This window comes from Dasypus novemcinctus, chromosome X, assembly GCF_030445035.2.
Source record: "Dasypus novemcinctus isolate mDasNov1 chromosome X, mDasNov1.1.hap2, whole genome shotgun sequence".
NCBI lineage: Eukaryota > Metazoa > Chordata > Mammalia > Cingulata > Dasypodidae > Dasypus > Dasypus novemcinctus.
This window is the reverse complement of record NC_080704.1, coordinates 4243187-4315275: the sequence shown is the minus strand read 5'-3', so window position 1 is coordinate 4315275 and position 72089 is coordinate 4243187.

The following is a 72089-nucleotide window of genomic DNA, read 5'->3' as shown; positions in this document are numbered from 1 at the left end:
TCATCCTTTAATTTCCCTGCCTTCCAATGCTTAGAGATATAATCAAATAAATATGATAGCGGGGGGGCATCTTTATTGGCATTTGGGGGGAAAAAGACTAATATCAAAATCCATAAAATAGTAGGAATATCTTTACATAATGGTGCAGGTGGGAACTGATAGAAATGTGTATTACACTGAAATTTGAAACAATTAGCACCAGCACACCTGAAACAAAAACAAAGATTAAAATGAAAAAACACACAGTTTTAAACTTGTGAGCTTGTTGTAGCAAGGGATGCAAGTCTGAATGAACCATCGAGTAATCAGCTGGTGCTGAGACTGGACTTCAGAAATGTCATGGAGAGATGCTTGGGTTCACCACACAGACTCACTAGCTCAGATCTCTATTCATTATGTTCTCCTTGAGCATGGCATTGGCCACTAAAGCAGGGTGTTGCCAAGGAACACCCCTAAACTAGCAATCATACCAGGAAACAGGAGAGTGATCTCTCCTCTCATTTCAATCTTCATAATATGGAAGAGAGTTTTCTAGACGCAGCAATGACCTTTCCTCCGGGCATCTGCTTCCAAAAGTATTTGTGCCCAGCTGTGCCTATCTCTACTGAATGCTCCAGCCCTGAGTTCCAAAGGCACATAACGGCCATCTGATCTCACAAAAAAGCCACCAAACTTGAAGTTGCAGAGGACAGAGGCAAGACCAGGACATGAAGCAAGGGAGATCATCCATGGCTCCACTTGGAACACTGAACTTCTCCTTCATCCCGTGCAGTGACTTTCCTTGGAGGCTGTGCCATCTTGCAAAGGAGGTGGGGAATGTTTATTCTAACATGGGGCTATCATACCAACAAAAGAAAATCTCCCCAGTCTTCCGTTTCAAAGAGACTGTGCTTCTAAATGTCCTCTACTCAAACCATCGTTCTCAGCCATGGAGTTTGTTATTATCGCTGTGATTCTTTTCCTGTTGGATTTTACTAGAAGGAACTTGGAATTGGAGCAAGACATGGTGCAAAGAAAGCATTCCTCTTGAGTGAGGAACTAAAAGGCAACTCAAGAGAGAACTAGAGAGAACTCTACATGGATAACAAGAGAAGGAATTCCCAGATATCACATCGAAAACCTCCGGTTGCATACAGGGGATGGAGAGGAGAAACAACTGCAGATTGTAGGCAATTTGTCGTTTATTTTTCATGTGTGCTCCAATCCTAATGCCTTGGCTATACCATATGTCCAGGCTCCTTCTCCTTTCCTCCATTAATTAGGACAGTTTCTGGCCCCTCTTAAGGGCACATCCACAAGTGGTCAAAATTCCATCTCTTGGTCCTCAGAGGCACTAGTGGAGGACAAAATTTGAGCCAAAGAGAAATGAGACAGATGGATTGTATAATTCCGTAAGTGCATTATGCATAACCCCTTGTACTGAATATATATATTTTAAAAAATCTTTAGCACATAAGTACTTTCAATCTGGCACACTTTCCTCAATATCCAACAGCCACCATGACTTCCTGTATTAGTAGCCCTGGCTCTAAAAGAATTTGCTTTTCTGACCACTATTAAGGACTGAGCGTTCCCACACTCGATAGTTTTATAAACTTAAATTTCCTGAGTATAGAATGAGCAAGACAGGAAAGAGATGTTCAGCTAAATAGTGGCATTTTGATTTCCATCTTTAATATAGTGAATGCATGTCTGGTTTAGCTCTAATTCTGAAATCGTCTCATGCTGAGGCTTCTTTTTTTTTTTTTTTTCCCAAATCTAACCACTGAGTGATTTAAAATCCAATTTTTCTTCTTTAGGGCTTTATCTATTTATCATTCATTTCTAAATGGAAAATAAGTTAGGGAAGCATAAACTATCGGTGATAAACTTAGCATATCAAAAAAGCCAAAGTGCAGAAATCCTCAACTATATTACAGGGGAGAGAATGTGTTATTAGCCTGAGATAAATTTTCATTAGGAAGGACGCAAGTATATCCAGCAGTAGAATTCTGATGTGAAGTGCTTTACCTTGAATATCCTTCAAACGTGCTCCTGGATAAACTAAAAATTTAATAAGAAGTTATTAAGCTTTTTTTTTTTTTAAAACAGTGACAGAATTGCACAGGCTCTGATCACAACCATCCGTTAAAAAGACATGTCAAGGAAACTGCCTGCCTTAAGAAAATGTGGGACTTGAGGCAGTGCCGTTTTAATCCATAAAGAAGGTGGACCATAGCTACATTCTTTTCAGTTTCTAAAATTCAGTAAAAGACAATACAGGGAGGGATTCAGTTTGAAAAATTCACAGAGTTCTTAAGAGTAAGACCCCCTGGTGCGTCACGAGTTGTGTGCCGTTTGCTGCATTAACGACAGTCATTGTTCGATAACCAAATTTATGGATTCTCAACCCTGTACATGTTAATTTTGCCAAGCCGTGGTGAGTGAACTATAGCTCAGAAATACTAAGTAAAAGGAGTTACACGGCTTGAAATTGACTGAACTGGTTCTCAAGGTTTGGCCCCTTGACTTTAACATCTGTACTTCATCCTTGGAATTCCGTTCAAAACAGTAGGACTATGCAATGTACACCTAAAGAAATATTACTCCTTTGGTGTTCGTTTGTGCTCCTAATTTCCTTTAGGATGTGGTTAACATTTGTCAAGGTTTGTGTCTAATTTCATGATTCAGCCCCCGGACACAGCTCCTAATATGCTTTAGAAATAGTAGATAGCACACCAATAGCAAAAAAAAACTAACACTTGTTATATAAAATATCTAGAGATAAGTTATTTTAACTGTTCCTTTGGGCATCTGGTTGCCAAATACGAAATTTAGAAAACACAAGTGAGGATTAATGATGAATATATTTACCTGCAAAATACTACTTAAAAGCTTTCATGATTTCTCCTATTTTTTTAATCAAATAAAACATATTTTTCCTCCTTTGAAAAGGAATAGACAACTTTAGTACGTATTGAAATGATGAAAAGAAAACAATCGTCTCATGGGATATTACCTTGAAGAGCATAAATTCCATCTGGAATTGACTTGAATTTCTCTAGCTATGTCCCTTTTCTCTCTCTCCATCCTCAAATTGCTACATTCTGAGAACCAGTGTGGGACAGTCTGTGGGCATACCTTAAAAGTGAACTGAATTTTGCTATAGACAATATATACATGACATTGTTGATGGCCAGACTTAACCCTCCTTTACCTGAATGTAAATGCTGGGGCTCTTCGGACTTGAATGAGGAATTTTCTTCCTTCTCTTTCTTCTCTGGCTTTAGATACTTGTACTGATATGGGTTGAATTGTCTCTCCCAAAATGGTACGTTCAAGCTTGAACCTCTGGTCTCATGGATGTGATCCAATGTGGACCAGGATCTTTGACGATGCAGTTAGCTAAGATGAGGTCATCCTGGTTTGGGGTCTGCTGGGTTCAAAATGACTGGTGTCCTTATAAGAAGAGGGGATTTTGGATACAGAAACCAATAGACGCACAGAGGACGGAGGACCATTTGAAGAGAGAGGTGGACATGGGAGTGATGTATCCGCAAACCAGGGAATGCCTTGAGCCACCAAAACCTGCAAGAATCAGGAAAGGTCTTGCCCTAGAGCCATCAAAGAGAACATGGACTTGTCCACCCCATGATTTCAACCTTCTGACCTCCAGATCTACGGGACAATACATTTCCCACCATCTGTGGGAAATCACCCAGTGTGCAATACTTTGCTACGGGAGCCCTTATTTTCATGCTCTAAATCCTATCTACAAATTTGTTGATTTCTAAGTTATTATGTGCAAGGAAAACTATTTTCTAAATCCTCTTTTTAAACGATGCGTTGACTCCTTGGTATTCCCGTTTCATTATCTCACAAGATCTCATATTAACGAATCCAAAATCAAATTCTTAATATTTTCCACCAGGATTGGTTCCTCTCTCTGGGTTTCCCGTTTCAAGCAATAAGACCTTTTTACACCTCTTTGCTCCAGTGGGAAACCTACCTAAGGTATAAGATTTCTGCCTCTTGCCAGCATCTCACTTCTAGTCTAACTTCTTTGGCTAATCTCCCCCATTTCACTTTGCTGCTACAAATACTCTGAAATACTGGATTCTGGACTATTCATCTTCCCACACTGCACTTCCCTATGGCTGAAAAATTCACCACACGCTTTCAAAATTCTACAGCAAAATATGTTGGTGCCGTGCCTAAACTCTCCCATTCCATGGTCTACTGAATCCTCCATGTGATTCATCTCCTTCTTTAAACTAAATGGCACACCCACCCCCATTTACTGCCATCTAGACTTCTTGTCTTCCTTCCAAATCCTCGAAATCTTCCATCTCTCTTCCTTCTTATATGTCTCTGATTGGCTCCACGCCTCTTAAAATAAAGGAAAAATGACCACTGCAGAAATGATATACTACCTTTCTCTCATATAAACACAGCAAACTCACACAGACACACACCAGTGATAAAAGTTGTGAAACTACCTGGACTCCTCATATTGAGAAGAAAGGTGAAGGAATTATGCAACCAAATGCAAAAAAAAAAAATGTGAATAAATATATTTTAGTACATTTTTACTATATTTTAATACTTCCATATTTCCATAACATGCTGAGCTGCATTTTGTAGGTTTTCTTATTTTTTGAATTTGAAATAACACTTGACTATAAAAAACTAGATAAGTGAAAAATATATTTCACTACATATTATAAATATATTAAAAATAGTTATACTATACTGTCAAAGTAGTATATTTTTATATAAATGTTGCATTTATATAGTATATGAAATATACTATATACATTATATATTTATCTTGTATGCTTATTATATGTAAAATATGATTTTAATAATTGTAGCAGTTTGATATTGTTTATGAATTCCAAAAATAGATATTGAATTATGTTTGTAAATTCGTTTGTTCCTCTGAGTACATTAGATTATATTGGATACAGAGGTTTCACTTTCACTTGATTAAGGATTAAGGCTTTGATTAGGCCACGTCAGTAGGACTAAGGGGGTAGGGACTCACAAAGTAACCACACCACAGAGAAGGGAAGTTAAGAGTTTTTAGCTGGAGCCCCAGGAAGGTAACACACAGGAGAAGAACACAGTTGACTAGAGATGTCTCCGTTGACATAGTAGAGGCCCTGGGAAGAAAGACGAGCCATTAGCCTGATAATTATAGCTGGCCTTGTGGAGAGAGCAGAGCAGCTGAGCCTGGGGAGAAATGAGCCCTGGGAGGGAGATGGGACTTATCCCAGCCTACAGCTGAAATTGGAAGAAGCTGGGACCATGGAGCCTTGAGAGGAAAAGGGAGGCTGAACCGTTACAGACGTTGCCCACCATCTTGCATCAACTCATGGCAACAAGTTTTGGTGTGGGAAGTAACTTATGCTTTATGGCCTGGTAACTGTAAGCTTCTACCTCAAATAAATACCCTTTATAAAAACCAACAGAGTTCTGGTACTCTGCTTCAGCACCCCTTTGGCTGACTAGGACAATAATATATCAGAATTATCTATATAAGTAGATACTTACCAGAACATTAAATTATATCAATGCATTATTCACTTAGTGTATGTGCTTTCTCATAATGGTTACAGTTGTCTAAATCATTAATTTATTTCAATTTATTGATCAAATAATCATCACATAACTATTATGAGCCAGGTGCAATTCTAGGTACTGGGGAACAAAATAAAGCAAAGTCTCTGTGTTCACCACTTATATTAAGTGGAGATGAAGAACAGACATAGCATTTTGAGAATAAGATTCTGAAAGATGGTCTGCATTCCCCTCTAAAATGTCCAATACAAATGTCTTTAGCAAACATAAAGCCAGTGCTTTGCCTAAGTGAGGGATATTCCCCAAAGAGTGCAAAAATAATTCATCTGAATAAACATGTTAGGTTCCAACATTATTGCACATATCATGTAATTGTAAAAATCTGGAAATAATAGGGGGTTGATTGAATAAAATTTAGAACATCCACATAATCAAAGTCTATTTGGGTATGTAATTGGTGAAAAATATTACATAATATGAAATTGTGCAATTAACAAAGCATTTTATCTCACAATGTAGACTAGTAACCTAACTCTGTAAAATACATTTCAGAATATTAGGAGGTACAATAACAAAGTAATGATATTTCACCCAGAAGATATCACAGGGAATTTTATTTTATTTTTTCCTATTCTTTTCTGCATTTAAGTTTTTCTACAAAGGGCATATATATTCATAATTTAATAACAAAATATTTTTAAGTATTTTAAAAATCTAAAGCATTGCCTTCTTAGATAAAAAGCTCTTGTTTCACCAGTCTGATTCAAATATGCCTCATCTTTTACCTATAAAGTCTGTAAAATCATGAGGATAGCACTTATCCTCATGCCCAGAAAAAGATATGCTCACTTCTCAATTCTCACCTCTCCTCTATAAACACCTTATAGACCAGGTCTTGTTTGATCCTAGAATACAATACTCATTTTGACATGAAATACAGATGTGTCTATCACATACCTCCCCAACTAGACTGTCTATTTCAGTCAGTGCCAAATGAATGCAGTGTACAGGGTTTGGTGGAGTGAGTGCTCAAATATTTGATGAATAAGAACACAAGTAAGTGAGACCATGAGGTTCAGTGGGACAAGAAGCACATAGAGAAGGTCCTGGCAGGACCATCCCACGGGACCTGATTGGCTTGGGGTGGGAAACACTCTCTAAGCTAATGCCTTTGTATTAGACTCTCCTCTTGAGTGTGGTCAGAACCTTGACTTGCTTCTAACCAAGAGTCTATGGCAAAGGTGATGAGATGTCCCTCGCTTGATTAGGTTGTTATATGGCACATGCTAGGAGAGACGCTCCCATGTTTATATTGCATTATATAAGAGTCCATCTCAGCAGACCAGAGGGAAGGATTCTCCAGCTGGACTTGAAGAAGTTGACCACCGAGTTAGGAGAGAGTCATGGGGAAAGGGGCTGTGGGCAGCCTCTGGCCAACTGCCAGAAAAAGAAGGCAGGGACCTCAGCCCTACAACCACCAGGACCTCAATGTCCTTAAAAACCACATGACCCCAGAAGGATGCCCCATTGACCTTCCGATGAGACCTCAGCCCTGGGCAGCTCCTGTTTGTACTCTCATGAGATCCTGAAAGACCTTCCCCAGATCCCTGAACTGCAGAAAAAAATGGGAGATGATATAAGTGTCAACTCTTCTGTAATGTGTTATGCAGCAATAGAATACTAATCCAACGGACGATTGGAGTTAAGATGTCTTGCTCAGGGACGGACCACTGAACCAGCCAGGCCAGCACATGCTAGACCCAAGATGTTTGTTGGAAGGAAAAGAACAGTGGTCTCTTTCCCTGGGTTTAGTGAGCTGGCAGAAGGTAACTCTGGAAAGCCTGTTGGTCATTTTGGGGAAGAACTTGCCTATGAAGGAAGGTAGAAAAGAGAAGAGAATTAGAAAAGAAGAGGTGGAGGGACAAGATTTGGCCCAATGGATAAGGCAGGGGGGAGGGTGGGGAAGGGGATAAAAATAAATCTTAAAAAAAAAAGAGGATTTGAGCTCGAATTAGTCATTCATAACCTCAGTGGAAAGGGAGGAATAGTGACATTGCCATGTTCAAATGCCCCAAACCTGTGAAGGTTACCATATGTGGCAAAAGGAACTTTGTGGATGCTATGATATTGGGCTATCTTGGAGCAAAAGGAATGGTAGGATTCCAAAATTGTCACAGGTAGGTGATGGTGATTAGCCAGCAAAAGCAAGGTGGACATGCTTCGAAATGAGTGGCAATATCAGAGGGGGCTGCCCAGAGCTTGACTGCAGCAGTTTGAGATTATTTATGAATTCCAAAAAGAGATATTGGGGAAGCAGATTTGGTTCAACTGATAGGGCATCCACCTACCACATGGGAGGTCCAGGGTTCAAACCCAGGGCCTCCTGACACATGTGGTGAGCTGGCCCACGTGCAGCGCTGATGCACGCAAGGAGTGCCATGCCATGCAAGGGTGTCCGCCACGTAGAGGAGCCCCACATGCAAGGAGTGCACCCTGTAAGGAGAGCCGCTTCATGTGTAAAAAGCACAGCCTGCCCAGGAGTGGCACCACATACACAGAGAGCTGAGGCAGCAGGATGATGCAACAAAAAGAGACACAGATTCCTGGTACCACTGACAAAAATACAAAGTGGACACAGAAGAACACACAGAGAATGGACCCAGAGTTCAGACAATTGGGGGTGGGGAAAGGGAGAGAAATAAATAAAAAATTAAAAAATCTAAAAAGAAAAGAAAAGGTGGAGATGGGAGAAGAGCAAAATGGAAAGAGGAGTTGGGTACTGTCTCCAGCAACAATTCCTCTGATCATCTTTGCTCTTCTTCTAAGGATTCCTTTGTTTTTACAGACAAGGTTGGATCCTTGGATTTGAATAGCCTTCTTTGTCATGCTGTCCTCATTGCTTCTCTTGTCACACAATATTTTCCTTATGAAAAAAAGCATCCCATGTTCCATTGGATTTTATCATATAGCGCTATCCCTGGCATCTTTACTTTAATATTTGTAAAGTAAAATGCAGTGCCTTCACTTTGTTCCTCACACATTGTGCCCCATGTTCATTGCTTATTTTTTATCTCTAGTGGCATCTTATGATAACAACACCTGCCTAATGTATGTAACTTTCCTTCCTAATTTCAATCTAAACTAACATTTCTAATGAAAAATCAAATCCCACTCTTTGTATTCTCCTCTCCCTCCTCCTCCTGTTCTTTTCCATCACCTTCTTCTGTTACTTCCTTCTCTCTTTCTTCTTTTCATGTCTCCCTTCTTCTATGCCTACCTTAATTTTGCTCATCCCTTCTTTTTCTTCCTCCTCCTTCAGGTTCTCACCACCTTCTCCTCTACTTCTTCCTCCTGCTTTCTTTCCTTTTTTCCTCATCATCTCCTCCTCTTCTTTCTCTCCCTTCTTTTCCCTACCTCCTTCTGCTTCTCCACCCACTTCTCATCTCTTCTTCACTCACTTCACTACTTCCTCCTCTTATTCTTTCTGACTTCTTCTTTTCCTCAACCATTGCTTCTTCTTGCTCATCTTGATCCTCCTCTAACTTTCTTTGCTTTTTCCTTCTTCATCTCCTCCTTCACTATCGCTCTCATTTACTGAAGACATTCTCTTGGTGTTTGATACTGAATTCCCTGCTTTTATCTGTGCTTTCTCTCATTTCTCAATGACCATGATAGATGCGCCTTGTTATTCTCATTTTGTAAATGAGGACACTGTGGTGAGATAACTCAAGGATGTCCACAGAGTTCACAAGATGATTAATCAGATATCATCTGTGATTGGGGTCCCACAATCATTCAGCTACATCATTGTTCATTCTTACTGACAGATACATAAACTGTAATATAGCTTATTTTGAAATGTAACTTTAAGTTCCTGCCTCTCTACTTCTCTTCTCAGAAAAAGGGCTCAAAATTTGTTTATATTCACTGCCTTAGCATCCTTTCCTTCAATCTCTCTTGAGTCCATTCCAATCACACTGTAATTTTCCCAGTAATCTCCCTGTGTCCAGATCCAGTGACCATCAGTCATCAATTAGTCCTGCTCACATTCTCCTACTCAGCAGTGATTGACATAGTTGACCAACCCTTCCTTGAAAAAGCATATTTTCAATTACTTTTCACCCCCTTTTTATCTCCAACCTCATTACCAGCTTGTCCATCTCTACTGTTTTATGCCCATTCTCACTAAATTTCCTCCCTATTTATACCACTTCCCCCAATTAAAACAGATGTGCTTTCATCTTTCAATGAGTATATATGAAAGACACTCTAAAACTTGCTTATGTCTTATGAGGCTTTTTCTTTTCCACTGAATTTTAGATACTTGGATCATGCCTTCTGAATTTTGGTATTCTCCACAGAATCTCTCATATTCAAGACTCTTAATAAATATTTGTTGAATGAATAAAAAAGAGAATGAATTTTACCAGTTCTTATCACATAAGTCTCACTTCTCTATTCCGCTTAATAAAATTCACAATAGAATGGGTTGTCATTTTCATGGTTAGTTTTTATCTTCAAGATAATAACAGTTCCTGCATAATTCAGATTCTGCTGAACAGTCATCTTTTTTATAGTTTCTCATGTTATTTAAGTTTCTCTAATGAGTTTGAAAATTCCATTTGAGGTTGCAAATGAAAAATTTAATCATTGCTCTTCAGTTTAGAGTATCTCAACAGATGTCCCCAATTCACTCTTTATAAATGCAGTCTTGATATTCTGATGCAGTGAGTTAACATCTCTGCCTTACTCTCCCCTGTCTATTTAGGGAACTCACGATCCCTAAGCAAGATGTAATTGTAATTGTCTCTGCCACCTTCTCAAAAACCTGTACTTAGTGCAAATTGCCTTTAGAATGAAACTCAGAATGTTTTAATTTGCTACTTCTTGAGCCCTTTCACACAGGGGCAAAGAAAAAATTCATTTCAGGTATTTTTAACTGCACCTAGACATGATTCGTATTCTTTGTTAAACACAATTTTCTGATAATACAATTTTCACTCATCCACTCTGAGGCAAGAAGCCTAAACATAAGCCCTTCTATATTCCAGGAATGGCACCAACATATTTCTCTATTGAAATCCAACCAGCTCTTCAGGGCCAGTTCAAACACGCCCCTCTCCAGTCGAGGAATGCGTCCATGGAAAGCAATTGTTTTCTTCTACTGATGGGTCTTTCAACACACTTGCGAATACCTTTTCCTACTGCCTACAAAACCACAGAGGGTCTTACACAGCAATGAAGTACTGCTCAGGAATGTCGGGGTTTTCCCTTGTTATTTTAGCTTGCTTCTTCTTTTATGTTTTTGAGATTCACGGGGGCTGGGAATTGACTCCAAGACCTTGTATATGGGAAGCTGGTGCTCAACCAACTGGGCTTCTCAGAATTGATGTGTTTTTTTTTTGTTTTGCTTATTGTTTGTTTGTTTTTTCTTTAGGAGGCACAGGAAACCGAACCCAGGACTTCCCGTGTGGGAGGCAGGAGCTCAACCACGCGAGCCACATCTGCTCCTTAGCTGGTTTTTGAGGCTCACCTAACCAGTCCTTTGGATTTAACCTCATTAAGAGCCAGCCTCTTTATCTTACCCAGTTGGGTTACCGAGAGTATGAAAACATATGAGGTGCCAAACTCAAAAGCCTAGTATGGAATTGGGAAGAACTCCATCTTTCCTAACTCCTGAAGGATACTTTGCCCTCAACAAATGCTATTTTTCCCTCCCTTCGCTTTCCCCATAGTTCTTTACAAATGTTGAGTTTTTCCTCAAAATTAACCATTGCGATTGACAGAGCTCTTATTGAATTAATAAATGAAGTAATTATTAATTCATGTCAGAATGAGATAAATATAGGCTAGATTGGACCTCTAGGACTTCTTATTTTAAAAGAAGAAAGTGCACTAGTGTGTAAGATGAGCACAAGATATGTGTTTGATTTTTCCCATATGCTATTGTCAATATAGAAACCATTTTGGAACTACCAAATGGCAAATTCATAGGTAAAATGGTGTGTTTATGATAGAGACAAGGGAGGAGACTTTATGAAGCATTACTAACGAATTGAGAGAAAGGCGAAAATCTGATGTCTTCTTTTCCTCTTATACTTGCCATATCTTCACTTCTCGTAATTATTACCACCCCCTGATAACGTGGGCTTTTTTAACCCAAGAAAAATGTCTGGGACAAGTGGACATCTGAAAAGAAACTCCAAATGTAAACAAAACAGTTTTTTTAAAAAACAGATTAACTGCAATATTCACTTACACTAACGTCATAAATCATAACCAAAAATGTGTTTTGAGACCATGAGTAGGAAACCTTTGGACTGTAAGTAGGAAAGTTTCCCTTGATTGGAGTCAAGAGATGCTTTCACACATATTTTTGTATAAAGTTGTAAAATACTACTTTGGACATTTAAAATCTTAGTTTATCAGGAATTGAATCTTATAGGTAGCATTGAGACAGTCTAGTGAATTAGGGAATCGTAGATGGATCTGGAACCCGACGGGAAACCTACGTGCCCATAAATACTCACTTCCAGGAGCTCAAAGACTCTTGCAAGAATGCCCATTCAGAACAAGATTTTCTCCAGAATCAAGGAGAAACTCTGGAAGTTCTCCAGGGGCCTTATCACTGGACTCTCCCAAGGCATTGAGAGGTGGGGTCATCAATCAACCCAGCAAACAGCTGAGACTCCTCCCGTGACATTAGCAAAGGGGTAGAAACATTAATGATTTAAAAAGCAAGTGCCAGATCCAAATACACCCTTTTCCTTTTTTCCCTTGTCCTATCCTAGCCCTCTTTCGGCCATGTTTTTCCCTGTTCTTGCCTTTTTCTCCCCATCCCTGGATCAGCACACAAGTAAACCTGGGGATTTGAAATCTTTAATGGGAAATCGTAGTCTGTAAATCAGCCCTCTTTTTCTCTTTTCAGCCCTTTCCTCTCTACCTGGGACCCATAATCTGCTCTTTTCTCCCCTTTCTCTTCTCTCCCTTCCTTAATAAATCAGTGGTCTCACTAAACAGGCCTGCTCTTAAAATTCATTTTTTCGTAGCTTAGCCAAGAACCTAGAGAAAATCTGGCAACAGCATGATGCAGGAATTAAAATTTTTTTCATATGGATAATCAGATTTTCTGGCTATATCAGTTCCTTTTGTCTCTTGCAGTGCTGTGTTCCCTCTATCATAAATCAAGAATCCGTAATCTGTGGTCTGCTTGTATGCACTCTCTTCCTTTGGTTACCTAAACCAGAGTGGCAGGCAGTGAAGGGGGAAAATGTTCTATTCAGATCATGGCACCTTGATTTTAAAGTAATCATTTTCAATCTGATAAATCACCATTAATTTAGTCCACACGCCAAAAAAGTAAGAGACTGGCAGTATAAATACTGATTTAATATTAACTTACTGATACAATTTTAATTGATACAATTTTTCTTTTATAAACATGCATATCTTATCCCTACTATTGAATTTACTCTGAAATAAAAGCAACTAATTTAGAGCAACTGCTTTCTGAGAAACAAATGTTCACCTAAGCATTTAGTTCAGTGAAACATTGGTAATTCCTAGAAAAAATGTTTATAAAAGAATAAGTGTGGAAAATGTGAAGAAAATGAGGAGGTTAGAAAGATTTATAAAGCTTTAATAAGCAGAGAAAGTATTAAAAATGCAGGGCAACAATATTTTGCTTTCTAAAGCTGATAATTTTCTAAATTTTGGAGGGAATGCAAACGCAGCCAACTTGTCTTCAGCTCTTATTGCAGCTAATTCCTCATTTCTCTTCTCTGAGGTTGCTTTCAGTTTTTGTAACCTGAGAAAATGAATAGGCTTATTGTCTTTCAATTATGTGCCAGGCATGTAAATTGGCTTCTCAACAATGCAGCAGGGTGTTGGCAGAGTCCCCACTATACTTGCAGGTCAAGAAAGGAAACTTCCTGTTGCCTCTCACCCTCTATAATCCTGACTTACAAATAATGCAAGATGCCCTGCGATAGTAAAAGGCTGCGGGAGGGGGAGGGGGGGCAGAGGGGGAAGTGAAGTAAGCATAAAAGAATCTGTAGAAATGCAAGAGAATGAAGCTTTGTTTCTCTGGTCTGTATCCGTGACTTGCTACTCTATATCGTCATTCAGGCTATTAATTTATTACATATAAAATACAATGGAATAGAGCAAATGCAGTTATTGATATGATTCGTTGCAACATATACACACAAAGAAAATAAAAAAATTTCCAAGACCAAAACACCCAAGAATTTGAAAGATTTGTTTCTCTGAATGTTTGCTTCTAACAGGCTTAAAGATTTCTTTGGGTTACTCTGTCAACCAAAAAAAAAAAAAAAAAAAGTCCATTATGAATTAGTTTTCTTTCCACACTCTAATACATTTGGGGATTTTTTATTTAATTGGTCTAAATTCATTGAAAAATGAGTGTAAAGCGTTGCTATGGTGTTTTGCATCTTTGCATCCACTAGAAATAAAGACTAAGAAAATGAAAACAATATGTCATTTCCCTTTCCTTTTAAACCCCATTTCACTTGCAGAAAGGACGCTTTACTAATCAACTAGACCTTTGAAAGACTGAATCTGCTTCATTAAAGGAATGTATTAAATGTTAATTTAGTGGACCTAGTTTGTTCCCATTATCTAATTTGATATAGTCTACTGAAAACATTTTCTTAACTCTGCACATGGCATAAATGAGAAAGCCACTGTTCTAGATTCCTGAATGACATTGCAAAAGAATGGATTCTGGGCTGAAAGAAGGATGTGCATTCCAACCACGAACTAGGAGATTCAGGGTGCAGGTATCAAGGTACCCCATGTACCTCCATCTTGAGAACAGTCTACCTCTTGGACGTCACCTGGTTCTCTTCAAGACTGTGTCTCCACCTCTCCCTCCCCAAAGCTTTTCGTTACCTGATGACCGCTCTCCACCTTTCCTGTCTGAGCTTAGAAATCACCTGTGCCAGTTTTTCTCTCTGCCTCTCCCATCACAAGTCTCATTCAGTGGCACACAAATGTAGAAGCTCCCACTTCCAGTACATGCCAGTCAATCTTCTGAATACCTGTATAGGAGCACATTGGATGCCCCAAGTAAGCCCATTTCATCGACAAGACAAGTGACCAGGAAAGGTCAGACGACAAAGTGAGTGCCCTCACCAGCATGGAAGCCAAGGTGGGTGGGAGCCAGGGGTGCGCCTAATTCCAAGTTCAGAATGTCTTACCTGGATTGCCAACATGGGCACAGATTCCACCAGTGGAGGCCGTGCTGTTCGAATTTGTGTCACTGAATCCCCAACACGTATCAACGTACTTTGGGGGTAGACAGTCAAAGGATATTTTTTGAAAGAAGGGAATGAAGGAGAAGTGAAGGGAGCAAGGAAGGAAGAGACCCTCCACATCACGGGGAATACCCTCTCTTATCACTCTACTTGCCCTCCTACCACCCATCATTAAACAACACTCCAGAAGCCTGGAAAAACTGAAATCACGGCCACTGAGAATAAATCATTTTATGCCAAATGAACTTGTAAGCAAGACACAGCAATATAGTTTGAGGCATCCGTTTGAGTGTTCTTTATCAACAAATATTTCTCCATTTCTAAATTTCTTCTGCAAGCTTTTATGCGGTTAACTGAATAACTCTACAGCTTCCCACATCCATTCAATCTTAAACACTGAAAACGTGGATGCTGTTTGCCAAATGCTTCTACCGGAGACCTTCTTGGTGTACTGTTATCTACTAAATCAGCGTGGGATGATTATTTAATGATGGACAGTGTAATCCATTGCACTGTGGAAGAAGCAAATATGTGTTAGATATGAGTCCAAGACTCAAGTAAGTTATGGGATGGGTGTGCACCATCCCCATAGAACTTCTATTTCATTTATTCTGAGAATATTCTTCCACCATCCAAACACACATGAAACTTTGTATTAAACCAAGTAAGAGAACATGAACCAACTTTTGAAGATAAGGAGAGTGCCATCTCCATGCGGGAGTTTTTGATGGTTTGCTAGTTGTAATGTAATCGGGAAAACATTGGAGGGAGTTAGGAGGGATGGCTTGCAGTCATCCTTCGGGAGAAATCAGTGTGGCATCCTGAGAAGTCATTAGCGACTTGGGTGGCCTATTCCTACTAAGAGTGCCAGATTTGAAAAAAAGCAGGCTGTAGGGTCTAGTGAAAGATCCCAAGGCACCAAGGGATCTACCCAGATGCTGGGATGCTCCAAATGATGAGAGAAGGGAGCAAGAGCAGGTGCACGCCAAACAATGGTGTGAGAGCCATAGTCAAAGAGCCAAGCAATCAGTGTGGCAGTTTGATATCATTTGTGAATTCCAAAAAGAGACACTGATTACATTTGTAAACTTGTCTGTTCTTCTGGGCATGATACTCTTTGATTGCATTAAATTCATAGCTTTTATGGTTATTTGATTAAATCAAGACTAGGTCTTTGATTCAACCATGTCACTAGGGTGGCTCAGGGTTGAGTTCCCGACCCCATATAAATGGACACTCACTCAAGGAGAAACACAGTAGAAGACACAGCAGAGGAAAGAGCTTAGTTTTGATGCAGGAGCCCTGGGGAGAGCTGAGCCATTCACCTGATAGTTTGCAGCTGAAGAGACCAGAGCCCTGAGCAGCTGAGCAGACCCGGAAAGAAATGCGCCCTCCATCCTACAGCTGAGATTGCAAGAAACTGGACCCATGGAGCCTTAAGAGGAAAGAGGAAATCTGAACACTCTTAGATATTGCCCACCATCTTGTTTCAACATATGGCGACAGACGTTGGTGAGGAAGTAACCTTGAGTTGGACTTTTTTAGGGCCTTGTAACTGTAAGCATCTATCCCAAATAAATACCCTTTATAAAATTCAACAGACTTCTAACTAATACAGTGCCGTAGAAGCCAATCAGAGCCTCTTTCCAGCACTTTCCTCAGCACAGTGAGCACATCAAGCTCAGACACTGCACCCCCTTTTCAGCTACTGGTCATGCCATAAGCTGTCAGCTCAGATCCAGGGACTCTCTGCATCCTGGATGCAATAGCACGCAAAAGCACCCTTCAGGTATTCTTGCTGAGATGGTGCCACCTCTGTCCCCTGAGGGGTGGGGGCATGCCATGGTGGAGGCATGAACACATCCCTTCTAATGGTTGAATCAGACGCACTTTGCTGTTTCCGAGTTATTGTGTCTCCCCCTCATTCTCATTCTTCAAATTCACTCCTACCACTGCATCAGATTTCTGGGCAGCCACCATCATCTCATCAATAAGTTCAAAATTAGAGAGGTTAACTCTGAAAACCCCCTTGCTACCTTGCTGGCATTCCCCACAACAAAAAAATCACAAAATCACTTGCCGCATACTTAAAATGAGAGAACAGCAATAATATAATAAATGCAGGCTAATTATGAGTTCAGTAGGTTGGATCCTCCAATTAAGCAACATGGTGGTTGGTAAAATTGGGACCACTGACGTGTAAAAGTTAGCCATCAACATCTTCCTTGAGGAATGACCACATGCCAGCACTGTTCTCCACACACATCTATCTCTGTCTAGCTATAAATCTATCATCTATCCATCTACCTATAATTCATTCATATATCCATCCCTCCATCCATCCACTCATCCATCCATTCGTCATCTATATCTACCAATCTATCTCTATCTCAATTTGTTTATTTTTCCTAGCATCCATATTAAACAAATTGAGGAAACTGAGGCAAGGAAATCAAGGAACTGACCCATTATAACTTATTTGAAAAATGTAGGTGCTGGGAATCAGATCTTGACTTATATACACAATTGATTTTAAAATGAGTAGGTATTATTTTAAAAACCTAATGTGAGAAATAAGAAAACATGATATGGTGTACGTGAAAGAGATTTTCTTAGCAATTAAACTGCAGAGAAAGAATGTCTTTTGGAAAAAATGTTTCCTACAGGAAGCAACAGCAAATACTAGATCTGCTTGCTATGTTTAGTAACAGAGGATAGCCATTGAAATGACAGATGGGCAATAAGATGATAAGACAACAGCCCTAGAATGGCAAGACACACGAAGCAAGCCTGATGTTTCTGATACTGATATCAAGTGTGTGTCACAGTTGATCCTAAAGTAAAGAATAGTGTCGATGGAATAGTAGCACTGACAACACGTAACTTTTTCTGAGAAGTCTCCTGAATCAAAGTCAGATCTCTGTTGTCTGATTATAGGACTCATAGAGAACCAGACAAATCAATGAAAGGGGACCAATATCTGCATAGTTTTTGTTATTTTTTTTATATCAAAGCAAAAATTAACCCTTCTTTCAGCATTCATTGGGGGCTTTTTTCCTGCAAATGGGGGGAAATAAGGTAGAATTTAGAATCTCTTACGGAGGAGTATATGCAGCAAGGCAACATGAAAAGTTTGATAGAGAAGCCCGATGCAATACTTTGGCTATGAGCTATGCTTGATATCCTAATGCAGAGTGTGCATTATTAACCCTTTTAGTGCTGGAAGCCATACTCTCTAGTAGGTACTACGATAGCTCCAATTTTACTGAGGCTCAGAGAGGCTCACTCACTTGTCCAGGATCTCATGGAACTGCGATTTAAGCTAACGAGTTGGCCTCCAATTCTGTGCCCTTAACGAGGACGCACAGAGGTGCCTCCCCTCAACAAGGGTTTTGATGATGTTGTAGACCATTGACCATGAGGTGCAGTGATGCTCAGAGATGTATTCACCAAATGCAGTGATGATGGAGGAGATTGTTGCTATGGGGGGAGGAGTGGGGTGAGGGGGGTGGGGGTATATGGGACCTCATATTTTTGGAATGTAATATTAAAAAAAATAAAGACAAAAAAAAAAGTATGCTTAGAAAATTAGGCATTCCAAAATGCTAATACCCAGACACTGTATAAAAATATATATACTTTGAAATAAAAAATAGAGTGATAAAGGTATTAGATAAGTGGAACATTTAGCAATCAAGCTGCAGAGACAGTGTGTGTCATTGGAAAAATACACCATACAAAAGTAGTATTACGACCTACTTGCTGTGTTCACCGAAACTGAAGATAATGTAGACTCTAAGAAATGAGAAATGGACGATAAGATAAGACAAAAGCCCCAGAAAGGTGGAGACACACATAGCAAGGCAAGACTATGATGCTGATGCTACTGATGTCAAGAGTTGATCTAAGAGACTTGAATCTCATAGAAATACAGTGCAGCTATGTGTAGTTACAAAGTAAATGCCCCTCCAAAGAGAAAACACTCAATATAAAATAATTATTTAAATGTCAAAAGCAAAGTCTACATGTTTTACCAGTAAAGCAAAAAAAAGCAGAAGATAGAGCCTTGGGATGAAAAAAAGTGTGCTAATGTTCACACTTTATAAAAGTAAATGTTCATCACTTCAGAAAGAATTCAAATATATATATTTACATACAAATACATCGTGTGTGTATATATGTATGCATATATATATATGCACCTATGAAACTGCTTTTACATCTAAAAGCTACATATCCTAGTATCAATAAAATAATACTTAATGCTTAAATCAAGGTTTTAAATGTGCACCTACATTAATAGCACATGGCAATGAAATGAATTGGTCAGTTTCATATAAAAACAGAAATATAGAGATTAGATCAAAATCAATTTGAATGACATGCAGCCTTCAAGCAAACATGGTTAATATAAGTGATTTCATAAGGTAAAACAATGACAAAAGTTCGTTAGGTCAAGTCAGATTGAGGGAAAGCAGAAGTGATTGCATCAATATGATAAAAAACAGAATTTATAGAGAATAAATTAAGTAAAATGCATCTTAATTTTTAAAAAGTATACCATGAATCTTGAAAATAAGACTGCTTTGGGCATTTGAGATTTTTTTTAAACAGGGAAATTGTTCATAAACCCAAGAAATGTGAGATTCTCTCTCAGGATTTTGCATTTTAGACAAAATAGCATAAAGTAAATATTATCATCATTTCCAGTCTCCTCTTCCATAACATGCATATATATATCCATTGCAAATTTTTTAATTCCTTTTAACTTTCCCCAATTGAGTCATGGGAATTTCTTATATATCCTGAATTCTAACATTTTGTCATTTAAAATTTTTGCAAGCAACATATATGTCTGTGGCTTGTTTCCCATTTCTTTATGGTGTCTTAATTTTAAGGCAGTTGAATTTATTCCATTTTCCTTCATTTCCAATTATTTTCCAATTTAAATTATGTTGTCACTGAACAACTGATTTCTGAGTAATGACACCTTCAATTTTCAAATTTTTGTGATTTATTTTCTCAGTTATTGAGATTTAATGATTGTCTTTTATAGGTTGATCATGCCCCCTCCCCCCCCCCCCGCAAAAAAAAAAGGTTTGTTTAAGCTCTAGCCCCCAGAATCTCAGAATGTGACTTTATTTGGAAATAGGGTTGTTGTAGATGGAATTATTTACATTAAAATGAGTAATTACTGGAGTAGAGTGGCCTTAAATCCAATTCAATGGTGTCCTTAGGAGAAGGAGATAGACATAAGAAGTTCATGTGACAATGAAGAAGAAACTGAACCCCGAGGATGGCCATCCACCACCAGAAGAGGCAAGGACGGATTATCTTCAGAGAGAGCACTGCCCTGACAACACATTGGTATTAGATTTCTACCCTCCTGTTCTAGTTGCTAAACCTGCCAAAAGCAATATGCCAGAAAGGGGTTGGCTTTTACAATGGGGATTCATTCGCTTGCAAGCTTGCAGTTCTGATGCTGAGAAAAACGTCCAAATCAAGAAGATACTTTCTCCCTGAAGATCAGCTGCTGGAAATCTTTGGCTCCTCTGTCACATGGCAAGGCATATGGCGGCATCTGCTGGGCTCTCCCTTCTCTTCCAAGTTTTGTAGCTTCAGCTTCTTGCTTCTGTGGCTTTCTCACTACCTCTCTCCATCTTTATTTATAAAGGACACCATTAGGAGAATTAAGCCCAGAGAGGAAGGCTGAAACCTCTCAGAGATCAGGAGCCATCCTGCTTCACTACATGGCAAAACACTCGGATCAACAGAGCCGACTTGGGTGCAAAACCATCTCTGCTGTTGCCTTGATTTGGCCTTGGAACTGTAAGCTTTTACACCAAATAAATCCCCATTATAAAAGCCCCCTCCCCCCCAAAAAAGACCCACCCTGCCACACCATAACCGAAATAATCTAATCAAAAGCCCTACTTATAAAGGGTTTATGCCACAGGAATGGATTCATTTTAAGAACATGATTTTCTGGGGTACATACAGATTCAAACCATCATATTTCCCAAACGGTGAGACAATAAATTTCTGTTGGTTTAAGTCACCTAGGTTGTGGTGCTTAGTTACAGCAGCTCTAGCAAACTAAGATATCCCCTAAGTGATCAATTTTTTGGTAAATATTCAACAGGACTCTGAAGCTCATGTTGAGTCTCCATTTTGGGGGGTACAGTTTTGTACATGCATTCTTTAAAAATAATGTGTTCATTGTGTGTTAGTGGTACTGCACAAACCCTTTACATTTTACCTTGATGTTGTCTGCTTGGTCTATGAATTGCTGCACATGGAAAGTTAAGTAACTGTGGTATAGAATAGTTGATTTCTCCCCGTAATTTGGCAAATGTTGCTTAAATATCGATCCTCTGCCAATAAGTATCCACATGTTCAGATGGGTTATTTCTTCCTGGAGAAATGAAGCTTTTATCAATAGGTAGTAACCCTCTCTAAAGTGAGTAAACCTCTGGGCCTTCAAGTTCATCTTGTCCAATATTAACATGATTACATCAGTCTTCTCTCCTTAGCTACTTGTGTGATATTTCTTTTTTTTTTCTAGTTATTTTTAACATCTGTGTTATTCTTTTACATGTACTCAATTCTTGTATTTTAACTGCATAATTTACTCGATTATCATTTGTTGTCATTTCTGATATATTTATTCTGTTTTTGGTGTATTTTTTTCAAGATTTCCTCTCTCTTGCATCCTCCTTCCTTCCCCTTTTTTGAACTGGTATTCCTGTTTTCCCCCATTACACATCTAAGAGTTATGTACTCTATATAAATTACTTTAATGACTTCTCTAGATACTTTAATGAACATGCTTAACTTGGCATGTCTTAAATTACTCTTCTTTTCATCATTTATTTTCTCCAAATCTAATTAAATTCCAACTGCTACGCTGCTGCTACCAGAATCTAACTTTTACCTAATACAATAAAGTACATTATTTTATGCAGTCAATATTTTAGATGGGCACACACTTTTGCTTTTTTCCACCAACATTATTTCTTATGTTTCATGCCTTTCTCTTTGAATCTGTTCTCTTCTTCCTGCATCCTGTGAAGAGGCACTTATCAAGGCAGTTTTGGAAGTAAGATCTCTTTATCTTTTGTCATCTAAAAAGACCTTTATTTAACCCTTGGCCTTGAAAGAACCTTCACTTGATAGAGATTCCTACATTGACAATCATTTTTGTTCGGTGCTTTAAAGATGTAATTCCCATGGCTACTGGATCCCATGGAGAGGGCCAACTTAAGTTAGTTGTTTTGGGTTAGTTATCTGCCTTTTCTCTTTAGATATCCTTTATTATTTATTTGATGTGGGTGTTCTTAGATTTACCGTACCATACCTCGCTTGCTGTTTTAGCTTGCTAAAGGCTGCCAAGGCAATACACCAGGAATGGGTTTCAGCAGAAGATGCTTTCTCCCCAAGCTTCAACTGTGGATGACATAGTAGTGTCTTCTCATCTCTCTCCTCTCCTCCTGCCTCTTTGCTTTCAGCTAGTAGCTAAAGTAGCTTCCTCCAAGCTTCTGTGCTTTGTTGATTTCAGCTTCTTTTTCCCAGAGCTGTCTCTCTCAGCTTCTGGGTGTTTCTCTCTAAGCTCTTGAGTGTCTCTGCACTTTTTTCCCATTTCTAAAGAATCCAGGAAAAAGATTAAGACCCAACCTGGGTCACCCAATCTAATCAATCGCCCTTAACTGAAGTAATTTAATCAAAATTCCCACCTACAAATAGGTTTACAAGCACAGGAATGGATTAGCTTTAAGAATAGTGTTTTCTGGGGTCCACAAAAGTCTGAAACTACCACTCTGGAGGTTTCTTTTCATTTATTCTTTTAGAGGAGGTTGAGTTTCCTCAACACAGTCATTACTTTTTTTCTCAATGCAGTCAATTTTTTTAGCAACTTCTTATGGAACTCTAGCTAACACACCCTAATTTCCCTCACCCCCAGCCCCTGACAATCACTAATCAACTTTCTGTCCCTACAGATTTGCTCATTCTGCACATTTCATATAAATGGAACCACAATAGGTGATCCTTTGTGTCTAGCTTCTTTTCACTTAGCCTAATGTTTCTGAGGTCCATCCACATTGTAGCATGTATCAGAATACCACCTCCTTTATTGGCCAAATAATATTCCAATATGTGGATATATCACATTTTGTTTTCACACTCGTCAGTTGATGGATATTTGCATTGTTCCTACTTACCGGCTTTTACAACTAATGCTGCTATTTGTGTGTTGGCATATGTTTGTTTTTATTTATCATGGGTCTGAACATAGGAGCACAATTTCTGGGTTTTATGTTAGCTCTGTTTAACCATTTGAAGAATTGTCAGACTGTTTTCCAAAGCAGTTGGAACATTTTATATCTTCCATCAGCAGTGTATTAGGGTTCTAATCTCTCCAAACCTTCAACACTTCTTATGAACTGTCCTTTAAATAGAGCCATTATGACGACAGACTTGGCCCAGTGGTTAGGGCTTCTGTCTACCACATGGGAGGTCCACGGTTCAAACCCTGGTCCTCCTTGACCCATGTGCAGCTGGCCCATGTGCTGTGCTGATGCACGCAAGGAGTGCCCTGCCATGCAGGGGTGTCCCGCACGTAGGGGAGCCCCATGCGCAAGGAGTGCGCCCGGTAAGGAGAACCGCCCAGCGTGAAGGAAAGTGCAGCCTGCCTAAGAATGGCACTGCACACACGGAGAGCCGACACGACAAGATGACGCAACAAAAAGAAACACAGATTCCCGTGCCACTGACAATAACAGAAGCAGACAAAGAAGACCCTGCAAATAGACACAGAGAACAGACAACTGGGATGGGGGAAAGGGGAGAGAAATAAATAAATAAATAAGTCTTTTAAAAAAATAAATAAATATAACCATTTTAGAGGGTCTTAAGTGGTATTTCATGGTACTTTTGACTTGCAGTGCCTTAATAGCTTATCATCTTCCAGATATAAAGTTTTTGCTTTATCAAGATACCTGTAACACTTCCTTAAACTTAATTATTCAAGAAAAACTTAAGAGTGACTAAAGAGCTTTTGGATGACAAAGTAGCAATCAGAATGCCTTTCTCTCAATTTTGAATGCTGTTACAATTTCTGATTAAATTTTAATAAAGAAAAGTTTTAAATAAAATTTAGGGAAAGTGGACTTGGCCCAATGGATAGGGCATTCGTCTACCACATGGGAGGTCCATGGTTCAAACTCCGGGCCTCCTTGACCCGTGTGGAGCTGGCCCATGCGCAGTGCTGATGCGCACAAGGAGTGCCCTGCCATGCAGTGGTGTCCCCCACTTAGGGGAGCCCCACACACAAGGATTGCGCCCCCTAAGGAGAGCCGCCCAGCACAGAAGAAAGTGCAGCCTGCCCAAGAATGGCTCCCCACACACGGAGAGCTGACACAAGATGATGCAACAAAAAGAAACACAGATCCCCGGTGCCGATGATAAGGACGGAAGTAGTTATAGAAGAAGACACAGCAAATGGACACAGAGAGCAGACAACTGGAGGGCGGGGGGAAAGGGAGAGAAATTTTTTTTTAAAGACTTAAATAAATAAATAAAATTTAGACTTTCCACAGAGGTTAGAAAATTCCCCACAATGATATGAAATAAAAATCAATCTCTTTTCTCCTAAGAAAATAGCAAACAGATTTTTCGTCATAGAAAAAAATCAAACATACAGACAATAAATATATTCATAGTCCTTCATGCCTTTTTTTTCAATTAGCCTTTTTTTTAAAGAAACTTAGATTACATAAATGTTATATCAAAAATAGAGGGGATTTCTATATACCTCGCCCTCTCCCCCTCCCATACTGTTTCTGCATTAACCACATCTTTCATCAGTGAGGTACATTTGTTCCACCTGATGAACGCACATTGAAGAATTGCTATGTTCATTTCTTCTTTAAAGCAAATTTGTTTTCTTTATTCCTTCTGTATCAAAGTTTACAGTAAAAATCTCTAAGGTGCAGCATTGTTTTATCTAACCAGTGGTTTTTCTTGTGTCTACTTGTACTTTTCTGACTTTCTAAAATATATGGCTATTTAAGAGAAATGCTTGTGCAGGGATAGGAAGTTAACTGCCCATCCCAACTGATAATGAACACTACGGAATTGCAAAGGAAGGCTCATAGACACAGTTGAAGACTTTACCTCAATTTATGTTTTTATTCTAAAATATAAAAAAAATTTAATATAACTTCTATCTTGTTGACTAGGCTCAGTATATATTCTAAAATAGAAATCGAGACATGTCACTTGTGCAAAAGTTGATACAACATCTGCTGGGTACCAAAAAAAATTTAAAAAATAAACGATGAATGCTTTTTATCTGAATTTCTTTGTTGGCTGAGCGGTGCATAAACAGCTTATCAAAGGACTGGAAAAGGCAGTTGAACTGATCTACTGAATTCAAGCAAAATGTTGTATTCTATTGCCTATATAATGCGAGGTATCTTCTTTTTCTGTAGAGAGAAGTCCTTCTTTTTATTTCTTTAATAATTCATAATTACCCAGAACATGGGATCAGAACTCATGAAATTATATGCAAGCTACTGAATTATAATTTTAAAATTTATTTTTAGTGCAGTGAAGATTTAGAATATTCAGAAGTACATTCTGGTAAGTTTTCAAAGAAGCCTCAACGTTTTAGGAGTCATGTAAATGCTATTTGCCTAGGCCCTCCAATCATCAGTGCACATAAAGAATTCTTTTTTAGGTAAAAATTCTGTCATGGGCAACAGAAGGAAGAGTAAAACACAAGCATGATGTGTGTCCACAACCTTTGATATTTAGTAAGGTGTGACAATTTGATATTAATTATGAATTCCAAAAGGATATATCGATCATGTTTTTTAATTGATCTGTTTCTCTGTGCATGATCCTCTGTATTCAATTCAGCTGAGATGTCTGATTAAATTACGTTAAGAGTAGGGCATTGATTCAACCATGTCGTTAGAGTGTGGCTCAGCATTGAGTTCCAACCCCCTTGGGCTGATAAAACTCTCAGGGGAAGTAGATACACAGAGGAAGAGAGACAGCTCATTAGACACAGCAGAGTACCAGTAAGAGAGAGGAGCCTTATAGTCAACAGCTGACCTTAAGAAGAGAACAGAGCAGCTGAGCCCAGAAAGATATGAGCCCTGGAGAGAGAGATGAGCCTTGAGCCCGCCAACTGCTGAGATCAGAAGAAGCTAGGACCATGGAGCTTAGGAGGAAGAGGAAGGCTGAACCCTTGCAGATATCACCCGCCATCTTGCTTCAACACCTGGCAATAGACTTTAGGTGAGAAAGTACCTCTTATGGTACCTTGAGTTGGACTCTTTAAAGCCTTGTGACTGTAAGCGTCTATCCCAAATAAATACCCTTTATAAAAGCCAACAGATTTCTGGTACTTTGCATCAGTACCCCTTTCGCTGACTAATATATAAGGTAATTGCTGGCTTTTCCGTGTTTAAACAAAACTGTCATCTCTCACGGACCATTTCTGAATCAGAGGCATGCAAACACAAAAGAGTGAGTGATATAACAAAAACAGAAAAATTATCCCGTGGCTCTTGAGATTGCATTTCTACCCTCCCTTTGCCGTTTCCATTTGAAATATGGCAAAGAAAGTAGTAGTTAATAATTTTTATGTGAAGGTATCTAATAAGCATATCCAAATATAGATTTAAGTTTTCAGCTCCATCTTACCATGCACTGGAACTGTGAATTGAAGGACCTTACAATTATATCTCCAGAAGGAACCAGGCACTTTGAAACGTATTTTCCATTAGACAGTTAAGTAGTTGACAGAATTTTAGAGGCCCAGGATCTTAGAATCTAAAGGTTCTTGCAAGTAGCCAGTGCCCTAATTTCTAGTAAATGGTACAAGTTCTCACTAAATGACTCAACTGTTTTGCAGAACTGCCCCATATGATTTAAGATCAACAGCACAATAACAGAAATTCAGGGAGAATTGAATAAAAATTTTACCTTACCAGTCAGGCAACCAGGAAACAAGTACTTTGAGACAGTCTGCTGACACATATGCCTCTTTTTCCATAGTAAATTGATTAAGGATTTTCCTTATCAATATGGGAGAAAATACCCACACTGTTATGAAACGAAAATACCTTCTCTTGATAGAAAATAAGAGACTGATTATTATTGTTTGCCAAATAACATCCATACATACCAATGATATTTCTTGTGCTTACAACTTTAGATTTATAATGCTTTGCCAGACATGACGCTGACCTTTTCACAATTCCCAGAGGAATAATGTTTTGTCATCATTTTATTTTAAATAAGACAAAAATGATGAGAACCAGGATACAATGTAATTTTCTTCTCCAATTAACTAGGTTAAATTATAATGATATTCTAGTCTCAAGAAACTAGATCCACACACATAGCTTAAATTATTAATAACAGGTATGGTTCAAATAATTCCCTGCTCTTGTCTGATCTTGATTCTTCACCAATCCATTCTAAAACTGCTCTTTTGAGTGTGCTTCAGACCACACTGTCTGATTTTGTTACTAATAAAAAAAAAGTATTATTGGTATTATCTCAATATATCAAACAACAGTGACTGGACCAAAATGGATGTTTTATTTCTCGCATATCAAGAGCTGAGCTGATGGGTGTTTGGGGAGCATGATACCTATTCCTTGAGTGTACCCATAATTGTCCAGAAGAATTTCATCTTTTTGCGCCATCATCGGGATAGGGATAAGCGTTTGCGATGGAAAGACCCAGTTTGAAAAATATGTGACTTGGAATTTACAGCCAAGTGTTCCACTTACTTCCCATGGGCCAAAACATATTAAATCAAGTAGTAAGTCTAGCCTGGCCATGTGTTAGGTTCTTTAGGTGCTGTAATGAAGAAATGAGACATAGTTCCTATTTTCAGTAAGCTTCTCTAGCAGGCAGTTGTGGGGAGCATTTGGATATTGTGCAATCTTGTAAATACAAAAATGAGATAAGAAGATTGGATTAAATATTTTGAAACCTGGTAACAATTATCCCTGATTTTTTTTTTCATTCTCTAGTTCTCCCAAGTACGTGATGAGGAGGCAAAGATACCTGAGAATTTACTTTCTTTTCTAGGAAACATCAAAGATAAAGTCTTCCCCTCAGAAAATTCAGAAGACCGAATAAATAAAACAGAAACTAAAAGCGTGTGGAACTATCTTCTAGAGAAATAGAAAAATGCCTTTGTGCCAGGTTGTCTAAAATGATCTTCTCTTTTGAACTCAAGCCCTGAAGATGAAAACAAGGGTCTAATATTTCCATTTTCTATGAGCTATTATAGGGTGGCATTACTATTTTCCTTATAACCTCAGTGCCTAAAGCTATAACTGTACTTTTTTTGGTTATAATATTTTTATTTCCTCCAGGCACTTTCTGAAATCATGAAAATGTCAATATATGTTCAACCCTGAGCACCTTCCTGCCGTAAGGATAAAGAAAAACGTGAGAGGAAAAATATGTTAAAATCCCTTTCCCTCTCTTTCAGTCTTACACACACACACACAGAGTCATTCTCGCTATAGGAGCTAATTCACTTCAGAAGATATTTCCCATTTGGACTCAGAGGGACCTCATTTTGTTCCTTCATCTAACTAACATTTATTTAATATATGCCCCCTATATTTCGGGGTTCAAGGTTGACAGGGAGATAGGAAATATTTCTGGTTTCATGGAATTTACAATCAGGAGAGACAGGTATTAAAAAAGGAAGCAAACAATCAGATGGGAGCATTTCAAAGCATCATAAATTCTAGGACCTAATAAGCAGGAGTCGTAGAAATGGAAAGAGAAAGGTGTTATATGCAATGCTGGGTGGTGGTTGAGCTATACCAGGTGAAACAACAGTCATTGGGAACAAATTCAGACACAGAAAGTAGATCCCCAACAAACAGTAGGTGAACTTCCATTTCTTTCATGCCATGATTTGAGCCAAGGCCACACATTTTGCAAAACATTTGAAAAGGAAACACCATTATTCCTATAAACTATTTGTTCTGTTTTCTCAAGTAAAATAAATGAAATATATCCCCTTACCTTACAGGGGATAAATCGGATACAATGGATACAATGATGGATACAGGGGATATATTGGATACTATGATGGATACAATGAAACCACTAGTTATAGCCCAGGTCATACAAAATATTCAATCAAGACTTGCAGAGAAAAGTTTCAAAGGAGACGCAAATAAGCCAATTTTATAAAGCACTGGAGAGACTAATGCACTCCTAGGTCCCTGTGGCTGCAGGAATAGGCATTTAGGGCATGGCAAAATGTATCACCGCATATTGTCCTTTGCTAAGGAAATGGACAGTTAAAAATCAATCTGTACCTTATGGTCTCAGCGCTGAACCTGAAAATGACAGCTATTATCCAGATTTCCATTTTAAACCGGCTCGAATATAACCCATACATCACTAGGATTTGGGCTATTTGGATAATTACTCTGTAAATGGCTGACTCGAGCTTCGCTCCGGGAAAAGCTGTGGGATTTAGACCGTAGTGGGTGAAGAACGACATTGAAGAATGGCTTGCACTGCCACGGTAGGGAGGGCGATTCCAACATGCTCCATGTGGATTGCCCAGCTCACTAGGGTTGGAACAAATGGCTATCTTTTCATTCCTGAGCAAAGACACTCTTCTCTCCAGTAAACAACAGCTCAGAGGAACAAAAGATTGGCCCAAAGTTTATTAGGCAGCCTTAGCTCTATAATTTCTGAAAGAAAATGAATGATGTGGGCCATCTCTCTGACTTTCTATTACTTTTATGCTTTTTATTTTACATGCTGTTTTGAAAGACATCCCCTTAGGTAAAACATGCAATTCTTTAGTTTATTACTAGCAACTTGAATACACTTCTCAAGAGGTTTTCCAACTTCTGTAAAGAAGATACTGTAGACAATAAACTTTAACAGGCTTCTGGAAAATCTTCATTCAGGAATGTCATTTGGAATTGTCTTAAGCTGTGTTTTCAAAGGCAGGGTTTCTGAATTTAATCACTCGTTCCACATTCTTTGGAAACCATGAAATTACACTCATGATATCAGATGGCATTATGAATATTCCAGAATGTCCTGCGCTTTGGTGATTCAGGACTTGATCATTAAATCAGAAACATGAAGGGAAAACTGATGGTTCTGCTTCAATTTTGTGAACCCCAAATCAGGAAACAGTGGTTATCAGATTGACATTTTTAAATGGCTTTGACGACAATGCAATATTTACTGTTAATAGTCCAGAATGATTTTGGGTCAAAGTTAGAGTTTCCAAATTTTAATTAAAATTCTTCAGCACTAGTATATAATATTATTGCAACAGCACAACGGAAGTTTAGGAATGGAATGCTTCAGGTTGTGGACCGATGATATTATTTATAGCAAATATGCTAGGGATTAGACTACCCAGTGTGTTTTGAACAAAAGCTAATGTTGGAAAAAATGTCAAAATGTTGAACATTAGGCATGAAAGTCCCTTCCTAAAACCAACTTTAAGACTTTCATCAGAAGTGGGGTCAAAACAAAACAAAAGTAATCTCATACTAGGCATCAGTGGAATATTGTAGTAATCACACACCCTTTTTCACAGTACGCAATAGTCTTTTACCTTGAATTGTAAGCAATGTCTCAGACAAAAACAAGCCCTCTTTTTTTGTCTTAGCTTGCTCATCAAGAAGTTGTAATATTCTCCGAGAATATCATGGAAGGTGTACATTTCTTTGGAAGTTATTTTATAAGAAACTGAATGTTTACAGTTAGAACACATCAACTATGCAGATACTCTAGCTTTTTTATACTCGTGATAAATCCACATCCCTGTCACCTAATTATCTATAAAACAGAGAAGAACTAGGGATTCATCAAAAGTCAGTGTGATGTAAAGGAAAGGCTGAGGCATTTTGACCTTTTCAAAACCTTCTTTCATCTTACAGCTCCACATCTTGCAATCTGGGACAAGCATTCAATGAACCTTCAGATTACATTTTTCACACTATTTTTTAAAACTCCTTTTAATCTATTTTACAATTTCTGAGCTTGTTAGGATTGAATGAGCTAATTTATGTGACAGATTAGAAAATGCATGATGTTAATATCTACTCACTCTGTGAGGGGAAAATTGACTAAGGTTGGAAACCTAAGTGAAAATCCCCAAGTTACAAGACTAGAGAAACACAGGATTGTGCAATTATTTCATTTGTCAAAATGTCAATATTTTAAAAATAAAAACCAGTCCTAAGCCACAATTTCTGTGTTAAGATTGATGAAAACAGAAATGAACTAATTTCCATTTTCAATTTAAGATCAAAGAAAATGGCATTTTTATTTTACTCTGTGCAATTTTGAAAAGCTTTGTTGGTACAGAATAAATTTAAGGTGTACTATTTGTTGAGTTTTAATACAGGCGAGCTAAATATTTTATTGGAATTTTTTTGTCTGTGTTCATGAGTGATTTGCCTGTGTAGCTTCCTTTTCTTATAATGTCTTTGGCTGGTTGTGTTTTGTGTTGGGTTTTTTTTTTTTCCCCAAAATGTCTAACATTTCAGAATGTATGGTGGCCAATGACCAAGATCCATACTTAAACAATAAATAGAAAAAAATTACACACCAAAGTGCCACAACAGCAAAATCTCAATGCATTTAGTCCTGAAGAAGTCTCTCCACTTGAATTTTCTGGAAGAATTTGTATGCAGTAGGTATTATTTCTTCCTTAAATGTTTAGTAGAATTTACCAATGAAGCAGTCTGGTTATTTATATACCTATTTACCTATTTATTAATTAATTTATTTATTTTATAAGAAGCCTGTTAACCATACATTTTAATGGTTTAATAGATACAGGGCTATTTGGGTTATCTATCTCTTCTTGTGTGAGCTTTGATAGTTTGTGTCTTTGCAGGCATTTGTCCTTTCCATCTATGTTGTCAATTTTATTTACATAAATTATTCATAATATTATCATCATTTTTCATAATATTCTATTAATATTATCTTATTATCCTAGCTGTAAAATCTATAATAATGTTCATCTCTCTAATTTCTACAAAGAATAATCTATGACTTCTCTCTTTTTGGCCTGATAAGCCTGGCTAGAAGTATATCCATTTTTTATCTTCTCAAAGACCCTCTCTTGGGTTTAATTGATTTTCTCTTTTGTTTTTCTGTTTTTGTTTATTTCATTCTCTTTCATTGATTTCAACTATGATTTTTTATTTTCACTTTCTGCTATTTACTGTGGGTTTATTTGTCCCTTTTTTCTATCTTAAAGTAGAAGTGCCGGTCTTTGCTTTGTGCCTTCTTTTCTGATAAAAATCATTTAGTCCTATAAATTACCTCCTAAGTTACTGTTGTAGCACCCCATACATATCATGTTGTGTTTTTATTATTGTTCAGTTGAAATTATTTTCTTACTTCACTTTAGATTTCTTTTTTACTCATGGGTAATTAGATTCCAAATATTTAGGAGATTTTCCAGAGATTTTTTTTCTATCATAGATTTGTAATTTAATTCCATTTTGGTCAGAGAACATATTTTGTATGATTAGAATTCTTTTAAAGGCATTGGGGCTTTTTCTAATGACTAAGAGTGTGCCTTATTTTGGTTAATGTTCTGTTTGCATGTTAGAAGAATGTGAATTCTGTTGTTTTTGGGTGAAGTGTTTCATAAATATAAATTAAGTCAAGTTTGTTGATAATGTTGTTCAACAATGCCATATACTTACTGATTTTCTGCACACTTTCTATCAATTTTTTTAGGGGGTACTGGGGATTGAACCTAGGACCTTGTACATGGGAAGCAAGTGCTCAACCACTGAGCTACATCTGCTCCCCTCTATCAATTATTGAGAGAAGATTAATGAAGTCTCTGCATATACTGATAGATGTGTCTATTTACCCTTGTAGATCTATTAATTTTTGCTTCATATGTTTTGAATTTCTGTCATTTACTTGCATAAAAATTTAGAATTATGTCTTGATGAGCTGTTTTATTATTATGAGTTGCTTCCTTTATCCCTGGTAATATATATTTTTTGCTTTCAATTTTACTCTGACTAATTTATTTATACCTATTCAAGGTTTCTTTTGATGAGGGTCAACAAGTTATATATTTCCCACCTTCTTACCTTTAGTGTATTTGTTTTTTCATATGGAAGTGTGTTTCTTGTAGCCAGCATGTAATTGGTTCTTGATTTTTTGGAAATGTGACAATTTCTGCCTTTTAATTGAGGTAGTTAGACCATTTTTATTTAAAATGATTATTGGTATGGTAACATGATTATTATATCAAGTAATTAATTTGCTTTGTCCATTTCCTTCTTTTTCTGACTTCTTTTGAATTATTTTTAAAAAGACTTCCATCTTATCTCCCTTTTTCTTAACAACTATAATTCTTATTTTAGTCATTGCTTTAGAGTTCAGTGCATACATCTTTTACATATCACAATCTAGCTTCAAAGAGTATAACACATAGAGTATAACAGTCTTAAACTTAGGCATTCTTCCATTTATTTTCTCCCAATCCTTGTGTTATTTTGCCATGTTTTACATTAACCCTTGTAATAACATCCACAACACATTATTATATATGTGTAAACAGTCAAATATTTAGGTAGCTATTTAGTAACAAGAATCAAATCATGTATGCTTACTCATGCAATGAGTAAGCATTTACTCATTTCCAATGCCTTTCATTCCTTATATTGATACATATTTTCATCTGCTGTATTCTTTCTGGCTAGAGGACTTCCCTTAACATTTCTTCTAGTACAAAAATGCTGTTGATTAATTCTTTCAGTTTTTATATGTCTGAATATCTAGTGTTTAAATGCTGTCATTTCTTGTTTCATCTTTTCTTCCCTTTTTTTTTTTTTTTTTTTTGTTGATTTAGGGTAAATCCCTTCCTAGTCACATCATTTTTGCAGAAGCATTGCAGAACTATGCAGAAGTAATTTGTGGGCAATTTCAATATTTTTATTTTGAAAATAATAGGTGATATCCTTCCAAATGAAGAGCAAACGTCCATTACATTTTTTCAAATAAATTAATCTTGATTTCCAAAGTTTTCCTAAAGATTTAGTGGTCAAAAGTAAAGCCTTGGGAGCAGATGTGGCTGAAGCAGTTGGGTGCCCACCTCCCAAGTGCGTGGTCCTGGGTTCAGTTCCCAGGACCTCCTAAAGAAGACAAGAAAAAGTAATGAGCTGATGCAATAAGCAGACACAACAAGCAGACACGATGAGCAGGGAGTGGATGTGGCCCAGGAGGTTGGGCACCCACCTCCCACATGGGAGGTCCCAGGTTCAGTTCCTGATGCCTCCTTAAGAAGACAAGCAGAAAATGAGTGGATACAATGAGCTCACACAATGAGCAGAGACAATGACCGGAAAGAGCAAGCAGACAATGAGCAGACAAACTAGGGAGCTATCCCAGGGGGGAGTAAAGTCTTATTAAGAATTGACTCAATCATGTGAAACTATGTGAAATATCATTTTTGGAAAGGGGATGGTGGTGAAAACTAGCAATTTCCTACGGTTCAAACTAATGACTTTAAAGTTTGGGTCTAGTTCTTCCTATTTATATGTTGTCTTATGAAAATTATCTAACTTCAGGGAACGTAAGGTTTTCAAGGTCAAACTAGAATTATAATAAGAAGTATCTTGTAGAACTGTTGTAAGGCTTAAAGGAGACAATTATGACCGACTGCTCAGACAATTTCTTAACATTATATGTGTACATATATTAACTACTATTTTAACATCATCTTTTCCATCTTAACCTACAGCTAGATTATAATATCATTTAAATTAAAATTTGAAGGAAGATGGCAATCTCATTATTCCTAAAAGGCAAGAACTTTATTAATAACTAAATTCTGAAGGCATTTAAATTAACAATTTCATGAATATGAAAATCCTTTATTACCAAAGAAGGGGAACTTCATTTTGGTTTCTGTTGTAATTCTGCAGGTGAAAGCATAAAGCCTTCAATAAACTTGCTCCAAGCACTTCTCAAATTTTAATATGCCTATAAATCACCTGATGATCTTGTTAATGAGATTTTGTAGGTCTGAGGTAGGACCCAAGCTCTAAAAAATATTAATATGACTGATCTGCTGACTACATGTTGAACAAAACTTCACATTCTAACACACAAGGCTTCAAATCAGAATGAATAGATGTGAAACTTAACCTTTAATTAAAAAGCATATTGCCAAAAAGAAAATAAACAGCAGTGTAAATAAGATGATCTCAGTATATAAATACCTTTAATCAATGTAACAGGTCCTATAGTCATGCAAATACATTTCAATTAAAATTATTAAGGTCTACTCACTCAATTAGATCTTTTAGTGTTTCTTTTTAATGTTATGGCTTTTGCTATTACGGATAATTATAAACATCATAAAATTGCACATCCTTGAATGCGTTCTCTATAATACGTTCTAATTCCTATTTAGGTGGCTATTCTTTTTTTTTCTCCTAATTATTGCAGAACCCCTTGTATTAGTTTCCTTTGGTACATGTATAAAAGTACAGCAACCTAGAGGCTTAAAATAGCATACATTTATTATCTTACATGTCTGGAGGCCAGAAGTTCTAAAATCAAGGTATTACCAGGGCTGGGTTCCCTCCGATAGCTAATTTTCTTGCTTCTTCCAGCTTGTAGAGGTCACCGCCTTTCTCCATTTCAAAGCCAGCAGCAAAGCACCTTTGAATCTCTTTCTTCTATGACTGTGCTCCTTCATCACATCTCCTGCTCTGACTCTGACCCTCCTCCTTCCCTCTTAAAAAGACCTGGTAATTATATCAGGCTCATCTGGATGACTCTGGATTATCTCCCCATGTTGAACTCCTCAATCACATTTACAAAATCCCTTTGGCAATATAATGTAGCACGTTGACAGGGTCTGGGGATGAAAATGTAGGCATTTGGGGATAGGAGCCTTGTGTTGTCTACTGTACCACCTTTACATAAATTCATGAATTAAGGTTGACTAAACGCAGATAGTTCAGGTGTTGGGGTCTTTGAAGAAAAGGAAACGAAGGAAGAGAAATGTTACACCCCCTGTGATCAGGAAGAGAAGCCACAGTGAACAGCTAGCTACGCAAATGCCCATCACCCCTCACCCACTGCTCAGAATTATCTGGGTGAAGTTTTGGGGGGCCGAGCAGAGGGAGACAGCCAAAGAGGAAATCGTTCAAGGCCATATCATCACCTTTCCATGGGTAGACCAGTTGCACCACAGCACTTCTTGCTTTCCCAAAGACCCGGAAAGCCCAAGGAAAAGGGAGAAGAAGATGACCCAAGGAAACAGAGTGGGTCAGCTGGGGCTCACCGGGTCAGTGGTTGACCAGTTACCCATGGCACGCATGCAGAGCCACAGCTCGACAATGCCCTAGCAAATTCTGGGCTCCATCTGGCTGGAGCTGCTCCTGCTCATGTCTCTCCATCCAGCCACACTTGATTCTTATAAAATCTAAGACTCGTTTTAGGGGACACAAGGAAAGATGGGATAAATCAGACAAGAACGGGTCCCCATTTGCAACCGATGAACATCATGGCGATGCTAAGGCTGGGAGGCTGAGAAATGGCAGATGATTGCATCAACTTCACTTATATAGTTGGGGGGAGACAGTTTGGATCTCCGTTGTGAGCCAAAAGGGACATTTCAACTATTCTCTGATAACTGTTGTTTTGCAAGTGGCTGTATACAAAAAGTCAGTATGTTTTACTGTATGATTAGGAAAAACAGGAACTAAACAAGAGACGCCGTTCTTAAAATTTACAAAGCCATGTTGTATCCAGATCTTGGGAAGCAAGTGCCTTTTGCATCATGAGATCCTTACGCATAATGGGTGGCCCATATGGTAATTGGAAATAGGATTTACTGGACACAGGAAGGTGCCTGAGGATTTCTGTTAGCATGAGAAGATGTGTAGACAGAAAACTCACATCATAATTTGGAGGACTGTTTCAAGGGTAAATATTGTATTGAAAGCATATTAGGGAAGCAGACTTGGCCCAATGGAGAGGGCCTCCATCTACCACATGGGAGATCCGCAGTTCAAACCCCAGGCCTACTTGGCCCATGTGGAGCTGGCCCGTGCACAGTGCTCATGTGCACAAGGAGTGCCTGCCACACAGGGGTGTCCCCCGCATAGGGGAGCCCCACGCGCAAGGAGTGTACCCCGTAAGGAGAGCCGCCCAGCGCCAAAGAAAGCGCAGCCTGCCCAGGAATGGCGCCGCCCACACGGAGAGCTGACACAACAAGATGAAGATGAAGCAACAAAAAGAAACAGATTCCCAAGCCACTGACAACAACAGAAATGGACAAAGAAGAACACACAGCAAATAGACACAGAGAACAGACAACTGGGGGGGGGAGAGAGATAAACAAATAAAATAAATTAAAAAAAGAAAGCATATTAGGCCTCAGTCTGGTGCCAGCATGTGTGTGTGTGTGTGTATATACACCCACACACATACATATATATATATATGGCATACTATATATAATAAATTATCTACATTATATACATTTAAATTTTAATCTGTATCTTATGCTATAATATGCTATTCATTGGTCTTTTTCCCCATTTAATCTGTCTCATAAATCTATGAGAAAATTAAAATAGTCATTATCCCACTTCAAAGAGGAGAAAAGTAAGGTTCTTGGATAAATGATTCACACAAATTATCATAACTCATTCATCATAGACACATAACTCCCTACTTGAGATTTTCAATATGTTCAAAGTTGTAATTGCCCTCTTCTCTACATAAACTACCCTCCTGCTTTGTGTTCTGTCTCCCAGTTGGGAATGTTAGTGTAAGCTAAATAGTTGAATGCCCCATAAAGCTCCCCCACACAAATAAATATCATTAAAAATACCTTTTAAGAATAAATGCATTTGAAATTAGGCTTAAAGGACAAGTGGCATGGTCCATAATGTCAGATCTGCCTGTGTCACTTAAACAGTACTCCCACAAAATTAAAAATTTATATGACCACATAGACCTCAAGAGGTTAGTCTTAAATTTAAACCCCACATTATGCAGAAATATTTGCAGTAGTAGCTAGCCTTTCCTCGGGGCAACCCAAGTGTCAGATCTATTATAAGAACTTTTGCTTAAATTAACACATGGACTCCTTCAACAACCCAACAGTTAGATACTGCAGTATACCCATTTTACAGGTAAGGAAAGGCAAACAGAGAAAGATGCATTACATGCCCCCAACTCACACATTAGAGTATAATAAGGCAGACCCCAGAAACTCATTATTCTGGTTCCAGAGTCCCCCCATTTCACCACCACCTTACTCTAAACACTGAGTCCACCAGGTTTTTACATCCATATTCTACCTTTAAGCTTGAACCCTACCTTTGTGTTAAATAAGTTTATAATCTAGTTGAGTAAACACAGCATTCATATATAAGAAGGGTTGGACTGAAGCGCATTCTCTAAGTGATTAATTGGTCATGAGATATGTTCAATGAGTACTACATGGTCTTTCAAAATAGGACGTATTTAAAGGAAAAGAGGCTTACAGGAAATCGGGGGGTGGAGGAAGGATGTGAGTTAATGTCTGCAGGGGTGGAATCAGTGATGAGCTGGCGTGTCATCACACCTCTCCTGAATCCTTTCATCTTCAGTCTACGGAATGAATCCATGAAAGATGCTCTAAAGGACACGATAGCAAAGGGACAGAACTTTCTCAAAGGACTAAGGTGCATGCGAAAGAAGGTTGTGAATCAATCCTGTGGATATCCAGAGTTACCAAGAATGATTTCAACCTAATCACAAGGATTGAATCCCCACTCCCTTGGTGGCTATATAAATGGACACTCATACAGAAGAACACAGGACATGGCAGATGAGAGAACATAGTTTTGATGCTGGAGACCAAGGGACTGGTGAGCCATTTCCCTGATTGTTTGCAGCTGAAAAGAACAGACCAGCTGAGCCCTAAACCAGCCTACAGCTGAGATCAGAAGAAGCTGGACCCATGGAGCCTTAGGAGAAAAGAGGAAGGTTCAACTCTCTCAGATGTTACCCTCTATCTTTCTTCACCATGTGGCAACAGATACTTGGTGAGGACATACCTCTTATGGTACCTTGAGTTGGACTCTTTAGGGCCTTGTAACTGTATGCTTTTACCCCAAAAAAATATCCAGTATAAAAGCCAAAAAAAAATAGGAAGTATTTAGTGTGAGTTAGGTGATAGAATTGTCTAAGATTTGAGAAGCAACAAGGAGGATGAAGCAGTTCCATGGATGGGAAATGGGACGGATATTCCACAGGTGCTCAATGGTCACAGAACTTTCCGATGACAATGGTAGGTACCAATGGGTGACAACGTAGCTTGAACAGACAATATCTTTTCAAAGTGAAGTAGTCAGTTCTTATTTTCACAGATTATTCAATAGTTCATAATTATCTAATTGCAGCATGCCTTCTTCACTCCTATTGGGTGTGATTTCAAGTGGTAATGATCAGAAATACGAATAAAATTGATGGTCCCTACACATTTTCTAAATGGACAAATATTTAAAGGGCATCCCTTCCAAGACAGAGTTCTACATTTCTCCGAAAAAACCATTGCATATGCATCGCCCAGGAGCTGAAATTTATTCTGCAAATTATGGAAAAGTTCAAAACTTTCTAAGGGAGCTTCTCTCACTTTGCCTTCTGGCCTAATTGTTTGCAGCCTCTTCAAATTCGGGAACAATGTGTCACCACAAGGATTTGCACACACATTCACACATGAGGATAGGATATGCTTCCTTTTGAATCAAAAGACATTCTGTGCCAATCTACTTAAAAGGTGACAGATCTAGCAATTCATGGGAATGACTATTATTGCAGAAATACATTGCTGAAAAGTGAAAAACTTAAACTATCTCTTTTATGCCTGATAGCTTATTGGACATCAGCCCATGAATACATCTTCCCTCCTTCGCTCCACCTCACCCTCTCTCATTACCTTCCTTCTTTCCTTCATGTATCCATGTGCTTTAAGTACATTTCTCATAAGAATTCATCTGCTGACAGTGCAGATGAGAGAAACGAGCAGTGAAGGAGGTTTGCCCTTGAGTTGTTCACAGTCTACCGCAAAAGACTGAGAGGGAAAACAGAATTACAATAGAGCTCTGTGTTTGTATTCTACATGAATCCTGGGAGCACAGAAATGGAAGAAACCTGATTTGTTTCTGTGTAAACTCCCTAGGTACCCAACCCACGCGTTTCAGTAAGAGTGACTAGCACAGTAGAGTTTGTTATGTTTAACAGGGAATGACCCAAAAATCAGAATATGAATATTAAGAGCATTTCAGAATTAGAGATGGCAGTGAAATATATTCCTTGCATGGGTCTTTCAGATTTGCTTAACTCCTTAAAAATGTGGCAGGGAATGATAATCAGCATGCCCAAGCCCTCAGACGGAATGCTTAAAGGTTGGAGAGAATGAACTCTGAAACAAAAAAGGATTCCAGCAACTTCGTCTGTAAGACACGAGCTGCACGGCACGAGGCTCAGGTCTGGCTGAAGGAGGACTGTGTCAAGAATGAGATGTGACCTTGTTAATTTTTTCTGATACAATAAAAAATATTGAAGATTGTAAAAAAAAAATAAAAATAAAAATAAAAGAATGAAATGTCAGTTCTCAGGGATCCTGCTTCTAGGAGAAGCTCAGCACTTCTGTCCCTCCATTGTGCAGCAGACGATGTACATGAAATATCCACCGTAAGGTGTGGAGTCTCATGGGAGGGTGCAAAGCCACAGCCAGCAGATACTACAGCAAGTAAGACCACAGAGAAGGCAAACAGGCACGTGTCCTACCCGAATGCTACAGAGGAAGCACAATCCGAGTCAGATTTTTAGCATCTACATCCGAAAGAGCTGGCACTCAATTTGAAACTCTTTGGAACCTCTAGGGTAAAGTTTAGAAAGTTACACAAATAATGCGATATTTATTCTAGAGCCGGAATGGATATATTTCCATTAGCATATGCTCCTAAAATGAGAGCGAATTTTCAAGACACAGAAAAAGAGGGATTTAATACGTTTGTAGGGATATCACGTTGGGTGGGATACCTTCCTGAGAAAGTCATTTTTGTGTTGGTCTCAAAATTTCATCCATCCTGCCTTTTAGACCACTGTTTATAGCAGCATTATTTAAATGGCCAAAGGGTGGAAACAACTCAAGTGTCCATCCACACATGAATAGATAAATGAAATGTGCTCTTATCTATGCAATGGAATACTATTCAGTCTTAAAAAAGATGAAGTTCTCACACATGCTACAACACGGATGCACCCTGAAAACATTCTGAGTGAAATAAGCCATACACAAAAGGACAGGTGTTAGATGATTTTACTTGCATGAAATAACTAATATAGACAAATTCATGGAAACAGAAATGCTATTGCAGGTTGGCAGGGGTTGGGATGAGGCATCAAGGAAGAGGACTTATTACTTTGTGAGTACAGAATTTATGTTTGGAGTGGTAATGAAAAAGTTTTGATAATGAATGGTGGTGATATTAGCAAAACATAAATATAATTAACCACTGAATTATACGCTGAAAATGAGTTAAAATCTCATAAAACTTAAATGTGTCGTATTCATACACACACACACAAGATCTAAACCGCTAACATGCCCTAGAATTATTTCACCGTATTTAAGCATACCATTGCAAATATTCTGTAGCCTCTAAATCTCAAAACACGATAACATTTATTCACGGGTTTTTCTTGGTGTCGTGTTTTTTTGGGTAGATTTTTACTCATCCTTGTGTTTCTTAAGGTGCATATTTCTAACAGTTAACATGTGGGACCCATGCTGCTATACTAATAAAATTAGATTTTTATTGAAAAGTGGCATAGACGCCATCATGAGCCTTATTTAGCTCCCTGCTCCAAAGCCCATTTCCAAACAGATGGACTCCCAAAAGTGGCCTGGGTTCTGAGGCAAAACACATGTGCACACTGTTGCCTTTACGTGGCCATCAATCTAGTTCAATCTTGTACCCAAAGCAAATAAGCTTCAATAAGAGGAAGAAGAATCATCAATTTAAATTGATTCCAGCATGGCATAGGGGACTTTTCAATGCTTCATACATGTGAATGGGTAATACCATCATCTCCCGGAGATCTTGTGGAAATGCAGATTCTGATGCCAGCATGGGGCCTGAGATTCTGCAACAAAATTCTGATTCAAGAACTGCATTTTTGGTTGTTTTTTTTAATTTTTAAATTTTTTTAAAAACAGCTTTAGATTACATAAAAGTTACATAAAATGTGTAGGGGATTCCCATAGGTCCGACTCCTTGCCCCTCCCACACTTTCCCACGTTCACAACATCCTTCATTAGTGTGGTACATTTGTTACAACTGATGAACACATATTGAAACATTGCTACTGTAGACTATAGTTTACATGATAGTGGACACTCTGACCTGCACAATTTTGTAGGCTATGACAAAATATATAAGGGCCTTATCCATTATTGCAATGCCATGCAGGACAATTCCAATGTCCTGAAAATGCCCCCATATTACACCTATTTTTCCCCTCTCCCTCCCCTTAGAACCTGTGTTGGCCACTGCCTTCTTATCAATAATAAAGTTCTTCCATTGCTAGAATAGTAAGTCTATAATAGAATAATACTAAGACTATTTTAGTCCATCGTTCATTCCCCAAACTTGAGAATTTGGGGATGGTGATGACTACTCCACCTCTAATTGAGAGGGGGCTGAGATTCCATGGGGTAGATGGATGGAAAGGTCTTGCTCATAGTTGCAGACACTCTCTGTTCCTTGAGTTGGGTGTTGTCCATCATCATCATCTCTTGGTTAGTTGTTCTGGGTGAACCAATGAACTGGAGAGTAGATGTTGCAACTCTGTTGAAATTCAGGGCTCAAATGGTACATGAGTGGACCTCATACTTAAGTCTCAGGGACATATATTTAACACAGAACTGCACTTTGAGTAGCAAAGATGGCCCTTGAAGTTTTTGTGCTCCCCCGGCCAGTTTGTTTCCTCCAGAGGAGATGGGGTCAATTCACCATGCTCACTCATTCTAACCCCGGGGCCAGTGCTCCTTTTAGTACCTTTTTTGAAGTAGAATTTTCATGCCATGGAATTATTTTTAGTACATTCCTAAATGTTGCGCAACTATCACCACAATTTATTTTTAAAACATTTCATCACCTCCCCAAAGAAACCCACATACCCATTAGTAGTCAGTCCCATTCCCCCCTCCCCTAGCCCTTGCAAATCACTAATCTACTTTCTGCCTCTAAAGCTGTGCCCATTACAGACATTTCTGATAAATGGAACCATACAACATGGACTCTTTGGGGCTGACTTCTTTCACTCAACATAATGCTCTCTTTTTTCTACTTTAAACGCTTCTTATTATGAAGAATTCCGGTATCGATACTAGGACACCATCACTATCTAAATGGAATAAACGTATTTGCATTCAGGTTCACCAACATTTACACAGAGAATGTGTCCGTAAGTGTAGTAGATCTTCTTAGGGTTGGGTTGATATGGCTACAATAGCACCTATTCTGACCTACAAGTTACTAGATAAGGTTGTAATCGTAGTGCGTCTATGTGTGCATAGGTTAACTACAAAAGGTTATGCCTTTATCTGTATGTAGAAATGAACCAAAAGATGTGACAAAAAAAGATACTTCAAAATTTGTAAATTAGTTTCCAATGTCTGGTTTTTACTAACTTCCTCGATTTTTCTACTTACCTTTAAATTTTTCTCTCAAGTACAAATGGTACTCCAAGGGCCATCTGTGTTTATTTTTCCCAGAATTCTTTAATGACCCAATAACAACTAGGAATATTATGAATGACTTTGGTCAATACAGTCTTCTCTCTCTCCAAATGAAGGTAAAAATTAAGATAACTTTAACAATTGCAATTGATCATTTTAATCAGACATATCGATACATTCTCAGGTAAAGTATCAATTGGGTAACAGATTTTCTCAGAGTAATGCTATTATCTTTTATGAAACTATGGAATTTTCTTTCAGTCTTATACTAAGCATCAAACTACTACTTCGAATAAAAGCTACTTCATAAAAAAAAAAGATAGTCTTGACTTCATTAACATCAAGTATTGGGAATTTGGATAAATTATGTTCTCTGTAACTAAGTGTGACAGCCCAGTGCAAAATGCAAAACCAACAATTTTCCTTTAAAGATCAATATTTCATCGAGGCTTATTACAGCAAGGAAATATTCCCTCTTAGAAGCATTTCGATCCTCTTTCTCTCAATAAAACCATTCTCAGTTTCTGGTAATAGCTTGAAATGGATCATTAGATAAATGCCTTTTTAATAAAGAGAATCCAGGTGTACTGGCAAAATACTATGATTAAATACCTTTAATTTATTGGCTTCATTAGGCAGGGGCCTGCTGTCATTTCTGCTAGAGCTACCCACCCTTTCCTGAAGGAATAAAGGATGACAGCTCATTCATTACTTTTTGAAAATAGAGAAGCATTTCCATCTCTATCTTAGATAATTCTCCTTCCCCAAAGACTGGCAATTTAGAAAGTCACTTGCACTGTATGGGAGCTGGCTGCGTCCATTTCCTTCCTTAGCAGGTATTCCCAAAATCATCATAAAAATTCCAAATTAGCAACCAAGGGTTTTATTAATTATGATCATTTTTTTCTCCATACTGATTTTCTTTAGGGGCATGCACGAACATCAATGCATTGATTATAACTCACAAAGCATTAAATGACAACAATAAATCCAAACACTTTTAGAAAGTTGCTATTATTCTACTCCAGCCCGACAACTGGAAAACAAACCATGATGTTATTATGAGTTTGGAATTGTTCTAGGCAGTCGAGCTAGTAAGGAAGGAAGCAAGTAGATGGAGGCTGTGGGGAGGACAGCCAATAAAAGTTTCCCTTGCCTTAAAATGGAATCGCAAAGATTTGGGAACAGATGGCTACCGCAGGAAGGAGGTGAGATAAAATTGTTTTGACAATTTCCCACTTGAAAATTGCATGGGCAAATGTGACACATTATTTTCTTCTCACTGAATCTAGACCACAATCTAAAGGACCTCTAGGAAGTAAGTTGAAATAAATTTTATTAAGGATGGAGAGGAAAAAAAGGGTTTTGGCATGAAGAAAAGAATAAAATAATATACGATGCTTCATAGATACACAATGTGTTGAGCGTTGGTTGCGCTCAAAATGAACGTGTGTTTCTACCTATAAGAAGGCACAGCTGGGAATGGGTTTGCACCTGTATTGGTTCCTATAGATTCTAAGGGTATTCAGGAGATTTGAGTTCTGAATACCTTTTGATTTTTTTTTCCCTGAACACCTTTTGAATCACAATGAGTTGCAGAATTTCTGATTCTTAAGCCCTCCTTCTGATCTCTGAGGTAACAGAAGGGATCCTAATGTACAAATGCTTATGTTTTGGGTTATTCTGGGGAGATAAAACAGTAACATGCTATTTCTCATTGTAATGTGTCCCATTTCATAATATAGAATTTTGTATTTTGGGTTTTTTCCATATAAAACCAGTACAAAATTTTTGAGGAATCGCTTATTTCCCCAAACGAAACAAAAAGTCTCAAGTCTCGTGTAATTCTCTAAAGTCAAAGGGTGAAATCACAGCAAAGTAAATGGCTCGCATAAACAGCCGGAAACAGCTGAGGGAGAAACAGTGACAACGTCTTACAAAACAGCCTGAGTCATCTCTTTTTTTTTTTTAAAGGTTTATTATTTATTTATTTATTTCTCTCCCTCCCCCCTCCCCCCAGTTGTCTGCTCTCTGTGTCCATTCGCTTTGTGTTCTTCTATGACCACTTCTATCCTTATCAGTGGCACCGGGAATCTGTGTCTCTTTTTGTTGCGTCATCTTGTTGTGTCAGCTCTCCATGTGTGTGGCACCATTCCTGGGCAGGCTGCACTTTCTTTCACGCTGGGCGGCTCTCCTTACAGGGTACACTCCTTGTGCGTGGGGCTCCCCTATGCGGGGGACACCCCTGCGTGGCACGGTGCTCCTTGTGCCCATCAGCACTGTGCATGGGCCAGCTCCACACGGGTCAAAGAGGCCTGGGGTTTGAACCGCAGACCTCCCATGTGGTAGGCGGACACCCTACCCATTGGGCCAAGTCCGCTTCCCCTCATTTCTTTTCAGTAGAACACAACTTTCCCATTGGGAGCAGAATGGTTCCAAGATGAAAACGTCATCCTTTGTTCTCCACGACGGGTAACCACTACCACAGAAAGTGGCCCTGTTTACCTTGCAACGTGGGTGTTAGAGTTATTTCCAAGAAAAAGAATTTCTACTACAGCCATTAAAAATTGGCTGAGTGCTGTAGGCGTTCTGAAATTTTTCCACGTGTTTGATGAGGAAAATTGGCCAATCCTTTGCTGCTAACTTAGAAAGGGATAGGAACAGGCACCAATGTTTGCAGTAGAGGTGGCCTCCACCACCTCCAACCTCTCTGCAAGCATCTGTATTCTCTCTTCAAGCATCTGGATTTGCTCCAAAGGCATCTGGTTTTGCATGGAAGACTCCTCCTTCCAGGTAGTTGCCTAACCCATCAAAGACAATATCTCTTCGACCTCTTATTGCAGACTACCATGTTCTTTGGGGAGTGCCATTTTAATTTCACACTGCATGGAACCAATTAGATGGTACCCGGTTTCTTTGGTTTCTCTGTTTCTCTTTAAATTTTTTATTATTTCTTAAATGTATTTTATTTTATTTTCTCTATTTTATTTTTAAAAGTTACATTCAAAAATTATAAGAGGTCCCCATATACTCCCCACCCGCCTCACACCACTCCTCCCACATCAACGACCTCTTTCATCATCGTGGAACATTCTTTGCATTTGATGAATACATTTTGGAGCACTGCTGCACCGCATGAATTATAGTTTACATTGTAGTCTACACTCTCCTCCAGTCCACCCAGTGGGCTATGGCAGAACATACAATGTCCAGCATCTGTCCCTGCAGCACCACCCAGGACAACTACATCAAAAATACAGGGAATTCCCATCTGACCCACCCTCTCCTCCTCCCACCCTTTCCCACATTAGCAACACCTTCATTACTGTGGTACATTTGCTAAATTTCTTTTGTTTTCAAACAAAAGAAGAGTTTAAAATTCAAAAGAGAATGCTAGCCTTCAACGTTTAACCCAACACTTCATATTCAAAGAAACATTGGTGAATGGCAAATGATTTTTCATAGCTCCTTCATTCCGTCAAGTCAGAACAGGGCTCTTCCTCAGTGTTCCTCATTAGTTACCATGGATACAGTACTAGACATGACCAGGGCTTCTTTGACATTCCAAGGAGTCTTAAGTGTGTGAAGAAAACACATTTTTTTTCTTTCAATATGATGACTTAGAGTAAGAAAAATGCTATCTTTCTACTTTTTTTTTAACATCAAAATATCAGTCCACACTGTCAAGTTATTAAAGTGCACCTGAGAGATATTGTTGATTGGGGATAGTTTTCAATTTTTGAGCATGCCATTCTGCTTTTGAAATATTGAACATTAAATTCCAGGAACGATTCTATCGTGGCTTCATGTTATAACAAATTGTAAAAAAAGACAATCGCATGGCAGTGTTATGAATTATGGAAAATTAATTGATACTCTATTATATATTTACACTCAAAGCTGAAAATGATCCCTTCCAATTTTCCTGAAACGGATGAGTCTTAAAGCAGACTATTGGAGCATTTAACAAATTAATTGCTGCTGGACCTCTTCATACATATAGGAATCTTTTCAGTAATCCATTTTGTATCATTCTGAGTTGACTATTTCAATCTTTATCATACTACAAGTGTTAGAATCATATTTCCCTTGATTGCTAGAACTCTTTCCACCTTATGTTCTCTGCCATGAACAAACATGCATATTATTCTGTGTGCTTAACTGAAATTCTTTTTGGCTATGAAAATATAAATTTCCAAGAGTTGATAGAAGGTAGAAAAATAGAAATTTGTCTGCATGGGCAAATACAACAGAAGTTTACTCTTAGTGTCATGAGGTTCAGAAATGAATGATACATTAAGGGTGAAAGAATGGGAAAGGAAGAAGACATAGAATACATTTAGCTGTAGAGTGAGTGCAGATAATGTATATCCATTTTGAATAGATAACCCTTGCAAATACAAAAGTAAATCATTTTAGAGAATGGTTGTTAATATATAGAAGCTGAATTTATATTTTAATAATGACCCCAACAAAATAATTGATAATAGAACAATGAAGACCTAAATTATCATCCAGATTTACCCATTATTTGCACATCTCTTACAATGGAATAGTACAATTCTACCTATTTCAGTGTGTGCTGGGATGATATTATAAGATGGTGCATGTGAAAGAATTCTATTTTATTTTTTCAGAATTCCCAATAATTTATTTATTTTTTCAAATTCTACTCAATTTATTCTTTTTTTTTTTCAGAATTCCAAATAATTTATTTATTTTTTTTTGAAAGAATTTTAAACCATTGCAACAATTAACGTGTAATTTTGTATTATCCCATGGAAAAAAATGTACCTTCCCCCTGTCTGGCTTCAGAATATCTGTGTTTTCCTATTGCTGGAAGCTGGAATAATATTCCATTCACTTTGTAACATTTTTATCAAATAAATAAGTAAATAAATGAACAAGCCCTTTAGGTACAATATCTACAAACAAGCAGTTTGTTTTAAAAGCCCACCATGTATATTTTATAGAAAGTACATTAAATAATTTATGTCTCCTTTTGCGACCCACATGTTAGAGATCAGATTTGCATGAAACCTAAGCATAAAGACCTTTATTTTTCAGGGATCAGATATTGGTATGAAATGAAGCCATGTTCTCATTTCTAGGGGAAAAACAAAATAAATCAATCTCACCTCCTATCCTTGCCCAATCCAAAGTTATTTGTTTCCCTGACACCGAGGAAATTTGGAAGAAAAGTTGCTTTGCTTTAGAGGTAGAATTTACTCTTTAGTACACACCCACCTTCCCCAGATGTATCAACGCACCCACATTTGCCAGGCTCTCAGAATACCTTCCAGAATGATGATATTAGTAATTGTGATGAAATGCCCCCTTTTAAACTAGAACTTTCACAATGCATTGCCTCTTGATTCACTATTGCAACACGGCTTAGAAGTAATGCAACATCTGACATCTTTAGATTTTCCTTTTACTGAACTAGACTCAGATGGTATATCTTGTATCAACTTCTAGGCAAAACGACTACTTCTAAATCGCTTCATTCATCTGCATCTTTCAAGAGAATTAAAGCGTCTTAACAACAACAGCCATCAAAATAAGTGGGTTATATTTATTTGCTTGTTTGGTCAAAAAGGAAAGATTAAAATATCATCAATTTCCCTTCTTCAATCTTCTAAATAAGTCTACTGACAATATAATGACTTGCTTTGTTCTTCAAGAAACTGGTTTCAGCTGGGTTGTGAACGACTTCTACAAGTACTAGCTGTACTTTCCCATGTTTTCATCAATACTGTTGAATGTTTAGGATATTTCTAATGTGCTCTTCTTTTCTCTGATGGCTTTATTTTTTTCCTTCCCATCTTCCTTGAGCTTTCTAGCTCATACTTATGTCCTTCTGCTGCATCTTGGTGCATTTTCTGTGATCTTTTTCTCTCTGCTCTGAACTCTTCCGTTACAGATACCATGACTTCATTGTATTTCCATCCTGAGTTAATATTCACAAATGTATACACGCTCACAGTTTCATTTGATCTGTAACCACAAGTTTCCATGAAACTTATACTGTATGGATTTTTTAAAACCATCTAACTGATTTTGTTGTTGCATCTTTGATCCAATCCAGGGTTGATTCCGTTTTGTTCACTCTGGGTGAAGCAAGTTCTTCCTAGACAAAGAAATCAATAAGGTTATACATGTAATCATTTGAGATCATATTATAAGCTAATTGGAATTCTCCTGACGACAAAGCGTGGCGTGCGTGAGCAAATTTCTGACCTTTACTTTTTGCGCTAAGAAAGATAAGCAGCTGTAGGACTACCCAAAATGCCACCTTTCTTCTTAATTCCTTCTCATTATATTTTTTAAAGCAGTGCAACGGTCATCTGGTCCTCTTGAGCTTCTTTGTCAAGCTAAACTAAATCCAAGAACGCCATCATCCCATTTTCCCAAACAGAATTATTAGGTTGGTTTGCTTCTCTGTATTTGTCACATTCTTTAAAGCAGGGGCTCTTCACCTGTTTTGTTCCACAGACCCCTTTGCCAGTCAGGTGCAAACCTTGGGCCACTTACCAAGTCCACACTCTGCTGTGTATTATTTCATCAATATGGCATACCCACACCAACGCATCCCCACAGGAATGATGTTTCTCTGGATTTCAATCCAAGCTCGTGGACCCCTGGTGAAGATCCCCTGCTTTAGAGGGTGATGCTCTCTGAGTTTTATTTCCAATCTGCAGTGCCTCAAGGCTCCTCCTGCTTTCCCATCTGTGCAAACATCGTTGACTGCCTCTGCAGACGGGACAGCAGCAGAGCAGAGTTCGTCTCTTTTTTCTATTCTCATGGTGTATCTGAAAGAGTATTCTGAGGAGAATTTAGAAAAACACATTGTGCCTTTTGAAAACTGGAAATCCTTTACACATAATTTAACTCAAATTTAAGTAAACACTGATTTAGAGAACAGAATTGAATTTACACTAGTTAGCAAGGCTAATCCTTAGAATTGCCAAATTTTAAATAAATTAGTAGCTCTAAAGAATATGGACTGACCTTTTGGGACTGCCTCAATTATACACTTTGATTGTGATTTCACTTCAATAATAACTCTTCAGGATTTCTGCTTCTAACTTATTACATTAAAATTAGCTGTGATAAATTATAGATCAACTGTTAATCAAGCAGACCAAGTTCTGAGACTTTTTAATTTTGGAAATACCTGGATCACTGATCTGGAATTTTTGCTGTGGGTGACAGAAATTAACCTCCTGGGGAACAATGTTCTTTGTTAGTAGAAATTCTCTTCTACCTGGAGACAATGAAAGTGAGTGAACCCTGGAAATTTTATGTTTTCTTAACCAAGTTGTCTTATTGCTGATTCTGTAAATTTAATAATCAAAAATCAATAATCACAGACATGCAATTTCACTTTTAAATCTTTCTCATTCTCTCTTTCACACACTCACACACACATACCAGTGTCTAAGACAATCAAATTTACCCTCAAGAACTACTAGTAGGTTATTTTGGAAACAGATCATTTTCCCATATTAATAAGTATCTCTTTGTGTAATATGTAATTGAATAAAGTTTCCCATTTCTTAGTTACCTCTGTTTATTTAAAAAAAATGCTTTAGTCTGTGTTATAATGTAGTATTTTATCTGTTTTCTTTAAGAGAGCAACACAGCATATAGCATACCTTAAAAAGTAATTTCCAGGGTAAAGGTTCAATTCTTCAACTAACTGCATGTGCAAACTGAATCATAGCACTTAAGATTAGGAGTCGTTTACTTAATACCTCCTTAAAAATTAGTTTTTATCCCTTGATGCTTTCAAAATGCAATACTTTTTCTCTCATCTGAGACTATTAGTTCCTTGAGGGCAAACGTTTTGTCTATTTTGTTTATTGTGGAATATTGAACTTCTAAAACAAAGCCAAGCACAATGTAGACTCCAAAAAATCTTCCCTTCTGTGACAAATAACTGAAGATAGTTATGATCTTATGGCAGAGCTAAGCTGTGGGTTTTGTTGCCAGATGAACTGTGATTTTCAAGAACTAGAATAGCTGGGATTCTTTTCTCCAGACCAAAAGTGTTGGTTTAGTAGCCAAAGCAAGAACCAACTTTTGCAAGGATATCGGACACTATCAGAATCAATGAGAGGCTGCAGAATTGGGGTTGAGAGAAGGTAGAGCCAAGACACCCAGGAGGTGGAAAACAGAAACACCATGGAAACCTTGAAACTGAGTCTGGACAGGACTTAGTTTCTCCCGAGATTTGGGGGGCGAATCCTCTCTATGCCCTTTACCCCTCTCATCAAGATTTACATTCCAGGAAAGGAGTTTCTCACCATGCTGACCTGTGGAAAATGTCCATACCTTGGCTGTAAATGGTAAGACACATCATCTTTATTATAAAGAGATAATGTGTCTTACCATATTATGTGAAAATAATATATAAAGAAAAGAAATACTATATGTTATCTTCACACCAGACTTATGTTCCAGTAGAGATGGGGTAATAATCATAAGAAGCCAGAAAACTCTTAGATAGTGGATACAGGAAAAACAGAAAAAGTGAGAAATAGCCAGTGCCAATATTAGAAGTATTCTCTAATCTTCCTTCTTGCATTTGACTGAAGCCTCTGGGATATTTGTATCTGCACCGCTATTGACCCCTAAGCTATCGCAACTTATTGTTGCACAATATGTGAGAGTCACACTTATTCCCTTAAATTATTTCCTTCCATAGACAGTGTTCTAACTGCTGATGCAATATTTTGATCACTTATTCATCTTAATTCTTCTTTACCTCTCAGGACATATAAATTGTCAAGGATCACAGTTTGAAACCATTTCAAGCCTTGCGAAATTTATTTATTTGGAGTCTACTTCTATCTTTTCACGATTTGTTTCAAGTATTTCTATATATGTATGTATATACACACACCATATATAAATATATACATTGTATACATAACGCATACACACATTTTCACACTCTTAAAGTTGAAGTTTCCTTGGAATGTTATCTTTGAAAAAGATAAAGTGAAATACAAAACTTGTTCTGCATCATAGAAAACCTGGAAATCTCCTGGAGAATAATATTTATTCATCAAACTGCACTTCTTGGCAATGTTCACACGATAAGCCATCATGCATTCTAACTATCCTATCATAGTGATCTCAGTTTTCATGCTTTCCACCGATACTATGTAATGTTCAAAGCTTTGTTAGCCAGACACAGTGCACTTATGGGATCCCTTTGATTTTTCTCCCTGGTAATCTTATCAAGAAATAAAACGTAATCAGCTGATGAAAAATACTTTCTCTTTTTTGTAAAACTGAAAAACAGATTGTCAGTTGTCCCCTGGGTGATTATTAGAATGAGGAATTTAAGGAGGTGAAGGAGATTTAGAGAAATGCCGGTGCCATAAAAGGGAATATAGAGAGAACAAATTAAGAGGAGAACGCGAAAATAAGTTTAATGCTCCTTGTATTTTGAGTAAGTCATATAGGCGCAACCAGATTACAGACAAGCTCAAGGTAGGGGACAGGTATGGAGATGATGTCATCAAGATGGCGGTGGTAGCTCCCACCTGGTGGGTGTGAGATTGTTGCAGAGAAGCATCTAGGCAGTCGGGCATATCCAGAATTGAAGAGTGCTGCCATTTGGAAAGGGCTAAGGGACCCTTGTCTAGCAGCAATGATACTTTAAGTCATTCTGGAATACAGAGAATGGAGGGAAAAAGTTATTTTTAGACAGTTCCAGATGTAAAGATTTGATAAGGCTCTGTAAAGAAAACTATAAGGCAATTCCTCTTACAAATCGACTAATTCTAAGTAAAACTTAAAAAATATAATATCGCAAACTATTAAAAGACTTCACCCATTTAAGTGAGTTCATACCAAAACTAATCATTAAATACAAAACATAAGCACATGAATTAATTTCAGATTCATCATTCATAAAGAAATTATGGCTATCACCAGAGATTCTGAAGAGACATTTACAAATTTCATTGTTCTTTTCTGATTTAAATAAATGAAGTTGGGAGAAAAATGAATATTTTTTAATGCGATATATACATATACATGAAGGCATAGAGCTGGAAGCTTAAGTGGTGTTGTAAATTCGTGACTGATTGACATGTTCTCTACCTCACCATGAAGGTTCTTATGGAAGTAATAAAAAAAAAACATTTGATGTGAAAAAGAAAAGAGATACAATTGGAAAGCAGGTGACAGATTTTTAATTATTTATATATCTGCACATATGAAAATATCCGTCACTATCAGGAAAAATTTTGCAAAAATACAAGAATTCAGTGAAGTTTCTACCTGTGAAATTAACATATTCTGCCTGTATGAATATATTCTGCCTCCTAGAGTCGTATAATCTTACATACAAAAGGCCACCAGGTAGAGATGAGTAAGAAAAGAAGGGATCTGATGACAATGCCAGCAAAAAGATAAAATACAAAGCAGTTGGCATGCTCCTGGGGAATGCAAACAGCATACATCACGTCACTCATGATGAAGCCCATTTAAGTTTCATAGTCAACAAAGGGACCATAAACCTAAAGTGTCCTTCTTCTTCTAAAGGAGGTATTCAAATTAGCAGTTTTTACCCTTGACAATGAGTTGAAGTGCCCCCCCCCCAAACCCCCATGATTCTTTGTATCTGAGCGGCTGTGAGAGTTATGGATTCCTCCATCAACTCATCCCAATAAGAGGTCCTTTATCTAAGGCTGGAGGGTTAAGGTGAATGCCTGGATTGGAGTCATCACTGATAAGAGGACTGGAATCAGCACCCGTTCCTGCAGGTTTAAATATCCAGTAGGGAACCCCCGCCTTGTCTAGACTGGGAAGGCATCCTGGCTGCTACTTCTGTTTCCATAGCCAACTCTTGCTTTGTTGAGCAGACTGACATTTTATTTAATACTAAACTGCCTTTGTTAAAAACATTCCCTGTTTCGTTTACCTCTAACTACTCTTCTTTCACTTACTGTAAACGTTGGTCTCTGGATGCACACAAGACCTCGGGGAAATGCGCTATCATAAAGAAATATCAATATTTAACCTACCTGGAGTGCTGGACTATATATGGGGAGAAGGAAATGCAGTAGAGAGAGTTTTATTAGGATGGTGAGAAGAGAAGATGAGGTAAGGACATTGCTAAGGTCTCCTAATCCTAAAACTAAGTTGTTGATTAAACCACTCTCTTCCCCATCTCTCTCTGATAGGGAAATAAAATGTCAAGTCATTTGTGTTGTGTTACATGGGGCCAAATCCAAAGTATAAATGTGACAAACCAGATGCATCTTCTAGTACCTAACATCCCTCTTCCTTGTCACCCACGGAATTGGTGTCCCAACCTTCTTACCTTTTTACAGGAAGCCACCTGGCTAGTTCTCACCAGAGGATAGTGGATAAGAACGAGGTTTACCATGTACCACTGGCCTCCTCTAGCCTTTCTGTCCAATTGCAAGCCCTGAATGTCCTCCACCTGCTTTGTACCTGGTAATGGCCTTCTCAGCAAAGGATTTTGAAGGACTGATTGGGACAGATGCCTGCCCCTCCCCAGTGCTCAGGAAAACACACATTGCTCATGGAGTTGAGCAGAGAATGACCTTTGTTTGGGGAGCCACAGATGACCTCTCTTGACCAACGCAATGATCACACCTGGACTCGTTTCTCAGCTCTCAGATGCTGGGTAAGTCACTGCCAAACTCAGTTGACTCATTCTTTAGAGAGAAGTTGAGGTTACCTGTCATCCTTTACGTGGTGGAGGGACCAGAGGCAATCTCTGAAAGTGATTTAAGGACAAGCATTACAAAAACCATCAGTTTCTAGGAAATATTTGGTTCTGGTGTGGATATAACTGTTGCTTCTTCTGTAATGTCATCTTGGTTTTGGGGCATCCCTGTCAATGCCAAACTCTATCTGCTGAGTCAATTTTGTCAGTGTTTATTTAAAACCCTTTCTTTCTGCTGTTGACATTATCTCTTGCATACCTAGAAAGCAAGACAATCATAAAATGGTTAAATTCATGTGTTAAGGTGATTCCTATAACAGAATCATTTCAGTTATCAAAAATAACTCAAAGAAGCTTGCTTATTTTGGTTGCATAGATAGATAGGTATTAAATAAAAGCTAAATTAAATAGATAAGATATAAATAGATGATAAAGTTATATAGAGATAGATGATGGATAGATGCTAGATAGATATTAGAGATAGATGATTGATATATGAGATAGATAGGTAGGTAGATAGATAGATAGATAGATAGATAGATAGATAGATAGATAGATAGATAAATGGATAGCTAGCTAGCAAGGTATAGGAAGATTACTTTTCTTCCTGTCTTTCCAAGCACTTGCTATTGGGTTAAATGAAAATAAAAACAAACTCACTACTCAACCTTACTTTTCTCTTATAAAATATAACATTTCAGATTATTAGTTCCTAATGAAAGGTGTAAATTTGTGAAATAATGGCAGTACTGTTTTTGTGCAGGGAAATAACCTCCTTTCTCCATGTATTTGTATCGTAAACACCACCAGAATGACTTATTCTGTCTTTTCAAACTGGCAAGTCTGCACAGAATTTAAGAGGCACCTGCGTGATTGGGTCAGCTAGGCACAGAACCACAGAACATTATTGGTGTGACAACATGTAGCACAACTCTCCTTCAAATAAATTACCTTCTTTTGAGACTATGTCTTTTCCCCTCAGTTGTTATGATTTAAAGTAAACTGAAGGAAGAGACAGCAACATGTGAAAGTTATGATTCTACAGAAAAAAAAAAAAAGACACAAGTATCAAGTGAGGTGAGAATTGAAAATAAGAGAAGGCAGGATTCGCTGTGTCAATTTTCTTACCCTGAGACCTTAACATCTCATGATTGGCAGGCATTGCAGAAACAACTGTATCATTTAGTACGGAAGATGATAAAAGTGGAGAGCTGAGTTATGATGTAATATTGATAGATGAATATGGCTTCCAGCATCACTTGGTTAAGCACTAAGGGCATTGGGGTACAGTAATGCCACCAGAGACTTCCACAACCTAACCCCTAGATCCTGTGACAATGTTTGACACATAGCAAAATGGAATTTGCAGATGAGTGTAGATGAAGGCTCCTGATAGGGTGAGATTATCCTGGAAATACTCAGTAGGGACCAGTGTCATGACACATGCCCTTATAAGACAGAAGAGGAGGCAAGGAACAGAAAGAGATTAAACGATGGATGCAGAGGTGAGAATGATGTGCTTTGAAGATGGAGGAAGGGGCTGTGGGCCAGAGCATGAGGGCAGCCTCTAGAATCTAAAAATGGCAAAGAAATGGATTCTCCCCCAAGACACTAGAAGGGATGCAGCCCTGCCAACTCACTTTGTACAGTTGACTTCCAGACCCTTTCAATAATAAATGTGTGTTGTCTTAAGCTAACCAATTGTGTTCATTTGTTACAGCAGCAATCAGAAACTCATACAGCAACTCAACAGTCCCTAGGGAGACCTGTTTCTATTCATCCACCTCTCCCTCTCTTCCCCACTTCTTGCAATGCACCTTATGGGAAGCAGGACTTAAAACTTGAGTCCATCCTGTTTTCATGCCAGCATTCTGTAAGAAATAATCAGAATTTTTAAGATACGCCATCCTATTAAAAGGATAAAGAGGATGGTGGTAGGTGGGCCCAAAAAGAGGGCCAGCCATGATATACTGGACCATGAGAATGAGAAAGGTCAGCTACCTTCAGAAGCTACTTCCTCCCAAAGTTGATGGGAAACAGCATTTTTCCTTGACTTCTTTTATGCTGTTGGTTAACTCTAGGGAGAGATTGTGTTAGACCTGCTGGGTTTGGTATAAACTGCCAAGCTCAGTTCCCACAGCAGTAGTTATGCTTAGGACAGCTAGGAGAGGCATGGAGATAGGCACTGCCCTAGACATAAACTCATAAAGACAGCATAGGCAACAACAAGACAAGCATATGGTAAGCCAAAATAAAGACAATACTTAAGAGAGTAGTTCCTTTATCTTACAGGCACATTCCTTAACTGCTTACAAAATGAAGACTTTTAACATGTTCAGAATCCCCGTGCATATGATCTCGAATAGAAAATATACCATCATAATCATCAGGCATATAGGTACAGTACATAATACTAATCAATGTCCAAGTTCCTCTTTGAGCTGCAGTTAACAGATCTAAGGTCCAGGTTTGCAATACATGTTTTCTTTCCATGGGAGCTGGTCAAATGCCAGTTGAGTTTCAGTTCTACTCACAGTACTCTGGTGATCATTGTTCCACTTGGTATGTCCTTCATACAGTCAGCATGCTGCAGCACCATTGACCCAAGAAAGAAGCTAGGAAGTTGGCTCCAGTATTTCACTGGTCTGGAGCATAGTGCCATTTGGCACTATGAAACAGAGCCTGTCTGACTCAGCTCATTCTTAAAGAGAAGAGCCAAGGATTTGACTGTAGATGTTAACCACACCTTTGTAGATATACAAAGTCCCTTCTCAGCAACACTTGGATTCATGTTTGATTCATAACTGGGTCTAAAGCTCAGTCAAGGTAACATGTAAAACTCACCATCCATTGCCTTTTCCTTCCTACTGGCAGTATTCTTTCTGGCATCACTTGTAGGGTCAGTTTCTTTGTTCTTCCATGTGCTTTCTGAACAATAGAGAAACAATTGAGTTAGTAGTGGAAATCAGATGAGATAAAAGTGCCCGGACAGAAATTTTTAGGAATAACGCTTTGATAACTTGTTGGGTTGCCTTTTTCAGTTACCTTGATTTTTGAATTTGAAAAATAAAGTTTCAATAATTTTAAAAAAACACTCACTACCACAGTGTCTCAGGATAGAATTGCTCTACAAATAAGCCTTATAGGTAACAAACCTATCTTGGGTGACCATTAGGATAAATTGGAAAACAAGACTTGGTAGCACATCTGAAACATTTAATAGAAGTTCTCAGACAAAAATGGGTACAGGCTTTGAAAACCAAGTTTTAGCATAGGTTTGAGAACCACTGGAATTTTGTTCCAACACTTGTCTTTCCCTCAGACTTGAATGGACTAAGCAATGGCGGTGCCATCTTTTGGACAAACTCTGGCAGTAAGTATGAAAATTGGGCATTCAGATACTTAATCTTTTGCATCTCTGTACTGATGTTTCTCTAATATCTAACTACTATCCATAAGTATTTGTTTAGACCATTTTTAAAGAAAATGATGAAAGTCTGGTTGAACACATTACAAAATCCTTCCTTTGCTGCAAAATCCCTCTTTGCCATTTGGGAGGTGCCTACAATAGTAGCTAGGCTCCCCACTTAAGCTTTGGTTGCATTTTCCTCTCCAGTGATCACTCCTAGGTCTTTGAAAGACGGAAAAGGCAGATGCCTGCCTTTCCCCAGTGCTAGGGAAAACCCACGTCATCCTCGGAGATGAGCAAGGAATGAACTTTGTTGGGTGAAGCCTCTAATGATCTCATTCTCTAATTTCTTTAGGTTTTTTAATCTGTAAAAGGAAGTGAGAGGAAGCTGTTCTTGAAATCCCACTGTATAATGCAGGCATTATTCTGAAGTCATTCTTGCTTATTGGTTTACTTTGCACTTTGCTTCCCCATATGCACACACTTGTAAAACTGGGGAGCCAAAAATGGAGAATCCAAGTTTCCTGAAGAACAGTGTATGGCACATTCCAAAGGGATAAGACTGAATTGTACCATGTCTATGAGGGACCACAGCAGACTTTTTTCCCTTACTCATCTCTGGCCATGACTATAAAGTCTTCCTTGCCCTTCAGAACAAGGTCTCAAACAAGAATCTCTGTTTTGCTTTCCACTCCCAGGCTCCAAGATAATTTCTACTCTTCTGACTGTCGACAGTTGAAATTGCAAAGAGAAAGGAGCATGCAATGATTTCCTTTCAAAGATATGGAGTAGAACTTAGACTCCCCTTTCTATTTCAATTTTCCAATTTCATTCAGAGTTTAAGAAGAAAGTATCCCTGTGATAGTCAGACTAATGTCCACATCCTCATTCTGGAACTTGTGTTGTTTTTCACCTTCCATGGCAAAGGGGACTTTGAGAGATGAATAAGTGACAGTCTTGAAGCAGCGAGGTTATCTTAGCTTATCCAGGTGGACCGAAAATCATCTCAAGAGTTTTTATAAGAGGGAGACAGAGAGGTCTAAGTGAGAGATTTGAAGATGTTCAGCTGTGGGCTTTGACGGTGGAGGAAGGAACCAAGAACCAGCGAGTGAGGAGACCATCTAGAAGCTGGAGAAAGCAGGTGTTTTAGTTTCCTGGGCTGCTCAAGCAAATACCATAAAATGGGTTGGCTTAAACAATGGAAATGTATTTGAGGTTGAAAAAAGGTCCAAAACAAGGTATGGTCAAGGTGATGCTTTCTTTTCAAGACTGTTGCATGCTGGGGCTGACTGCTGATGATGTTTGATCCTTAACTTGTCATATAACAAGACACATGGTGACATCTGCTGGTCTCTTCATTCTCTTCCGTGTTTCATTGAGTTTGGTCTCTGGCTGCTCTGTCTGGTGTTTCTCTCTCTCTCTCTCTCTCTCTTGCTCTCTCGCGCGCTCTCCCTCGCTCTCTCGCTCTCTCTCTCACTCTCACTCTCTCCCTTCTCTCTCTTGCTTTCTTTCCTCACTCTCACTCTCACTCTCACTCTCTCCCTCCTCCTTCATTCTGCTTATAAGGGACTCCAGTTAGAGGATTAAGATCACCATCACTGAGGTAGGTTATGCTTAAATGAAGTAGCCTCATCAAAAGGTCCTCATTACAATGGGTTCACAGCCACTAGAATGGATTAACTTTAAGAACAGGTTCCTCTGAGGTACATACAGTCCCAAATCACTCCAGCATTTAAAAGGATTCTCCCCTGTCACCTCCTAAAGGAACACAGCCCTGATACAGCTGGACTTTAGCCCAGTGTGACTGACCTCCAGAACTGTAAGAAAAAAAAAATTACATTGTTTTAAGCCACTAGGTTTGTAGTAATTTCTTACAGCAGCAGTAGGAAACTGAGATACCATTTTGCCAAAACATCACTGAAATGAAAAGGTGAAGACAAACAGCAGTCCATCATGTCGTTGGCAGGTAATCAGAATGACCTAATTATAGTACCATGATAAGACATATGATGCAGCAGGTTATGTGAGAAGGATTTAGGTTTGCCACTTAACATCATCTGAGGTCAGTCTTGAAGGAAGAGCATGAGCTATCGGCGGAGAGAAATGGACAATGGGCTCAATGCACAGCTCGAAGTTTCAAAGAATCTGGTGAATAGGTAAATGCCCCTGGAAATGTGTGCAGGTAACTGAGTGGTGTAAAAGAGTGTGTCTTTGCAATGACAAGGAGCTCACAGCTGCAGAACTAACACAAGAGTATGGGTCATTTTTAATCCTCTTGGCATGCATAGCTCATTGAGCTGTTGAGTGTGTGTCAACCTGGATGGAAAAGGGGGAGTGTCTGCTAAGTTTGGTGTTGGCTGCTGGAGTTGATTAAGGGTTCTTTCTACTCACACAGCTCAGCATTCCAGACCCCACACCTCACCGACGATGAAAGGTGGCCAGTGTGCTAGCCACTGTTACTGTTCTCCAAAAAGCAATCTGAAGAGTGACTGATTGACAGAGCTCTTTGGTTCAAGGGGTCTGACTAATTGCAGACTACTTTGACATGCATTCCATGAGGTAGAGGTGCCTGAACCATCTTCCCTGACAGTTTGTCATGTCATTTTGATGTGATAATGTTGTTGATTGGGGAAATCCCTGCTCTGACAGGCTTAGGCTATTTTAGGGTTCAACGTAAGGTCTCTGGGTTTCATCAAGCCTCTTTCTAGAGAGGTGATAAACGTAGCTCTAAGCCAAGATCCAAAAGCAATCTTAGGGCTGTGATGGGAGACCTCTGGCTGCTTGTCACTTCCAATATAGCACGTTCCATTTGGGGTAAAAGGGCCTGGGATGATTGCAGTGAATATAGTCTTTGAATAGGAAATAGGGAGAACATTCAAGGCCATCCTGTTAAACGGACTGAATGAATTTTAATTAAAATTTTGGGTGGTTAGGTATCTAATTGAAATGTTTTTAAAAATGTATTGGGTCTGGACAAACACTTAAAGCAGCAAGTTGGAAAAGAGTGACAAGCTCATTACATTCAAAGAATTCTATCTGTTTCCTAGGATCAGGTTAATATGGAAAACACACTTGATTATGAGAAGCTCCTACTCGCTTTGCTACAGCTGAGATTAATATCCCAAGTGAGACTTGAACACTAAGGCAGCAGGCTGAGGACGGTGGCTGGTGGTATGAAATGGTTTCCAAAGAGACGAGGAAGCCCTTGAATCAAATGTTAGGTTTGAAAAGCCCTGGCAAATTCATGTGTGTCAGGAATTGACTGCTTCTGGGGTCTTGTCCAATATCAGTAATGACGTACTCCTCAAAACCAATCTTATTCATGCAATTCCTCATCCACCCAGCAGCTTCATGACTTGAAGCTTAACTTCAGTCTTAGTAAGCAGAGGGTGTACAAATATTTTTCATACGGAGCCTTTCCTAATCTTAATCATTTATTTCTTAGTGGATCAAGAGCAATCAAAATACTAATGTGTCTCTGTAGCTATTTGAAGTGTCTAACGTTCCGCTTTTCTATAAATTGATCTGAACCTTAGAGATGTGAAATGACTTGACTCAAAGAACCTAGATATTAAGAATAATTTCTCTTTCCCTATGATGTGTCTCAGGTGTTTGCTGAGATTTTGGCTGCTTGTGCAGATGGAAATTTTTATTTTCTTAACATAAATGGAGTTAAGTGAGAAAACTTTCCAAGTCAAAACTCACCAGTGTCACTCTGATATTAGACTGCTCCTTTCTTCTTATGCAGAGCTCAAGAAAAGAATAAATTCTACAACCTATTTTAAACCACTGATCAGGAAAGTAGCTGTTTTAATGATTTAACAGAGGAAAGGGACTTCCATAAGGAATTTGAGAACTCTTTTCTTACAACAAATACTTTCCCTCTCTACTTCCAAGGAAAGTAGCCATTTAATTCACACATACATGGTACAGCATAATCCAATTTCATTTTATACTCCAAGACACACATCCTACTCAGGCCATTCTGGTGACCAAACCAAGTCATGGGAATGTGAGCTCCAAATCAGTTCCAAATGGAAATAAAATTATTACCTTTCCTATGTGAAGTGTTTGGGGAAGCATTAAAAATAAGTGTTTGCATTCAACTCACAAACCAAACTTTCATTTTGTGGAAAGATCCATCCCAATTCAGTATCAAGCCAGAGAGCTAAATGGAAGGAAACTGGAACACATCCCATGCAAATCAGAGCAGGATTTCAAAAGCTGCTAAAGTATCATCTCGCTTCCCCTTCCATGGGTATGCCCCACTGCTGGGACTCTGAGTGAAAAACTTCCATTTAAAGTTTCATTTGCCAATCTCCCGACTGAGATGGAAATGATTTCCCTCTGCAAATTGCTTTGCTGACGCGGAAATGAATGGCTTTTCAAGGAAACACACTAACATTCCCGCCTGAAGATTTGCTTTTAAAAGGTTATATTTTTCTTCTTCGCTTTAAAGATGAAAATATCCTATTCAGCATAGAGTGGGTTTGACTTGTGCGATGCTGGGGAAAGTGAAATAAGTTCACTGCAAACAACCTCTTAGCTTTCCTACATTTTGCCACCATTTGAGTGACTGTGCCAATTTTTCTTCACCTAACCGCTTGGGAAAGTATTGAGAAGATCACATTTGTTTCTACGTTCTGATTAATTTAAGGCTTGCGCACATATTAAAATTTATTTCTGCTGAATACTGACAGAACTAGAAAATTATGTAGGAATTTGACTCCAAGTCTTGATCCATTCATTACACGTTTCCTTTTTTAAGGGTTCATTGGATTTTGCCATATTTTTGTTTAAATACCTACTAGTTAAAGAACACGTAGTCATTTACTACTGAAATAACAAAGCCTTAAGAATGTTTGAAAAGAAAATATCTAACTTTGATTGATTTTAGGTATAAAACAGATGCCAATATAAATATGTTTAAATATGACAATTTTAAAAAAGAAAGAAAGCACATCACCCATACTCAATCCAGCAAAAATTAAGGATGGACAAATAGTAACAGCAGTGACAACAAAACAATCATATGCCAATTAAGTTATGAAGGGCACGAGACTGAACAGGCAACTTGGGAATTGCAAGTGAGATGAAATATCTTATTAGGATAAAAAAAGTCCTCACATTGGATTGAAAAGGCACCATTAAGTTATATATTGGTGAGAGACTTTATATAGGTTGAATCATATCTCTGAAAGAGATATATTGGTGACCTTATAAGAATAGGGAAACCTGGACATAAATCGTGGAAGTCCATGTGACAATTGAAAAGAGAACCCCAAGGCTCTCTAGCTCCAGCCGAGTTCAAAAAAAACACAAGGGCCAGCTGCTTCCCTACAGATTTCACAGGGCATGGCCCTTCCCACACCTTGATTTCCAACTTCCAGCCTCCAGAACATGTACATTTTGTGGCTTGAAGTGACCCAATTTATGGTACTAGGCTAGGGCAGCCCCAGGAACCTGAAATACAACTAAAAAAGAAGAAAGAAAGAGTGGAAAACAAAAAAATAGAAAAACATATATCAGGTAAATGCAGGAGAAAAGAAAACAGGGATGGCAATATGAAATTCAGATAAAACTCAAAATGAACACCTAAGGGAGAAAAGGGGAAATTTATAATTATAAGATGTACAATTCACTCTGAAGTATAATTTCTTAGAAGAGGCGTGTGGCAATCACTGCAAAGAAAGAACAAATTGCCAAAATCTTATTTATATTTGGTGACATTGGAATATCTGCTCAGAAACCAGTAATTCAAGGTAATTTAAAAGTAGTTCAATTATGGAGGATTTAAATTACATGGATTTCAAAGATAGTTTAAAACATGGCCCCCAGAAGAAAACACATTCCTTGCAAACATGCATGGCAAAATTCCAGAAGTTTCTCTGTAGCAGGACCTGAAGGAATTCTTTTTTAAAAAATTCCTGAAATATGAGTCAGGTATGGGAATATTCCTGTGGGGGAGGGGAAAGATGGGAATTTTTACTTTTTACCCTCTATGTACTTGTATCGTTTTATTTTCTTTATAAAAGCAGAGGTACATCCAGTTATTATTTGTTTGATGAAAATTAACAATTGCTATTTGTTTATAGGAGATCTTATGGAAGATTGAGTCCACACAGAAGAAAATGATCTAATTTAAATCATCACCCCAAACCTTTGTGCTGATTGGAAGTGCAATTCGCTGTTTTTAAAAAGCCAGTAGGTGTGTAAGTGACAAAATCATGCACTGCTAATGAAAGTGTGACACTGCACAGTCTCCACCTTGATTCTCTATTTTCCATTGATCCTCAACTCCTGCAAAGCTTCAATGTGCTTGGTTGGCTCTAGTCCTGCTGGATTCCTGGATGTTCCTGAAACTCTCCTGGCCCATTGGCTGTTTTCTCTGCCTGGAGCAATCTTCCTTGGAGATCCACTTTGCTTACCCTCTCACCACCTCCTTCCAATCACCACTTAGGTACCCCCCCCTCCCCAAGCTGGTGTACGCTGCCCTCTCTGTTGACCCCCTCTCCAGCACATCCCACCTCTTTTCTTGCTCTACTTTTCTTTCCTTCAATATCAAGTATCAACTTGTGAAAGATCATATTGCTCACCAGTGCAGCACACTGAATTATTTTTTGAGTTACCAGGGCTGGGGATTGAACCTGGGACCTTGTCTGTGGGAAGCCGGTGCTTAACCACTGAGTCACATGGACTTCTCTGAGGCGGCCTTTTCACTTGTTTTGTTTGTTGTCTGTCTTTGTTTTCTTCAGAAGGCACCAGGAACCAAACCTGGGTCCTCCCATGTGAGAGGTAGGCGCTCAACCACTTGAGCCACATCGGCTCCCCTGGATGTTTATCTGTGTCTTCATGTAGAACACAAGCTCTACAAAGGCAAGGGTGTCACTGATCTATCCTAACCCCATACAATAAATGTTTTGAATGCATTAAAGAAGAGAAAAGAAACACAAAGAGACCGATATCCATTAAGAAAATTCAATTTATGGTCAAAAATCTCCTTCATCTAAAACTCATGAGTGAGTTTTATCAAACCTTCAAAAATGTGGTAATCCTACTTATACCCAACAATAATTCAAATAAATAGGTATACATAAACATACACATACTCAAAAGTGAAAAACAATAAAAAGATTCTTATTATCACCCTTAGTACTCAATTTTTATTTAGAGTGCTGATTTATTTAAAAAATATATATATAGGTTTTTGTGTGTGTGTTTATAAAGGAAAAGACAATATTGTCATTATTGTGGAAGAATTGCATAATACTCCAAAATAACCTAAAAGAGATTAGAATGTATAAAAGGTTTCATGTAGTTTGTTGATTAGTAGATTAATTTATAAGCCTAGTAAAAGGAACAGAAAATTATTTTACTGGAGAATTTTATCATAAAAATGGAAATACACGATATTTTAGAGATAAATCTTTCTTTATCCCAAATCTCATGATATAATGCAATTCCAATGGAATTTCCAATAGAATGGTTTCAGTTATCACAACTGAATACAATGACATTATTTGCTCTCCATTCTGAGGGTCAGGGATTTGAGGCAATAAGGTAGGGGAGTTCTTTTACTCTGAAAGTTGATGGTTTGGGACATTCACTTAGGTGCATCAGTTGGTGGTTTACCTGGAGTGCAAAATTCAAGGAAGCTTCACTCACAAATTCAGCAGAGATTTCCAAGAGGGAACTCAAGGGGAGATGTTGGATAGAAGCTGTGGTTCTTCTTCACATGGTGGCTTGAGCTTCCACACAGTATGGCTCCATGTGGTGAATTGAGCTTCCCCACAGTAGGGCTACATGTGGTAGATTGAGCTTCCCCGCAGTAGGGCTACACATGATGGTTTGAACTTCTGCACAGCATGGCTGCTGGTTCAGTGCAACAAAGAAGATTAGATACCCTTGAACCCAGAATTTCCATATCTGACTGTCACCCTGGAGGAACTATTTTCCTGTGTTCAAGAAGACTTGTAGATGATCCATATAGTGCCACTCTTGTAATTCTCCCCCTTCTATAAAATATCCATCCATATAGGAATGGACAAATTTAAGCACAAGTATATGAACTCTAGCAATAGGCATGGACATTGTTAGATCTTGAAAATAAATAGTTTGAGCAGACAAATGTTAATAGGGTTGCTGGTACAGCATAGAAAATTATGTCAACTTTTATTAAAACTATAAAATACAGTATCATGGAAGTGGTTGCTTCAGGGTCAGAGGCAGAATTTGATTGGGACTGAGGACAATGTAGGGTTTAACAAAGCCTTATAAAGTCTTATAAATTATGAAGTCTTACAAATTAAAAACAAGAAACAAAAATCCTGTGAAACAAAGAATATAAAATATTAACATTTTTTTAAGGATACCAGGAATTAAACCTGGGAGCTCATATATGGGAAGCAGGTGCTCAACCATTGAGCTACATCTGCTTCTCTGTTTATTCTTGAAAATGGGTTCATGTGTTTGTTTTATTACTTCATACTCTGTGTACTTTTCAAATTTTCTTAACATATACAATAAAGATGGAAATGGCTGTAGAAGGATTATTTGAAAACAGCATAGTAATATAAAACACAAAGAGAACTGGTGTTTTATTCATTCTGTGGTTTGTACTTCATGAAGCTAAAGGGTGCTTGCTAATTTAAATTCTAATGGAATCTCCCAAACCAGTGCAACCTTAAATTTAGTGTATTTTTTGAAACTATCCTGTTTACAAACTCCTTATGGCCCCCTCACCTTCCACTTCTGGTAATAGCCTTGGATTTGGAGAAGTCTAATTTATGTTTTGTATACCTTTCAAATATCATGCCAAGCTGTAAATCATACGTGTGTAAATGAGCGAGGAATCTGGCTACTTGCTTTAGAGGCATGCTATAAATCTTTAATATGCCCCAGGATCCTGCTATTTAAGACTTCATATTTTTAAGTAGGCATTTGATTTAAAACCACAGTGAAAAATTGTGACTTTAGGTAAAATTAAGTCTAGTAAGATAGTAGAAGAACAACGCTGAAGTTCACGGTGATTTTAAACTCCAGGCGCTTTGCAGAATTAGAATTCGATGCAATGTTTTTTATCTGAACTCAATCCAAATTATTTTCCCCTCTCCTCCCCCTCATGATTGCAAGGCCAAAGTCCACATTTAAAGTTCTCTTTTGCTGAAGTCGTCTCCAAGTTCCCACTCAGCATCCGCCTAGAAAGTTGGCAAGCAATCCCTAGAATTGCATTTAATAGAACGTGCTCTTCCAAAGGGAATTGACTCTGCCGTGCTATAGAATGGCGTGTTTGGCAGAGCTGACTCTATCCAACTATGGGCTAGAGCCAAGAGAAGAGCTTCTGAGATAAAAGACTCCTTTAAAGGCCAATATTACACAGACTGGTCATGGCTAAAAACCAACAGGCTGTAAAATTGGAAAGCTAGGGTTGCCGGCTTCTTGACAGAGGCGTAGAAATCGTCTCTTCCCCTTTGGTTGGCCAGAGAAACTTGAGTTATTAAGTAAAGAAGTCAAAAAATAACCACTGGCGGCTTGGAAGTTGCCATCCACACAAGCAATCTATTTTTTTGGCCATTTACGTTTTCCTTACCTCTCCCCTGGACAGTGTTTGTTTCTTTGCCAAGCTGGGTGGTGATTTCAGGGGAGCACATGGCCCTTTTTTCCATAAGAGATAGCATCGTGGTCCTGCAAAGTTAGGTACTAAGTAAGCAACATGGACCTGGCACATGCAAGCTGTTTTCCATCAGCCACATCCTTGCTTACTCTGTCCCAGCTTCTTTCCACAAACCACCAAGGAAAGAGATGCACAAAGACTCTGAGCAAAAAGTCAATGGGGATTCAATGAGGTATCAGCAAAAATGTCTACAAGGGCAATTCTTATACTCAAGATAACAATTCATAAATACTTAACACCATAAAATGGTCCAACATTTCAAGGTTCAAACTGGCGTTCAGTATCTCTCTCACCTTGCCACCCAGGTTTTCCAAATCCTTGTATTTCCATCCTAGGATTTGCATAAATCTACAAGAAAGTCTATATATGTTTATTCCACTTAGTCTTATTTTTACATATCAGTTATTAGACTATACGCAGTTTTAGCATATTGCTCGTCACACACCAATGCATCCTGAAAATTGCATTGCACTCTCTTTTGCTACCTGCATAGTGCAATATCCACTTCATTGGAGCAATGAGACCCTTTATTGATCAGACCACAAAGTGAGTTCTAGTAAGCCGAGCCTCCCAAGGGCAAATCGTTCCTAAATGATTCTCGCATTATCAACTCAGCAGGATCATAACACGCAAGCCTACTCTGAGGTTGTAAATTTCAATTAATGTCAAGTTCATCTTGATTCCCAGCTTAGAGATCTTGGCACCATTCGGGATTTCCCATTCAGCTCACTTTTCATGGCACATGAATTAACAGCTTCTGTGGATTGGGCCTCTGCTGGCCCTTTTTTCCACCTCTCAAGCTTTGCAGAGGTTCAGAGCTCAAAGTTTTCTCCCCAAGATTGTGGGAAAATATGTGCTCAGGCACCAATTCATGCCACCAGGAATGTGTTTCTAAAATATGTCCAAGTATATATTTCTCTCCTGAAATTACTTAGGTGACTCCATGTTGTCCCGTGAGATTGGATCAAGCCTCCCATCTCTTCAAGTATTGATTGATGAATTGATGATCGATTGATTGAGAGAAAATTCTCTGTGTGTCTGCCACGTGCCAGGTATTGCCTCTGGGAACCTGTTCCCAAATTGCCTTTCTAGCCCCGTCTCAGGATATTTCCCTGATTTTCATTCAAGAATACAAATTCCCGCTCTCCCCACTAATCCAATCCTTCATTCCTTGCAGCTTCCTTGGCTTGAAATGCGTGACGTTTTTAGTCTCCAGCAAGCTTAAACCAAGTAGCATTTCCTCTGAGAAATCCTTCATTCCACAAGGACTGAACCAACGAGCTCCTGGTTCCATCATTTCATCCTCACGGCAATTCTATAACAGGATTTTACTCATAATTTTAACAAAGACCTCAAGAAAATTAGACTTTATCCCAGAGCCAGGGAACTGAGAACGTATTTAATTGTGGTTTGTGCTTCTAAAACTCTTTATTCAGTACTGTTTGTAGACCTGGAAATAAGGGGTCCCTATCCCTAATTATTTATATTCTACAGGGTTACATATTACAAAAGCAAACACAAGGAAAAAATCGCTGACATAGGGGTAATACACTTGAGGCCCACTGGTGAATTCTAGGGCATCCTAAGTCTCACCCTAAATATAGGTTTCCATGGCTAACACCTTTCATGACCTCCAAATCTTCATACCTCTATCCAATATTCCTGAAACCAGAGGTTACAGTGACCCAACATCAAGAAGGTCAATTAATAGGTTGGAAATGGACTTTGCTTCAGAGTAAGGGAGGATTTGAGCTGCAGAAGGGTTTGGTGAGTGGGGAAAAAAATGCATCCAGGTATCAAATCTTTACTCTCAGAATAAATGAAGAAGGCAAGGTATGGTTTATGTTTCAAATGGCTGTACTGCCAGCAGCTATATATGTCTGTACATAGTACCCTAGATTTGTACCTCTTAACCAGGGAAGCCAAAATATCCACTAACGGGAACTTTACAGAAAAAGCTTGCCAACACCTGATGCAGAAGACTACAGAATGAAAGATACCATTTCCCAGCAATGCCAAGCATTCATTTAGTCTTTCATTTTCTAAATTGTGGTTCCAGATGTCCTAGAGAATGAGCTTGGTGTTTATAAGTGAGGCCCCTGGCTGCTGAGGAATGTGTTACAATGTTACAAAAATCATGTTACTCTTTAATAGGTATATATGTACGTAGGTGTAATATATTTGTAGTTCTATACAGTACATGGGAAGTAATGTATAGTAATATAGTATTTGTTATTTTTGCTACTAGGTGAATGTTAAATGCTAGATTAAATTTCATTTTTAAAGCATAAATTGAGGGGAGCAAATGTAGCTTAAGTGGTTGAGCACCTGCTACCCATATACAAAGTCCCAGGTTCAAACCCTGGTACCTCCTAAAAAACAAAACAAACAAATAAATGAAAAAAACAATTCTCTTTGGGAAGTAACTCAGTGGTTGAGCACCTGCTTCCCATATAGGAGGTCCTGGGTTCAATGCCCAGTACCTCCTAAATAAATAATATATGTTGTATAGTTTGATGTTTGATGTTTATTAATCGTACTAACTGGTGTTATTGTATTTTAATTTTAATATATTTTTTAAAATAATTGAGAGAAACCCAAACTTTTGAAAATATAGAGGGATAATTATTTGATATTCTCTGTATGTTTTAATTTACATACATTTTAACATTTTATAAGCTTCTGATACATTTTACTTTTTAATCCTTTAGAACAGAGCCAAATCTAGTCTAAAGCCTGCATTTGTAAAAAAAAAATCTATATGAAGAGAGGCAGGCTCCCTCATTTTTATAGTATCTGTGGCTGTTTTTGCACCACAATGGCAAAACCGAGTGGTTGTAGGAGATGCTTTATGGCTTGCAAAGCCAAAAATATTACTACCTGGCCCCTGCAAGAAAAGCTGGCTGACTCTTGCCTTAGATGGTTGAGAATCAACACAAGCTGACATCATAACAGAAATCAAAAAACTGAGGTTGCAGCTCAGAAAAGAATTGAGTTAAATAGAAATAGACATTTTACCATTATGAAGGTATATTTTGTCACATGAAAGAATATTTGACAAGATATAGTAGGACATAAGTTAATAACATTTTTGTTTGGTTTATCATTTTAAACCTTTAAATGTCTATCCTGCAAATATTCGGGGCAAGTCCTAAATGTTTCCATCATTCAAAGACCTTGGTATGTGGCAGCCACTTTCTACTTATTGAGGTAAAAGTAAATGCATGGGTTAATATTTTGTCCTCACCTCCTGTGTAAGTTTTCTTTTTGTGTGTGTAGGAAGTTTCCCTAAATTGAGCAGCTTAAAATAACATGCATTTATCATCTCACAGCGTCCAGCGTCACGAATTCACCGGCTGAAATGCAAACATCGGTCAGGGCTGTGATGTCCTCTGTGTTTTGGGACCTCTTACAAGCTCCCTTGGGTTGTCAGAATTCAGTTCTTTGTGCTTGCAGGACCCACGTCTCCTCTTTCTTGGTGGGTCAGCCAAGAGTTCCTCTTAGCGCCTCCATGACAAATGCGTGTCTTTGCCAGGCAGCCCCTTCCATCATGGAACTTGGCTTCTTCCAGGCAAGCAGGAAATCCCCTCACTTCAACCTCTTTGACCTCCAGAACCTCTTTT